The sequence below is a fragment of the Papio anubis genome, chromosome 7, assembly GCF_008728515.1.
Source record: "Papio anubis isolate 15944 chromosome 7, Panubis1.0, whole genome shotgun sequence".
Taxonomy (NCBI): domain Eukaryota; kingdom Metazoa; phylum Chordata; class Mammalia; order Primates; family Cercopithecidae; genus Papio; species Papio anubis.
Window position 1 is genome coordinate 7,756,068 of NC_044982.1, and position 72,089 is coordinate 7,828,156.

The following is a 72,089-nucleotide window of genomic DNA, read 5'->3' on the forward strand; positions in this document are numbered from 1 at the left end:
CATATTAAAACATCTCATGCACCCCATAAATATGTACACCTACTATGTACTCACATAAATTAAAATAAAAATTAAAAATAAATAAATCCACTCTCCCCTCCTCTTCTCCAGTGCGCTGTTACATGGCTGTCAACCACTTTTCAGCTACTAGCTCTCAAGCACCTACTATGTGCTAGGCATTCCATTCCATTGCAGAAAATGTGACTGACAGCAACTTAGACACAGCCATCGTGGCTCTTAGAGTCTTCTGAGGAAGGACATGTAGACAAGCGGTCATGCCCCAGAATGGCCCTGGCCATGGGCGGTGGTAGAGGGGGGCAGGGGAAGTGCAGGTGCTATGGGACATGAGAAGATTTTCTATTTGCTTCAGTCACTCAATGAGCATTCATTAGAAAGCTTGGCATGTTGTCTGCCAGGCACTTGGTATACTGAGATGGATAATAAGTGGTTTGTGCTCTCGAGGAGCTTATGGTCTAGTGGGGCAGATGGGCATGCATACAGATAATGGCAGGGTTTAGAAATCAGATCACTCTAGAGTACAGATACTGGGGCCAAAATATACCTTTTTAAGGCAGCATCCTATAGGGAGATAAGATGCTTCCAGTCTGAATAGCACAACCTTGACTGTAATAGAGATCTGGGATAGAACCTTGACTCTAGCATCAGATGATCACCCTTCACCTTAGTTTCCCTGTTTGTTGAGTAGGGGATAAAGGGATCTAATGAGAGAGTTTTAAGTCCACCCCTAGGCTAAGTATGTTAACAGTGTTAGCTTATTTGATCTATAGTTAGGTGGGTACCATTCATGTTATACAAAGAAGTAGACACCAAGGAGCTAAAGTGACTTGATCAAGATCTTAAGGCCGGTGTGCAGCAGAGTAGGTGTGAAACCTGGACTGATTTGGTCCAAAAATCCCATGCATTTTGTTGTTTTCCTGTTGTCCTTGCACTTTGCCTCCCTGGGTGGGACTAGTTGACACCCACTGTCCTGAATCTCTCTTAGAATTTACTCCAAGGCAAGATGCTGTGGACTGTCACGGTGTACCTTCCAGTGGCCACTCCATGGAGAAGGGTGACTGTGAATGGGGTGCTGTCCAATTGTAGGGCTCTGTGCATCATTTCTCAAGCAGAAGGTGCCAGAATCACCAGACCCAGAGGAGACTGTTTTCCTGACCATATACGGAGGAAGCCTCTTTGCTCTGTATTTATCTAATTGATCCCAGGGCTGGGCAGTGGCGAGCCAACGTGAGGCATTTGCTGACTATATGCCATTCTATTTTTTGAGTTGGGATTCACAGGAAAGTGAAGCCACATTTTTTTGCAGCCAAGGGGAGTGGGGCCAGGCATTTGAACAATGGGTTGTCTCCTTGGCCACCAGGCCAGGCATAGTCATATTTGGTTATGTGTGGGGCAGGAAATAATTATTTATCAGTACATTTATTTTCAGGGCTCTGGGTAACAGGCAACTGAATCCAAATATGGCCTGGAGAAAGCTTTAGTTCTATTATATACTGTCTTCTTCTCCTGGCCCTGACTCTTTTAACTTTTGCAATTGTCCTTTAAACAATTCAAACTATGTTTTTCAGTGAAATTATCCCCATTGAACACATAGACACACATGCATGCACACTGCTTTTTAAAGAGAGGGTAATAAGGGAAACTTCATGTGGATCAAGCACTGTACAGAGAATTGCCTTTCAGTGCCCTGTGGATTCTAGAATCAGAGCTGAGTTGGAACACTGGCTCCATCAACTACTGGCTCTGAAAAGTTCAAGAAGTTATTCAATCTCTCCCGTTCTCAGTGTCCTCATCTGTACAATGGGCATGAGAATTCCTACCCCTCATGGTGTTGCAAGGGTAAAATGAGATAATATGCTTCAAATCACTTTGGCGCACGTATCTGTCCTGGGTTGAACAGTGTCCCCCCAAATTCATATCCTTCTCAGAAGCTCAGACTGTTTGGAGGTGGGTTTTGGGGGACCCTTGCCATACGTAGAGATGAAGGCCATGTGGAGACAGAGGCAGAGCTTAGAGTGATATAGTTGTAAGCCCAGGAGTACACAGGATGCAAGGCCATCGAAAGAAACCAGGTAGAGGCAGGAAAGGATTCTACACTTTGATTTTGGAGTTCTGGCCTCTAGAACTGTGACAGAATAAATCTCTGTTGTCTTTTTTTAATTTTGAGATGGAGTTTCACTCTGTCTCCCAGGCTGGAGTGCAGTGGCATGATTTCGGCTCACTGCAACCTCCGCCTCCTGGGTTGAAGCAATTCTCTGCCTCAGTCTCCCGAATAGCTGGGATTACACGCACCCGCCACCACGCCCGACTATTTTTTTGTATTTTTAGTAGAGACAACATTTCAACATCTTAGCCAGGCTGATCCCAAACTCCTGACCTCATGAACCACGCACCTCAGCCTTCCAAAGTGCTGTGATTACAGGTGTGAGCCACCATGCCCGGCAATCTCTGTTGTCTTGAGTCATCACCCAGTTTGTGATGACTTTTCTCATGGCAGTCCTAAGAAAGGATCTACTACCCAACAAATATTTTTATAGAAAGCCTAGCACAGAACCTGGCACAGAAGCCCAGAATTTATTGTTTGCTTGAACTTGGTGTCTGGAGATGCCTAGACATTGGTCTGGTTCAATAAATATGAGTTCCTTTCTTTCTTCTCTTATTTCTCTTCTCCACTTAGCCTTCTGCCAACAGCTCGGCAGAAAATCTTAGTCAATTTTGCATGCATTCCCATAACATGCAAATGTGGGGCACTGGTTTATTTTATACTGAGACCACATATACAAATTCTACTTACATATACAGTTCCATATAAAGTACCACGTCTCCTGTAAATAGACTTTTTGAAGTTTACAGAGATGTTTTGAGCTGCACACTCTTCCCAGGTGGTGTGTTACCATCAAATATCTGAGTGGGCAAGAGTAATTTATGTAGGTGTATATCATGCTTATAAAGGCCAATGCCATTTCTCCAGGCCCCTGTGAACACTTAGGGCTGACAGTGCCTAAATAAACTGGTTTATTTACTGCAGTAGTTACCTGTTTAAGACTAGCCGTTACGTTAAGTAACACAGAGTGCCCAGACTAATAAATTTACAGCATGCCTGTTTGTTTTACTGAAGAATTTATTGCAGCAGTAATAACTGTCAGAGGGTGAGGCTGGTGAAAGGGCTAGAGCTACACAGAGGATCTATCACATGGTCAGCTTCCTGACAGCCCTCTGGGGAGCTCTTTTGTCACCAATACAAGCACCTGAGTGGATACCTTGGATCAATGGACAGGGAACTTGGGAACCAGCTTCTTGGGGCAAGACCACCTCTTCTATTTGACTCATGGATGTGAGTGCCAGGCTTTCTATGTTGTGGGAGTGATTTACAGCAAGGCCCTAGAGATTGATGCTCATGGATTTGATGAGCGCTTCGTGCCAGCCAGAAGAGGGGAATCCTCTGCTTTCAAATCCTGGCTAACTAGATGGTGATCAGGGGAAAAACTACTTACAGTATGCAGTGTACTGTCTATTCTTAACTCATATGGGCTTTTTGTTTTGAGACCAGCCACGGGCCTGAGGACTGAAGATTAGATTGGATTGGACAGGATTGGATTAGAAGCCTTGTGGAATGGCTTGATACATGGGTTTTGGAGGCAGGTAGGTACATTCTGAGCTTGAAATGGTCATTTATAAGTTGTGCAGCAGTGAGCAAATATATTTAAATTCTCTGAGCCATGCATTTGTCCTCTGAAAAACTGAAATAATTCTCTATTTTACAAGGTTTTGTGAGGACTGGAGGAGATATTATTTACGATGCTGCTTCTATTGCCGTTTGATCCACTATTTATAGACTCTTGGGTTTAGACAAAAAGAAGATAAGAAAGAGGTTTTCTAGTCTGGCCCTTCCCTCTTCCTAGTTTGCAGAAGGAGAAACTATGCACATCAGAGGACCATTGACTTTTCCCAGGTCATCCTGCAAATTAGTGGCAAAGTCTTGGTTAGACACAAGGTCTCCCAAGTCCCAATCCTACCTCTGAGTCAATCAATCATTCCACAAATGATTATGGAACACCTCCTATGGGCTCATCAACAATGGCAGAAAAGATGGGATAGTTGTCTGTCCTGCCAGGTGTAGCCTCAGGCTCCTCTGGCTCTCCGGTGTCAATCACAGGACCTGGTATTGGGTAGAAAAGCAAGAGAGGTTTGTGAAATGAATAAATGACAGCCCTGCCTAAGAAGGTAATGGCACTGTGAAAAACACAAGCAAAGGATTTTGATGGGGTTTAGAGGAGGGTCTGTTAGTCCTCTTGGGATGGGAAGGCTTTCTAGAGCAGGAAATGCCCTCTCTTTGTCCTGATTGACATGAGCAGCCAGCCAGACAGGGAACAGGGTGGCATTTCAAACAGAAAACAGTATAAGGAAAGGCCCTTTGAAGGTAAAAGAAATCTGCTTAAAGCTGCAGAAGTGTAGGTTGAGCGTGGTTAGTTGGGTAGATGAGTTGTGCGTCTGGGAGGTGCATGTCTTGAAGAATTCGGCTTGAGCGGGCTTTCCTTACGTCCTCTGTGGTGATCCTGTGAGGCTCCGTGAATCAGGCACTGGAGGGGTTATTGTTCCTACTTTTCAGAAAACAGGCTTCGAGTCTGGAGTGACCTGCCCAAGATCACTTAGGTAGCATTCATTCATTTGTTCATTCACGTAGAACCAGCTACATAATTTATGGGACAAATAAAAATATAGAACCTTTCCTTCAAAATTGTTAAAAATTTCAAGACAGCAATAGCAGAGCATTAATTCAGGTGCAGGGCCATTCTGGACTTGGGGCCATGTGCAATGGCACAGGTCATGTGCCCATGAAGCCAGCCCTGGTTCCACAGGTATTTATTGTGTGCTTGCTATATGCCAGCAGCAGTTCAGGCACCGGAGATACAGCAGTGAACAAGCAAGAAGTGCCTCCCTCCTCTCCTGAATTATTTGGGTTGAGGGGGTGGTGGTTGGTGGGAAGATATAGTAAACAAGTAAAGGGATCAATGAATGAGATAGTTTCAGATAATAATGAGTACTAAGAAGGGGCTAAAGGTTTCAAGGGTGGGGTGGAATAGGTAATCAGGCATTACTGAGTGGGTGAGCTGATGTCTAGGTGATGAGATGTTGTGGAGATCAGGGGAAACCGCACTCCAGCCAAAGAAAAAGCAAAGGATCTAAATGGAGCACAAGCTTGGAGCATTCAGGAAAGGGCACCGATGCCAAAGAGGTGGTAGGAGCAGGGAGGCTGCAATGCCTGCATCTCGTGGGTCCTGCAGGACGTGGCAGGGGGTGCTGGATGAAAGACACTGGGCAGTGCTGTGGAGGGTGACCCGGCAGGAGCATGGAGGCCTCTGGGCCAGGATGGCTCTTCATCAGCCTCTCCTCTCAAGGGCGGGGAGCTCCAGGGATCAGATGCCCCTGGCTGGTCACGTGGCTCAGTAAAGAACGATGTGAGAATTGTTTTCGACTGATAAGTAGAGCATTAGATGACCACTTAGGTGGTTGTCATGCAACTCATGTCCAAGAAATTATAAGAAAATGGGGATGGCATTTGGTGGTAGGGATAAACAATTTTTCTTTTGTTAAAAACGCTGATAATTATGAAAAAATGCAAGTGGTTAAGTGAAAAGAAACTTAAAAAATATCATTTCAAATCACTTAGAAGTAACAATTATCTAACATTTGGTAATCATTAGTTTGGACACTTTTGTGTATATAATAGGAAACAAGTTAAAATATAGCTAGAAAGAATATGTATAGCTAGTAAAAATTATATTTCTGGTTTTTATAAAAATAAAATGCATATTTTTTACTTCACTACAACAGCAGCAAGAAACTGAACAACTTGATTTATAGACACATGTTTCTTCATCTAAAAATGAGATTCATTATGGAAAAAATTTGAAGATTTTTAGAAGACTCAACTTTAAAGAGTATCTACTGATTTTTACTATAAAAGATGAAAAAATTAGCATGTCTGTCCTTTCTTTTATGCCTTCCTCTAGTCCTTGATTTTTGTCAGTTATATTATTAATTTTACATTTAAATTTTATGTCATTTTTACAGTTTATGTGTTTTTTACATTTATGAGTTTGTTAATTACACTTTTTACAATTGTTTAATGACATCTTTACATTTGAATGAACTCAATACCTTTTTTTAGTCTTCTTAACATAGGTTCTCTATTCCTGAGTTTGTTTTTTTATTTTTATTTTTGTTTTTTTGAGATGGAGTCTTGCTCTGTCACCTAGGCTGGAGTGCAGTGGTGTGCTCTCAGCTCACCACAACCTCTGCCTCCTGGGTTCAAGCCATTCTCCTGCCTCAGCCTCCTGAGTAGCTGGGATTACAGGCACGTGCTACCACACCCAACTAATACTTGTATTTTTAGTAGAGACGGGGTTTCACCATATTGGGCAGGCTGGTCTTGAACTCCTGACTTCAAGTGATCTGCCCACCTTGGCCTCCCAAAGTGCTGGGATTATAGGCATGAGCCACTGCGCCCAGCCGAGTTTGTTTTTTTTATTCCCAGCACTGTTAACTGGGTTTGTAGTCCAGCAGATTTTAAAAGAATGAGTCAGGGCTGCTAGAGTCCTCAAGTTATTCCATCCTTTGATAGCATCTGTTGTTTTTATGGCTAGAGACTAGCTTGCTCTGTATGCAGTTTAGGAGTACATTGTTTTCCCTCAAAACTTTGTAACAGTCAACTCTCTTCTGACATTGAATAGCTGAGGTTCATTCTGGGTAACTTGACTCTCTTGTTTAGATGTCTTCATGATCTTTATTTTTGTTTCTCTTTGAGGGTCAGTCATATTACTGGGATTTTATTTTTTTTTTCCTGAAATATAACATGTTATTTGTTTTGTAGATTTTAGTATTATTTCAGAATTTTTTAAGATGCCATGAATAATTTGTTTGATTGTTTTTCCTCCAGAAGCACCAATTATACATTTATTGGCTCTTGTTTAGCTCTTTTATATGTTATTATCCTCTCTGTAATCAGTTCTGTTGCTTTCCTTTTCTATTTCACTTCATGCCATTTCCTGAAGTTTACTCTCCAAATTTTTTCTTCCAAATTGTGTTTATCTTTTTTCTTGTTTCCAAAATGGTTTTCATCTCTAATATCATTTCCTTTTACATTTCTTTCCCAGATTATCAGCTCTTTTTATGTCTGATAACCTCTTCTTTGCACCATTTGTATAACTTCCTTGAATTCAATTCTATAGAGAAAAATCCCCTCAAAGCTACGTGTAATTATTTTGTGATCTGTTTTTTTACCCCTATGGGTAATTCCTCCTGATATCTATCTATATCTGTATCTATATCTGTATCATCTATATAGATATAAATATATAGATATGGATATGTATATTCAGCATGAATATATATGGATATATTCATATACATGGATATATAAATATATACGTGTGTTCATCTCTCTCTCTCTCTCTCTTTTTTTTTTCTTAGACAGGGTCTCATTCTGTCACCTAGGCTGGAGTCCAGTGGCACAATTACAGCTCACTGCAGCCTTGACTTCCTGATCTCAAGAGATCCTCCCACCTTAGCCTGCCTCCTGAGTAGGTCGGACTACAGGCACTTGCCACCATACCCAGCTAATTTTTTCTTTGTGAAGATAGGGTTTCACCATCTTTCCCAGGCTGGTCTTGTACTCCTAGACTTAAGCAATTCGCTTAGCTTGGCCTCCTAAAGTGCTGATATTACAGGTGTGAGCCACTGTACCTGGCCCTTACCTATCTCTTTTTTATATCTCTTTTCTTTTCGGGTTTTTTTTTTTTTTTTTCGTATCATTAACATTTCTTATGTCCAAAATTGGTTTCAGCCTACCTACAGACAAGTGGTATGAAGAAGGACAGGAGAAAAGTGAGCTGGGGCAGAGGGAAGCCTCAAGTCTGACAAAGTGAATCTTTCATCCTCTTCACAATGCCTTGGACATCTTGTATCCTGGGAGATACAAGGCATTTTTTTTTCTTTTTTCTTTTGCCTCAGTTTTGGCATTCATGTGCTGCTCTGGCTAAGAGCAAGGCCACAGATTCTCTGTGCTGCTATCTTGAATTACCACCTCCTCTCCCTCTTGGAATCCTTTTGACCTCCACAATATTTATCTGCTAAGAGACAATGATGCCCTGAGTCCTGCAGCCCACACTTCTTCAGACAATTTATATTCTTGGATGAGATCTCCAGAAGGACATTGCTCCCCTCTTCTATATTTTGCAAACAATTCTAGAATCTTAATCAAAGAACAATTGGCTATACATTGGCTACACACTGGCTACATTGCTCAAAAAGTTGGCATTTTAGGGACAACGTACTCTGCTTGAGATCCAAGATGGTGGAGTATTTCTTTGCTTAGTATCCTCCACCATCTAGGCTTAAACTAGGTGCTATTTGGCAGGTGTGTCCCACAGCTTTTGGTTTGTGGTGGTGCTTCCCTTGTGTCATCTTCTCTCTTATTCTCATTCCTTTTTAAAAGTGTTATTATTTTTGGTAAGGTTTAAGAGTTGAGCGTCAAGCAAAAATGCACTTTCTTAACCATCTTCAAATGAACAATTCCTGTGACTTTCAGATTAAGAGAGATAATAATCTAAGGCTTCTCTATCTCCCTATTTTAATTGTAAAACAGATGAAATGTAGCTTAAGGATTTAGGCTAAGAGTCAAGGGATCATAGGATCAATATTTATTTGTGGCCCAGATACGTTTTGCCAGGAGGAATTTGAGCATAGCAATGACGATATTGACTACAGCTGCTTGAATGCCTATGATGGTCCAGGAGCTTGAGGCTGATGCTTTGCTTATTTCAATTCAAATCCAAACAAGAACCTGCAGCCCACACTTCTCCAGACAATTTATATTCTTGAATGGGATCTCCAGAAGGACATTGCTCACCTCTTCTATATTTTGCAAACAATTCTAGAATCTTAATCAAAGAAACACTGGCTACACCTAGGCTACATTGCTGAGGTGAGGTTCGTTAACCCCATTTTACCAAAAGAAAAAGAGAAAAGTGAGAATCTGAAAGATCAGGTGACTGGAAGATAGATAACTGAGCTTGCATTCAAAATCAAGTGAGTTTCACTTCCTGACTCCTCCTCCTATTTTTCTCTATAAGCAATATGTGAAGTCTAAAAAAATTTTTTTTTTTTTTTTTTTTTTTTTTTTTGAGACGGACTCTGGCTCTGTCGCCCAGGCTGGAGTGCAGTGGCCGGATCTCAGCTCACTGCAAGCTCCGCCTCCCGGGTTTACGCCATTCTCCTGCCTCAGCCTCCTGAGTAGCTGGGACTACAGGCGCCCGCCACCTCGCCCGGCCAGTTTTTTGTATTTTTTAGTAGAGACGGGGTTTCACCGTGTTAGTCAGGATGGTCTCGATATCCTGACCTCGTGATGCGCCCGTCTCGGCCTCCCAAAGTGCTGGGACTACAGGCTTGAGCCACCGCGCCCTGCCTAAAAATAAAATTTTAATTCAGTAGAAGTTTCAGCAAACCCTAGTAATTTCTTTTTCTTTGCCCTTTGCTTTGAGTTTAATCTCTGTGGCTATTTTAGTGGCAACTCCTGGGTACTTTTCCCCGGGCTCACTTATTATCAGTGTCCATTCACTAACCAGTGTATATAGGGGACTGTTAAGTGTGCCTGGATGAGAAAGGGGCTCTTTTTTGGTACTTTCATAGCTGTTATTGATTGGTTCAATAATTTGGTCGATTTTCAATCAATATGTTCTATGCTAGGCTGAAGAGAACCAACTTCAAAAACTGTAAAGTTGAACTCTGGCCACAGCATCCTTTCACTCACTCAGCAATTGCAAATAAAACAATGAGAGCGACTACACACTGTCTTCATCTTCAGATTCTCTCACTTCCTCACGGTACATCTCCTAACCCCGTTTCTTTTCTTGTTGTATCTAGTGTCAGCTGAGGGGATAACCTACCTCCTGGTTAGGAGGACTGCCTCTCCAGCCCTCCTCCGTGTATTAATCTCCAGCATTCAGTGGGTTCACAGGTGTCTGCCCGCAGAGTCTCTGCCTTGCTTTTGTCATGGTGGCACGGTGAGTGTTGTGACATTGTGACTCTACAGTCCTTTAGTCTTTTGTCTTTGCTTAAACATTTAAAAAAATTTTTTTAATTAAAAAAAATGAATCTAGAGTGATTATTTTCACATCATCATCAGAAACATTTCCATAGGTGACCAAAAGCCTCAGTCACAGAAACTAGTAAGACATTATTGAGAAAATGTGCTTAAATTCAACTTACATTTGACCATTTTCAAAAACTTGCTTTCTTCCTTCTCCCACCAGAAATACCTACTTCCCCACCTTAAAACTGTACTTTCAGCTTGACCTCCTCTGGTGGTACATAGCTTGGTGGCATTTGGTACATAGCATTTGCCACTTAATATGGAACTTACCTATGTATGGTTCTGTCTCTCTAAGATGTTCCTTGAGTTCCCATCTTCTCTAAAGTTTTTCCACTCGTATCCTCAGTATCCAGTCCAGAAACCAGCAAAAAGTTGTTGTCTAGAGAACATTTCTTGCAGGGCATCATGAAAAAGCTAATATTTACAGAACACTCTTTGAAAAAACGGCCTCGTGATTAAAGAGTGGTGGGAGAGGGAACCTGACTGCTTGGTGGTTCCTAAGCCTGCCACACCGTGGGCAGACACCCGTGAACCCGCCGAAGGTTGGAGATTAATACACAGGAGGATGGGTGCAGAGGCAGTTCTCCTAACGGCTCCTTGCAGGACTTGACTGCTGTAGCTCCCAGTGTTCCACCCTAGCAGCAGTTCTTTGGGAGGCCAATCTCATGACCAGTGTATCAACATCATGATGGTGTGTTGCCATATCCAGACCTTGAGTGGACTTTCCAATGATCAAGAAGTCAAGTAACCTCTCTGTTCGTGGCTGTTAAAAACTTGAGGCAATATAGCATACTCAGTACAGGATTGGATTGAGGCAATGACATTCTACTACAAAAGTGAGAGACCGTCACGCATTTATACCCACATCTTGACACATACACATCCTAACTTTCCATGTTCTTTGCTTCTCTACAGATTTTATAGAAACTTTAAATAAAAATAAGGTAATAAAATTCACACCACATAAAATTATACCATGTAACATTTATAGATGTCATTGACATCTTTGTTTTAAAGAATGTAAAAGGGCACTATATGTGGGAGTTTTATAAAATTCCGAATTTTCAGCTGACAGGATGTTCCATCCTCAAACTCGACAAATGTCATTTTTGGCCAACTATGGTCAAAGAAATAAGGGACATAAGAAGATGTCATTGGTGTTTCAGGGTCCACTCTCTGACAGCTGTGTGGAAGATGGATTTAAAGGTGAGAGAAAGACGGAAGATTCTCATGATGGGTGTAGAAGTCAGAGTCCCTGCACGCAAACACCCTTCATTCAAGTCCCAGGAACTGTCCTTCTGAGGCTCTCACAGTCATCCTAGGGGTTATGTCTTCTGGTTTTGCCACTGCTTCACAGTGGGACTGGGTGGGAGCAGGATGTTTTGGGTTTTCACACTTGGAAGGGCATCTGAAGAGCAAATGATCTAGCCTCTTCATTTTACAGATGGAAAAACCAAGGCCAAGGGAAGAAAAGGGTCTGTCCAGAGTTGCTGGGTCAGGCTGGCTCAGCATGGCTATGGAAACCAGCGTCTACTCCCTCACAGCTGCACTCCCAGGCCCAACCAGGAGATCCATCCTACTGTGGCCTGAGTGGGAGGCATTTGAAGACCCTGACCCTATGGGACTCAGAATCAACCCCCCCCCCCCCCCGATGACTTGTTTCATGTCCTAGTTTGGTTAACCATGTTTCTTCTTTGTTCTGGGACCCACGCTCGTTTTTAGTTTTTGCTAAAGGTTCTGGGAGTCCTTCTTTTGGAATTGACCAGTACTTAATTCCCTTAGGGATGAGCTGTATTCAACTTTATTACTTAGGACTATTCCTTTGGCAGTGAATTAAACTCAATGGAGATGGACTTAAACCAGATACAAGGAGACTTGCAGCAGTCCAGAGCTGCAAAGTCCAATGGTGCTTCCAGGGGGCTGCTTGACATTGTTCAGACTTGGTTTCCTTCTATCTCTCCTACATGTTGGCTTTCTATTTCGGGACTCTGTTTCCTTCTGGTGCCCCCTAAGCCACCCCCTAGTTTCATCTAGTTGCTGGAACTAGCTCAGCAATATCATCAGAAAGAAAGCATCCTTCCCCCCACCAAATTCCAGTGCTTTCTCCGTTGGACCCAAGTGAAAGTCACACTCATCCCCAGGTGTGTGGGAATGGGGTAAGTCAACCTCACCTGAACCATATGGACTGAGAGAGGAAGAGTAAATTTTCCTAAAAGAAGTCATGGATGCTCGTTATCAGAAAAAGGGGAGATAACAGTTTGTATGGCCAAACCAGCAGATGCCCAAGATGTCTCGCCTGCCCTCTCTCACCCTGCTTTGGCATTCTGACCCTGACTACCCTTGGCCTGCAGTCTGGCCCTGAAGGCTGCTGATAAATGTCTCCAAAGATGACTGATTTCAAACACTTTTAAGGATTAGCTGTTCACTTTTTCTCCTTCATATCAGAGTTCCCCATCCTCCCTCTAACAGAGATGGTCCACCTGGGTTATCACCTGCTCTTGCTCTACCTTGTAACTCTTAACCATAAATAATGGACCAGAAAGCCTCTCTGCATGCTCTCCTCTCTACAGACAAATGGTATGAAGAAGGACAGGGGCAGATGGAAATCTTCTAGTCTTTATTTCAGAAAATTTTATTTTATTTTAAGACATAATTGAATAGTTTGTTTGGTTATTTTTTCCAGGAGCACCAATTACACAGTCATCCCCTGGCTTTGTCTGGTCCCATGTCCCATGTCCCATTCCTTCCCAATAACCCCAACCTGGGTCAATAAATGGGGATGCATCCAACAGGCATCAGATCACAACCAATGCCCCACAGCAAGTGAATGACTCCTCTGGGACTTGCAGTCAGTTCTCTAGGCTCATCTGCCCTTTGCACTATTCCAAGGAGCCAACCACACTGGAAAATCAAACAAAAGAATTAACACAAAGAAGCTCTGAGTGTGAATATGTCAGCCAGCCTACAATCAGAAGAGAAGAATCAAAAGCAGAGTCAAGGCTGCTGTTGGGCGTTGTCGTTATAGATGGGCACCCTCGTACTGCCATCCCAGGAGCAAGTTCTTTGACAGGTGGGGGAAGCACTGACTTCATTAGCTCGTGTGGGAGTGAAGGGGAGAGATGTCCCTGGGAACTTCTGGCAGCCTTGCGGGGAAAGGATGGTGACGTTGTGTTTCATATTGAACTTGGCATACATGGGAGTGATGAGGGTGTTCATAAGAGATCAGATGGCACTTCCAGTTTGTCTGCAAATGCCTAATTACTGACCTGACACCCAGTGCTTCAAATAGGCCCGGGAAGCAGCTAACTGGTGTATGGAAGCATCTGGTAGTGCAATTACCCTGTCAGCTCTTTATCCACTTGTAGCCCTGTCATTAGACACTTCTTTTCCTTGATATGCTTAAAATGTAGAGTTACCAACCACAGCAATTTAAAATGATATATAGTTATTTTTTTCTCTCCTCTCTTGTCGAGGGAGAACTTCATAAATGATGTCACAATAAACGGAATGTGAGAGAAACCTCAGAAATGAAATTTGTAAGGGCAGAGACGGCAGGAGGAAGAGAAAGATCATGCCAGGGCTCCCGAGTGCTAATGAATTAATGGAGAAGCCGAGTTAATGAGTGCCGAGGAGGAGTTGCTGTCAGAGGTTTTGAGGTAATAGTGAAGAGTTATGGAGCCAGGAGGCAGAGCCTGGAGCGTTCAAAGTGGCCCCATGGCTCTAGAAAGGGAAGGTAGAAAAATTAGGGAGCTAGGTCCCCAAGCTAGGTAAAGAGTCAGGAAGACAAGGAGAATGCTGAGAACGATGGGAGTCCTGCAGCCCTGGAGAGATGTTGAAGGTGGAAGATGGAGAGCCCATGGGGAAGCTTGCACATTGTTATTTGTATAGGAATAGGGAGGAAGAAATGCATGTGCAGGAGCAGAGTCTTTCAAGACTGCCCTCAGGTAAGTAAGGACAGTTTCAACGATGGAGGGTGGGGCTGGGCGTGGTGGCTCACACCTGCAATCCCAGTACTTTGGGAGGTTAAGGAGGGCAGATTGCTTGAGCTGAGGAGTTTGAGAACAGCCTGGGAAACACAAAGAAACCCTGTCTACACAAAAAAAATGCAAAAGTCAGCAGGGCGTGTTGGTGCACACCTGTAGTCCCAGCTACTCAGGAGGCTGAGGTGGGAGAATCGCTGGGTCCCAGGATGTCAAGGCTACAGTGAGTTGTGATCACACCACTGCACTCCAGCCTGGGTAACAAAGTAAGACTCTCTGACAAAAAAAAAAAAAAAAAAGAAGATAGAGAAGGAGTGATTAAAGAACGTAGGAAAGGTAGATGAATTTGGGGACATGAGGTGATTTGCAACTGTGTTTTCACTTAATTTATCCCCTGAGACTGCATTTGAAAATGGAAGGATTTAAAACTCAGAGAGGTTTAATTATTTGCCCAAGGCTCACACAGCTCCCAGTTGTGGTACAACTCAGATTCTGCTCAACACTTTCAGAATTTGCTATAAAAATGCAGATGCTGTCTTGGACTCAGAAAACTCACAGCCTCAGCAGGGGAGGCAGATAGGCACCCCAACAGCAATATATCATGGGAAATGTTAGAGTAGAGTTTCTTCCAGATTTATCTCCAGCCTTCTCTCCCACCAGGCTGCTATTTCCCCTACCAGATGGTTGTGGGCATCAACTAAAACCAAGGATGTGAACAGTTTTGTAAACTCCAGAGGTCTCTGGAAAAATTACAGCAATTCTCCTTGTGGTTCTCTGAATAGCCTCAAAAGAACGATGCTGCTCAATTTATTTAAACGAAACCTTAAGGCAAACAGGTAATCCTGGTTGTCCAAATACCAAGGACATCGTTTGCACCTCCAGATTGCCATTGCTTTCCTTGGTGTGTCTCTCGCTTCCATCATTCTTCCTGTAAGAACCCATTTGGCATCTGCTGTGTGAGGTCCTGTGCTGGTGCTGGGAGCATGATGTTGAAGAGCAAAGCCAAAGTGGTTTCAAGGAGCTTTCAGCCTGAGAAGAGCAGCTGACACTTATCAACAACCCCTCATGTGGACATTAGTCATGACGCAGAATTGTTTTCCTACTTTGGTGCCTTCCATTGTATTGCCTTCCTCATCTCCTAGATGATGAATTTCTCTTGTAAAGTTCTGTCTTGCCTATGAAAACAACCCCAGTTGCACAAAGTAGGGGAGATCAGTCTAAGCCCTGGGTCCTTGGTAGGTGCTGTGCACACCTCCGTGGAAGCACTCCCACATTCTGTGGTGGTCTTACTGCCCCTTTGTTCAAAGGAGTGGCTTGTCCACACTAAGAGGGAGGTAAGTCTGATTCAGCACTGAAAATCCAGCACCAACAGGGCAGGTGGCGTAAGTGAGACTTCAATAACTATTTATTGATTGTATAAATTAGTATCTGATGATTAAGTGAGTGAATTTTCTTTTTCTGAATTTGCTATGTATAACTAACCTGAATGATAACTGTCTTCTCATATATATTGGATAGCAATCATTTTAGGGGCTCCACAAATCTCAGAATTGATCACATTGCTCTTTTTCTACGGCCTCTAGGAAGCTCAGAGCCTACTTTTAGCAAAACATGGAACCATCTGGCTTGCTTTTTCAGCTACGCTACTTACCTAAGCAATAGTTTTTTTTTTTCCTTCTTACTATAGGATCACATTGATTTCTTTCCATGTTTATGCTATTCTATGCTATAGAATAGAATTGAAACCACTTTTGCTATGTTATTCTATTCTATAGTATAAACGTGGAAAGAAAGGAGAGTTAATAGATATCTTTTAAAGTTGTATGGTTATTAGAGTCATCTGGGTGGCCATACTCCTTAAGTTGCTTAGTCGTTGACTGCAGAGTCATAGCATATTCATAAATGATAACCTTCCCTCTCTTATTCTTCCTGAGGGTTTCTTAGGCAAAATACGGTACTGCACACAAGCACATTCAGATAAAAAATCCTATAGTTGGTGATAACTTCGAATGATAGAATCTTAATAAACTTTCTGTGTTTGATTGGGTAAGATAACTAGAGATACATATCATGTGTGATCACTGCACGACAGAAGATAAGCTGGTCATCATTTTCAGATAAAAATGCCCATCCATCCACAGATTGCAATCAGGGGGCTGCCATGCAGTTCTTGGTCTATTCCAGTTAATTAAATGCTAAATGAAATTCAGAGTTCTGGCTTCTAGAGTTTCAACAATCTGTTGCCATGTACTGCAAAGTCACAGAATACAGTCTGGGAGCTTTCCTGAGGGGCTAGTAGTTGCTCAAGAAATACTCATTCCCTTCTGTTGAGATCTCCTCTACAAAGCTAAATGGGGTGACATCTGAGTCCTCTTCTTCCTCTGACAGATGTGGGTCAGAGGTGTTTGCCAGTGGGGTGGGTGAGGGGTCTGGAAAGACCTCTGTGTCCCATTCTACCTGCAGTGGGTCAGCGTTCCTGAGTTCCCATTTTGTGCACTGAAAACATGAAGCATATTTAGATGAAAATGAGAGAAAAAGATCTATAATAACAATTCTCTATGTTGGAATACTATCCTGATTTTGCTCTCTCCAGGAACCAGAATCAGGCAGTCTTTACTGGGCCTTGATACCTACCTCTAACCATGTGTAGTTTTCTGCTGGAACTTCACAAAAATGAGCACTGGCTGTTATTACTGAGCACCTATCAATGTCAAGTGCTGAGCTAAATACTTCAAACTCAAGTTCATCCTCACAACATCCCTACCTGGAAAGTATTATCACCCACATGATTCCAAAGCTCAGAAATGGTAAGCAACTTGCCTAGAGTCACCCCACTAGCAAGTGGTAGACCTAGGATTCATATGTGTGCCTATTTAATAATATTTAAATACTAAATAACAATTAAACCTACCACTGGAATTATTTATTCAATAAATACATTACTGAATATCACCTCTATGCCAGGCACCATACTAGGGGCTGACATGAGAACTGTCTATAGTTTGCAGTACTTGCTGCTGTCATATGATCTATAAAAACTACCAAGTCTTTTTTTCCTCATCAAGGTCATGGACCTGTGTGTCCCACTGTGGTGCACTTTATGATGAGGAGGTTCTACTTGCCTGAGCTCTCTTAATCATACTGAAGAAGGCTATTTTTGTTGTTGTTGTTGTTGTTGTTGTTATTCATACTCTTGTTCGAAGCCCAGGTTCTAAAACTGTGTCAACTACATTTAATTTGTCCCCAAGATTGTGTTTTCTCTGAGACGTTCTGCAAAGTGCCAACCACTGGCATTCCCAGGAGGGAGGGGAGCCTGGAGAGGACTCAACTCTCTCCCTCTCTTTTACTGTCCACTCTGCCAGTCTGTCACTTAGCAGTGTCAATGGCCTCTCATTGAACAATCCACAGATGACCAGGGGACTGTCCAAATCTCCTCTGGGGATTGCTCTCTACCTAGAATAATAAACCATGTTCTTCGTGCTTAAATAAAGAGAGATAACCAAATACCTCTAAACATCTGGAGGAAATCAGTGTAACAAAAGAAAGAGATTAACATCAACGTGCAGTCTGGAATAAATCAGAGAAAATTCAGAAGCAATCGCCTCTAGGCTTGAAGTTCTTTGAAACGATATTGCATCAATAAAACAAGAAAAAGATGCCACAGTAAAAGAAAAGAAGAAACAAAACTCTTTATTAAATGTCAAACCAATAAAATGAAATAGCTGAATAGAAATGGTAGAAGTAAAAGTCGAAGACAACTCCTAAATAAATAAGAATATTGATAGGAATTATAAGAGTTGTAGAGCATTAATCCAGGAGTCCCAGTGAATGAGTTTCCTACTGTGCCTGTGCCAAGTACACAAATAATGGCTTCACATGACACAGATTTATTATCTTACAGTCCTGTGGATTAGAACTCCAACTTGTGCCTCACTGGGCTAAAAGTCAGGTGTGGCTGGGTTACATTTTTCCTGGAAGCTCTAGGGAAGAATTCGTTTTCTTACCTTCTTCAGTTTCTAGAGGCTACTTATAATCCTTGGCTTCTGGCCCCTTCTTCCATCTTCAAGACCAGCAACAGCAGTTTGAGGCCTGGTATTTCCCTCCTGTGACTTCCTCTCCTGACTCCCCCTTTCACTCTTCAGGACCTCATGACTCCATTGCACCCACCTGGGTGATTCAGGGCGCTCTTCCTACATTAAGGAGAGCTGATTAGCAACCTCAATTCCATTTGCAACCCGAACTCCCTTTTGCCACACAACCTAGCACATGCACAGGTTCTGGGAATTAGAGTGTGAACATTTTTGGAGGATCATTATTCTGCCAACCACAGCCATATACAACTTACTGAAACCAAAGAAAAAAATGAGTCAGAAATGGTCACACAGATAGATTTTTTTTTTTCCCAAGGCTGAAAAGATATGTGAGTAATTGGATTGAATGAGCTTTCCCAGAGGGAGGAGAATGAATGAAGAATGATCTATTCCTAGACATGCCAATGTGACATTTAAAACCATGAGGATAAAACACATATCTTAAATGTTTTCAGAGAGAGAGGGAGAGGGAGGAGTAGAAGAGAGAAAGGAGAGTGAGAGAGTTGGAGAGGGAGAGGGCAAAGAGGCAGAAGTGCCTGGGACAGGGTGTAGCCAACAGGGTTATGCACAGGGAGAAGCCGAGAGCTTTGGAAGAAGAAAGGGACAATAGTTTACTAATCTTCAGATCCCTAATGTCTACATGACCCAATACTCAGTAGGAGCCAGATTTCCTAGATTGTTAAATAAACAACAACTGAGCTCTTAATTGTTAGCTATTATTAATTGCTTAACTCTGCTATGCCAGGGTCAATATCTGATGCATCATCAAGCTGCAGAGGATAAGCTGACCAAATTCAGTAAGAATCAGTGCCAGCGAATCAACGAGGTGCTTTGGGAGTTTTTCAGATTCTTTTATTCAAAAAGTCATTCTGGATTTGTCACCTGGAGGAGAGTCTTGTAGCACTTACCATTCCAGAGTTTACTGATGTCAGTCACTGCTGGGGAAGGATTAAGGTGCTAGCATATTTCAGAAGCATCCATATTGCTTGACACTGTTTGGACAAAGATTATAGCAAGGGAAAGACAAAGAGTGCCTCAGCATAAAGCCCGTCCATATTATATTATTAACTCACACCAAACTCATGGAAGAAACAGAGATGTTTGGCATGGTTGAATTTCTGAGCTAACTAGTGCATTGGTTTTATTTTCCGGACAGATTTATTCATTTCTCCTTGGCTTTTTCCATGGGACGCATATTTATAGGCACCCACAAGTGCCAATGAATGCAGTGAGCTGCCATGACTCCAGGGTGACTCCTTCCTGCCATCAGTCAGTGCAGCCCTGCCAGTGCATGCTCTCACTTCTGGTGCCTGCAAACACTGGTTCCTGCCAGTCCCCTCCTGTCCATGTCTGGTCATCTTTGAGACTCACCTAAGCTCCCTGACAGCCTTTTCTGCCCCTGGGCCTTAACCCAACCAGGGTCCGCTGCTCCTCTGGGCTCCTAGAATTTACCTCTGAACATGGAACTCCTAGAAACATTTATATCAGGATTGAAGATCAAGGAAAGATTCTCTTCTCCTGAGGAACTGTCCGAGGTCTTCCATTCTGATAATACAAGTGATGAATTCCTCATGTTCTCTTCTTTGTGTTAACTGCTGGGAGCTTAAGGCATAGAAATTATCTGAACTTTCATACCACAAATAACGGCATGATCCCTTTTTCATGTTACTTTTTTCAATTTCATTTTATTTTCATATCATGCCATCACTATAGTTGTCGTGAACTGCCTTACATCCTTTCTAACAACATGTAGGGTCTAGGTAAATAAGTATAGGTAAATATATAGATGAGGAAACTGGAAGAGATGGGCCACAATTATATGTTCCCCCAGGGCCTGAACTTCTGGTGGTGATGATGATGATGATGATAATAGCAGTAACTCGTAGCATGTGGGACCTTTGATAACAGCCCTATGTGCACCCTCTGTTTATTCTGCAAGGTGAAAAGGGAAGGGGTTGAGCAACCAGTTTGTCATAGTAACCATAGCCACTCTGGGTCTAATGCAGCTCTGATTATGCTTCCGTGGAAGTCCTCTGGTTCTGGAGCTGCTACTGGGTTCTCATCTAGTAACAGACTGCAGCCATAAATTCTGAGTCCAGATTTAGCTTCTCTTTTTATTTTGAACAATTGATTATTTAAAAAACGGGTGTATTAGTTAGGGTTCCCTAGAGGGACAGAACTAATAGGATATATATACACACACACACACACACATATGTGTATATACATGTAAATATAATATATATAATAGGATATATATATATATCCTATTACATAGATAGATAGATATAAAAAGGAGAGTTTATTAAGTCTTGACTTACATAATCACAAAGTCACAAGGTCCCACAATAGGCTGTCTGCAAGCTTGAGGAGCAAGGAGAGCCAGTTCGAGTCTCAAAACTGAAGAACTTGGAGTCTGATGTTTGAGGGCAGGAAGCGTCCCACACAGGAGAAAGATGTAAGCAGGGAGGCTAGGCCAGTCTTGCTTTTCATGTTTTTCTGCCTGCTTTATATTTGCTGGTGGTTGATTAGATTGTGCCCACCAGATTAGGGGTGGTTTGCCTTCCCCAGCCCACGGACTCAAATGTTAATCTCCTTTGGCAACACCCTCACAGAGAAACCCAGGATCAATACTTTGCATCCTTCAATCCAGTCAAGTTGACACTCAGTACTAACCATCACATGTCCACCCCTTGTCAACTTGAACCCATAAACATTCAGTTTCCACCAAAGTCCGGTAACAGGCTCTCAAAAGGAGAGTCGTCATCTGCAGAAGATGGCAGGGCCTTGCTCCAAAATCCTAGAGGCCTCTGCTGTGAGTCACCTATGGGGGCCTTGTAAAGGCTCCAAACAGCATCCCTATCTGCCACTGACACCTCAAGCATCATTGGATCTGCTGGGTCATATGGCCCAAGTGGCAGAGGAGTTTGCACAGCAGCCTGCACCTGTTGCAGAGCCTTCTCTTGTTCTGGACCCCACTCAAAACTGGCAGCCTTTCAGGTCACTCGATAAAATGGGCTGGAGTAACATACCCAAATAAGGAATGTGTTGCCTCTAAAATCCAAATAGGCCCACTAGATGTTGTACCTGTTTCTTGATAGTAGGAGGGGCCAAATGCAGCAACTTATCCTGCACCTTAGAAGGAATATCTCAACAGGCCCCACACCACTGAACCCCTAGAAATTTTACTGAGGTAAAACCATACAAACTCTAGAAGAAAACCTAGGCAATACTATTCAGGACATAGGCATGGGCAAAGTCTTCATGACGAAAATGCCAAAAGCAATTGCAACAAAAGCCAAAATTGACAAATGGAATCTAATTAAACTAAAGAACTTCTGCATAGCAAAAGAAACTATCAGAGTGAACAGATAACCTACACAATAGGAGAAAATTTTTGCAATGTAACCATCTGACAAAGGTCTAATATCCAGAATTTACAAGGAACTTAAGCAAATGTCTCACCAATAAGTCGAGTGTGTTTGCTACTTCTTGCTCACTGGATCCAATCAGCATAATGTCATCAATGTAATGGACCGGTGTGATATCTTGCAGAAGCAAAAAGTGATCAAGGTCTCTCTGAATAAGATTATGTCACAAAGCCTGAGGGTTGTTATAACTCTGAGGCAAGACAGTAAAAATATATTTCTGGCCTTGCCAACTGAAGATAAATTGCTTCTGGTGGGCCTTATGAACAGGAATGGAGAATAAGGCATTTGCCAAGTCAAAGGCTGCATACCAGGTACCAGGAGATGTGTTAATTTGCTCAATGAAACCACATCTCGTACAGCAGCTGCAATTAGAGTCACCACTTGGTTAGGCTTATGATAATCCACTGTCATTCTCCAAGATTTGTCTGCCTTCTGCACAGGCCAAATGAGAGAGTTGAATGGGGATTGGTGGGAATCACCACCCTTGTGTCTTTCAAGTCCTTGATGGTGGCACTAATCTGTGCAATCCCTCCAGGGATGCAATACTGTTTTTGATTTATTATTTTTCTAGGTAGAGTCAGCTCTAATAGCTTCCATTTGGCCTTTTCCACCATAATAGCCCTGACTCTGCAAGCCAGGTAGCCAATGAGAGGGTTCTGCCAGCTGCTAACTATGTCTATGCCAATTATGCATTCTGAAACTGGGGAAATAACCACAGGATAAGTCCAGGGACCCACTGGACCCACTGTAAGTTGGACCTGAGCTAAAACTCCATTAATTAACTGACCTCCATAAGCCCCTACTTTAACTGAAGAACCACAATTACATTTTGGGTACTCTGGAATCAACGTCAGCTCAAAGCCAGTGTCTAGTAGTCCCCAAAATGTCTAATCATTTCCCTTTCCACAGTGCAGTTACCCTGGTAAAAGGTTGGAGGTCTCTTTGGAGAAGAATGGGAGAAAGATTCACTGCATAAATTGTCAGTAATGCAATGGGGGTCCTTCCTCAATGGGACCCTGCCTCCAATTCATTCAAGGGGTTCTGGTCTGTAAACTGACTCAAGTCTGGAAATTGATTGAGGGGTCATAATTCTCAGTTTTTATAATTCAAATTAGTCTTTTGCTCATTTGACCTGCAAGTTTCCTCCTTATATAAATTAAGTAGGAATGCAGTAGGCTTCCTATCAGTTTCACTTCTAGGAATACCATGATTAATTAGCCAATGCCAGAGCTCTACATGAGTCAGACTATTCTCATTGCTGCTTTGTCTCTGCTGTCCATTACAGTAGCTATGTCCAGCTTGCCTTTGACAGTTGAGTGCTACCACTTGGCCTCTGCCATCTCAGGATCCAATTATTCTCATTGTACTTAAATTTTGTAGTTGAGTGACTGCTGTTCCCACTGTTAGATCTGACATACAGAGAAGAGCAATTACAGAACTCTTCAAAGATATGGGCACCACCCTCACAAATCCGTTTCTCAAGAAATTGGTCGAAAGCATATCTTCTGGACCCTCTTAGCGGGATGAGTAGTTCTAAAGTGACTAATCCACTCCACCATCCCAATATCCCTAAGCCTTTGGATCTCTTTCTCTACATTAAACCAAGGGAGATCAGACATTTCCATCCTCTCACAGTGGGCTATCCTTTAATCTATATTTCAGCTAACCATGAAAATAAACTATTAAAACCTTTTTTTTAAACTCCCCAAGCTGCAACATTAAATGCAGAGTCTCTACTTAGTGGGTCCAAATCAATAAATTCAGCCTGTTCCAACTCTTATGTTCCTTCCACCGTTATCCTATACACTTAATACCCATTCCCATGCCTGTTCTCCAGATTCTGTTTATATAAATTAGAGAATTCAAGCAGTTCTTTCTGAGCATAGTACACCTTCTTATGGGTCACACTCTCAACCTCACCTCTATGGGCCTGCAAGACTTTAGTCTAGTTATAGGTCTAGAAGCAAACAGAAGTGTTGGGGGTGACTCCTGAAGAGAATCAACACTATTTTGCCTGACAACTGGCTCAGGGGAGGCTATCACTATTGCCTCAGGCAATAGGTTTATCTCCGTAGATAAAGGTGGAAAGGCTGATGGCAGCATGGGTTGGGGAGGGAATGTTGCCACTACTGGGGATGGGGAAGCTGTTCCTTCTGGCAAAAAAGGTTCATCAGAGTTTACAAACTCAGTGTCCCCAGCTTTATCAGAGTCCTCCCACACATCCCCATTCAAAGTTGCAGGGTCCCATTTTTTTCCAATCAATGCCCTCGCTTTAACAGTAGACACCTGGTGAGGCTGTGCATGCACCTTTCGTTGCAGGTCAGCCACTTGCATGATAAGAGCTTGTGTTTGTTTTTCCACAATTTCAGCACTTTCTCTACAGGAGATAAGACTCTCACTCAGGGCAATCTTAGCAGATTTGTGGCTCATTGTCTGCTTCTGAAGCTAGGAGACAGAATCCCTGAGTTTATTTTCTTTCATCACTTTGTCCATTGAACTTAGGAGGAAACAACCATCTTCATTATGTTCCTTGTTTCTTCACATATGGTAAAAACTGTTATGCATAGACTCACTAAACTCCCTGCATCTCACAAGTGGTGAATCAGGAGTGTCAAATGCATTTATTTTGCATAACTCTGTTTATAGCAAAGACTATCGGTGTTCTCCATACTATTAGAAGTAGAGTCCTTAGCATTTTTGGCTCTAGTCACATTAAGCAGCCAATTCCAGAAACCCCAAAACTAACGAAAGAACTCCATCCTTAATATTCTGTTCCTTGAGAAACACCCCACTCCTAATACCAAAATCTGTATTAGTCAGCATTCCCTAGAGGGACAGAAATAATAGGATATATATGTGTGTGTGTGTGTGTGTGTGTGTGTGTGTATATGAACACATATGAGTTTATTAAGTATTAACTTACACAATCACAAGGTGACAAGGTCCCACAATAGGCTGTCTGCAAGCTTGAGGAGCAAGGAGCCTCAAAACTGAAGAACTTGGAAGCTGATGTTTGAGGGCAGGAAGCATCCAGCACGGGAGAAAGATGTAGGCAAGGAGGCTAGGCCAGTCTTGCATTTTCATGTTTTTCTGCCTGCTTTATATTTGCTGGCAGCTGATTAGATGGTACCCACCCACATTAAGGATGGGTCTGCCTTTCCCAGCCCACTGACTCAAATGTTAATCTCCTTTGGCAATACCCTCACAGAGACACCCAGGATCGATACTTTGCATCCTTCACTCCAACCAAGTTGACACTCAGTATTAACTACCACAATGGGTCTATGTTCTTTGAAGGCACGATTTAGAAAGTAAAAAGAAAACAAAGATAGATGTCCATTTAGCCAAGAATGTTTGTTTTCTACCATTTTATAGATGAGTAATTAGAGATACAGAGAGTTAATGATGCATTCAAAGCCACAAGGCAAATCAATGACAGCCACAATTTGAAGCCTGTGGCCATGGGAGTCTCTGTCCACTGCACTGTGTCCTTGCCGACGTACTGTACCAGGTATCTGCAGCTCCTTGATGTTTCTCATATCTGCTCCCCACATCCTCTGGGCTTCCACTGCTGGAGGGTGTAAACTGCTTTCTCAGGACCCAGGGGTTCAGGCCCATTACCTGGGCTCCAAGCATTTTCTCCAGAGTGCCAAGCTGGGAAAGCAGCCTGACTTGTGAACATTCCATATCAGGACACAAGAAAAGCAGAGGCCTGAGCTTTGTTTCTGCATTTCTTTTAAGCCATATAACATCTCACTTGGAATAACAAGGCAGAAATCACATTGCAAGGACACGATGTCCACACCTACTAAGAGAGATGAGATCCACCCTGCTAGTAATCCATCCCAGGCTCCTTGTTAGTGATTTAACTCACTCTTCAGTTGGCATTTTTCAGTCTTTCTATGATCTCACCTTAAATTACCTTTTCAGTGGCATTTCCACAGGTGCCTACTAGCACCTGACAGTCTTGTCAAACTGGATAATTAATGCATTTGTATCTGCCCTGAATGCATTTGTAGTTTTGTACATATTAGGTGCTCCATAAGCGTATACTGATCATGCTGAATGCAACTAAATTGCAATCTAGCAGAGCATACCTAATTGTGTGTTTTCCCAATGTTTGGCACTGTTCAAATCTCTATTGTCCACCCACAGTGAAGGAAATCAAGAGTGGTGGCCTACATTTGACTGAAATCTTATATTTTAAAATATAAGATTAGAGTGCCACAGAACTACCTCAAAGACAGCAGAGCTTCTGCTCCAAAGAGATGGCTCTTTGTGACATGCTTTGAGCCTCTTCATCATAGTCTAGTTACAGACAAGTCAAGGAGTAGGACTGGCTGATTCTCCCTGGGAGATTCCCCTCTTAGTTAGTTTTGACTCAGGGGCTGTTTCTTAGAATTCACACCAAGATGTTTGTCCTAAAGAATGTGACTGCATTTTCTCTTTTTAAATTTAACTTGTATTTATTAAATACTCACTAAGTGCATTGAAATACAGAACCAGAAAACAGGCCTTCATATGGTTGCTGCAATAAATGCAAATAGCTCATCTTTCTAAATGCAAAGTAAATTGTGCCAGTGACCAGAAGGAGCATGGGTTCTTTGTATAGCGAGAAGACCTGTGTAGACGGCTTTGGGGCTCCTAGGAGGGACATTTTCTGAGGTCTGAGATAAGGCAATAGGCAAATGGAACTAGGTCAAGGTTGGCCCTGGGGGGAGCTTCAGGTAGCTTACACACCAGCTCTGGGTGGCTTTTGGGGTTCCCTATGGTTGAAACGTGGAAGGTGGTGTATGGAGGGTTATGTGGGGCTGTCATGGAAAATGCAGCATGCAAGAGTGATGATCTGAACTAGGACAGAGGCAGTGAAAGAAGGACAAGAAGCACTGTCTCTAATACATTCTGGATGTAGAATCCACAGGACTTGCTGATAAAATTTTATGCACTCTGGTAGAAAGGAATTTTATGCAAGGTGGTAGAAAAGAGGTGGTCAAGGTCACCTACAAGATTTCTGAGCCAAGGAAGTGAATGATGGTGGTGCTAAAACAATAAGATAAAATAAAATAGAATAGCATTACTAATGTTCATTGTACTTAAGCTATGTGCCAAGTGTTATCTTGGGTGTTCTACATGCACATACTCATTTAATTCTGATAAAAACAAACATGGTAGGAACTGGCATAATCCCCATTTGAAAATGAGGAAACTGAGTCATGGAGCAGTGAAATCGCTTGCCTAAGTTGAAGAACCAGAATTTGAATTTTCATCCTCATATTTCAATGTGCGTGTCCACACCCTTAATACTGCCTTGCAGTATAACCAAACACACCACTGAAAGGTGCACAGCAGAAAAATTACACGCTGGGTAATTACTTGGCCAAAAGATTCTTTGCTTTACAAAATGATTCACTTCATGTTTCTATTGAACTATCTTAGTGAGCTTACCATAGGATTTGTTAAATAGTTCCCTTGCCACACATGCACACACAAAGAGGCACACACACGCAAGCTATTGAGGAAGAGATCTGTGGCATAAAAGAAGGTATATTACTGTTAGATTTCATTGTTATGTTGTGAGTGACAGCATCTGCCTGTCCCCAGTCAATGTCTCTAGCAGTAGGCAGTCCAACACCCCTACCCAAAAATACCCTCAAGGGTACCCCAAACAAAGTCTGGGATCCTCTAGAGATCTTCCTAGTTTGCTTTTTGCTTCCTTCCCTGCCAAGGCATTCAGCTGGATCTTAAGCTATTAGTTCATTAGATTTTTCTATACTTGCCATTGCCTCTTGGACTTTTGACATTTCTGTGTACCAAGAATTGGACTAAGCCCTTTATATGCATTTTAATGCAGGGGTTCCACAGACAAAGTCTGGGATCCTCTAGAGCTATTCCCAGTTTATTTTTTGCTTCCTTCCCTGCCAGGATCTTAAGCTATTAGTTCATCAGATTTTTCTGTACTTGCCATTGTCTCCTGGACTTTTGACACTTCCATGTGCCAAGAATTAGACCAAGCCCTTTAAATGCATTTTAATGCTTAATTTAAAAAAAAATTTATAGGTTATTGGAGTACAGACGGTATTTGGTTACATGAGTAAGTTCTTTAGTGGTGATTTGTGAGATTTTGGTGCACCCATTACCCGACTAGTATACCCTGCACCCTATGTGTAATCTTTTATCCCTTATCCTCCTCTCACCCTTCCCTCCAAGTGCCCAAAGTCCATCGTATCATTCTTATGACTTTGCATCCTCATAGCTTAGCTCCCACATATGAGTGAGAACAAACGATGTTTGATTTTTCATTCCTGAGTGACTTCACTTAGAATAATAGTCTCCAATCTCATTCAGGTCACTGTGAATGCCATTAATTCATTCCTTTTTATGGCTGAGTAGTGTTTCACCGTATATGTATACCACAGTGTCTTTATCCACTCATTGATTGGTGGACATTTGGGTTGGTTCCACGATTTTGCAATGGCAAATTGTGCTGCTATAAACATATTAATGCTTAATTTTTAAATAACTGATATGTAGGCATTGTAAGACCTACTTTACCAATGAAGAAACTGGTCAGGAAATGTCAAGCTCTTGGACCAAGATGAACAACAATGGCCAATATGATCCATTCCATCCATATTCTGCTGCCACTTGGTGACATTCTTTCTCAGTCCCTGACTCCCAGTTTCCTTTCTCAGGTCCCTAGTTTTTACCTGATCCCTGGCTTAATTCACTCCAACTGACCATTTCAGACCTCCAGCCTCAGTCCAGGGAGCTGGTGCCCCTGAGCTGCCAAGCCTAGGACCCTGTGGACAGGAGGATAGGAGAGATACTATTAGATAATCATACTCCTTTACCTTCAGATGCAAATGACCGTAGGCTATTTTGGCCTTTTAAATCTCTGATTTTCCATAGATTCTTAAGGTTTAAGAAGAGGTTCCTTTGACTTCCCCCAAATACAGGTTTCTGTGCACAAAAAGAAATGAGCATAGGTGAGATTAGCAAAGGTGATTTGTTACTGCTATGTTGGATTAAAAACATATATACTGTAAAAAGAGAACTCCGACTCCTTACTCATATATTTATAAAAAAAGAAATGTGGCTGATTACAACTTGTTAGATCTGCTGCTTCTCTAGTTCCATTTAGGAAAAAAAAATGTGGCTTTATATTCCCACCCACTGATTTCCAGCTAAAACAGAACTTAGTTGCCTGCTGATCCCGCTGGCTTTTTAAATGAAAAACTTATTCTTTTTAAACTACTGGAAAATTATATTTAAAAATCAGCATAATTCCATTGCCTATTTTTTCTGGATTCCTTGAATAATGCAGGGCTGGTTTCTGGAACAACCCTATGTAATCTGATGGACAAGTCTGGTTATCGACATGCATGTTAGCTGGTGATCTGTACTGTTGCTAAGCTGTAGAGTCTATTTCCACACGCTAATTAATATAATCTGAGTCAAGATTTTTATTCTCTCTAATCTAATTATAACTTCAGGAGGTAAGACTTTGGTAAGACTTGAAAATATAATAGTATGATATATATTTTCTATATATTTCATATATATATGGTTTCTAAATTCTTTACTCACACACTCATGAGTTGTAGTCATAGTAAATTGTTGTATTAAGCCGCTGAGGTTTGGAATCTTTGTTATGCAACAGTAGGCAACTGGAGTAGTGAATGTCCAGCCAAAGTCCACTACACAGCACATCCCACTCCCTCACGCCATTAGCCCAGCTAGAAATAGACTATAATAGATCACTTCCAAAAGTTTACCTATATTTGACCTTACTTATAAAGAACACAGAAGCTATGAAAGTCTCCATCTTGGTATCTCCTTATTTATCTGGAAGGAATTGTTTGGATTCCTGCCACACTATTATGGTTAATCTGGGAGTACCACCCTTGTGACACTGTACCACGATGTGAGATCTAGGGGGTGGGACTAGTTAAGATGTAATATTTGGTGGCATTGAAGCAGGTAGAGGAAGCCACTGAATCAATCTTGCTATCAAGACTGATTGATAAAAGTCAGAGACAATCCCCAGGTGAGCTATCAGATCTGGGAACAGAAGAGGTGAAGAGGTATCCACTGGGGTCCCAGACCAGGGTTGGTCTGGATAGTGGAGTGCAGAAGGCATCAGAGCAAGAGTTCTGGACTGAGCCCAAGAACTTCCCAAGGGTTTAGGAAAACCGTTCTTCATGTGGGGACTACTGTGTAGTACACTGCTAGACCTATTGACTTGCTCAAGGGATAAACCAATAAGTAAATGAATGCATGAATAAAAATAAAAGAGGTACCAGTAATGACACCTAGTATTGAAACACTTCTATAGCAAGCACTGTGTTAAGTGTCAAGTGTATTAGCTCATCTTTTTCTCACGACATTTTTATGAGGTTAATACTTTTATTTTTCTCATTTTACATAGGTGGAAACGGAGGTTGACAGAGGTGAAAAGTTACTTGCCCAAGCTTGCACAGAATTGTCATGAGAGAACTTAGGTCCGAATCCAGAGTGTCTGAACTCCAAAGCCCATGGTCTCTACCACTCATCTGTGGAAAGCCTTTTGGATGAGATTGAAAAGCAATATAGATGCCCAGTCTCATGCAGAGATGTTCCCTTCATTGTACCAATGGTGCGGGTGATTCATCTGCAATACTGCTCATGAAGAATCAACATGATTCTCTTTTGAAATACAAAGGCATCCAGTAGAGTTCTAGAAATACCATGAGGCATCCATCACACAACATATAGAGGACTCCTAAAATAATACTCTTCCTCTACTCCTGGTAAACATTTACTTTTTGTTATTTGTTCATTTATTGGATAAAATTCAAGGAGCGGTAACTTTGTGCAGGCATGATGTTCCAGAAATACACAATAATCCCCAAAAGACGGCTGATGGGAAAGTAGACCTAGAAACAAGCAGGGGAGAGAGTGAGAAATGTACTCCATCCATGTGACAAAGAAAGTGATGATTAAATATGCTTGCAGTGATGAAAGAAAGAAAATAAAGGAAAAGGCAGATTGGGGAACGCAGGAGGGTGTTTCACCAGGAAGCAAGGGCCAGCATGCTAAGGTGTTAAGGGGTGCAGTGGTAGGGCTTACTTGGGAAACCCTGGGTAAGAATTTGATGCCATCACTAGAAATTAACGCCATCCCAATAATCCAGAAATGTCATTGGTTCTAGTGGGCAGAGAGGTCGAAGAAAAACAATTTTACTTCTCACCAATCATTCCATTGGCAGTGGCGGGGGTGTCCCCGAGAGTCATCAGTGCAGGGCGGGGGCGTGCTTGAGAGTGGGTTAGTGAGGTATGGCTTGATGAAATTTGAACAGCATTTGCTTTGAACAATTCTATCTTCATTGTTATCTCATCAAAAACAAACAATTGCGCAGTCAGCCCTGGAAAGCCAGGTAATAATATGCAATTCTTTGAATGTCCTCTGTAACCTTTTCTATTTTCTCACATGTCCTTAAAAAGACAGATAGAGCTACAGATGATTATCAGGTAAGGAGAGAAAAAGATAAGCAAACACAAAGTAATAATATAGCTCTCTGAAATCATTGGTTGTTTCCCTGCCGAGTATGTGCACTCAAATAAGCCATTACTTAATGTCTTATTCTGCTTCTTAATAAAAATCCCACGAAGGCAGGTTGTTTTCTCATTCTCACCCTTGGCTACCTCTGTGAATAGGCTCTGGGAAGCAGAATATTTCTCTGGCTTTCCTCCCTGCTGTTCCTCTGTTTTTCTCCCATCTCCAAGGTCCATCACATGAGGATGTTCGGGAGCTAAGCACTCAATGGCTCGCACGAGACCTCAACTATCTCCTGCATTCTCTTCAAATCAGACAGATTTCCTCATTATCCTCTGGACCACAACATGCATTTCCACCACTGTACCTTTTTTCAAGTAATTTGCCCAGCTCAACGGGCTCTCCCCTTCTCACTTCGTTGGTGCCATTTTGGGGAGAATGAGGGTGGGGGTAAGCAATGTAGAAAGAGGTGGGAAGGGTCTGAGCTGGGCAGGCCTGGGTATGAGCCCTGCTCTACTGTTTGTCCCTTCCATGAGACTTGAGCAAGACGTTTAATGCAGCCTTTGATATGTGGCAAGCCCTCCATGAGTATTTGTGCACAAATGGTTATGAGTACTCACGGATCTCTAAATCCTATCCATCCAAGATTCAGCTTAAATTCTACGAGGCAGACCTTTAGCCTGGGGGGAAACGGTGATGGCCATCTTGACCACTTATTTGTGAGAAGCACACATTAATCTTTTGCATTACAGGCTTTGAGAGGACACTATTCCCAAAACTAAGCTGAAGGCTGCCTCCCTGCATGGTGGTCACTGACCTGACTGTGGCTTTTCGAGACACTGGAATTGGTGGGCTGGTGCTGCTGCCCCTGTCCCAGGCGCTTGAGTCCTACTTTCTGAAAGGTCCACAGAAATTCAGAGAAGGGACAGATGTAATTTCTATTGCCTGAGACTCCTTTCCTCCTTACTCACATGGCCAAGTCCTGTTTGTCCTTCAACACATAGCTTGGGTATGACCAGCACATTCGTCAGGTTGCAGATAAAATACAGATCAACCTGTTAAATGTAAATTTCAAATAAGCAACAAATGATTTCTTAGTGTAAGTGTGTCCCTAATATTGCATGAAACATCTGAGGATTAAAAAAAAATGTTTATCTGAGATTCAAATTTAACTGGGCCTCTTGAATTTTTATCTGCTAAATCTGGCAGCCAGTCAGGTGTCCCTTCTCTGTGTGTCCCTAATGCCTGTGCACATCCCTATCAAAGCACTCCCATGCATGCATTTATTTATCATGCTGTTCTGCTATTACTTCACATCGGAAAACTCTGTGGGCTTCCAGTACCCCGGCCTCAGACACAGTGACACAACTTCCGTTGTTGTGGTTGTCTTCTACCTGGTGGCCTTGCTCCATCCTTACTGCCTTGTATCTGTTCTTTGCACAGACAGATTTCTCTAAAATGTAAGTTGATGAAGTCTCAACTTTGCTCGGAATCCTGAAAATCAAAACCAAAGTTCTTCCAATATCAATGAGACCCCGTCTTACTTTGCCCCATGTGTGTATCTGACCTCATGTCCTGTCATCCTTTCTTCCCTTTCCCCTCCCCAGTTCTTCCCCAGACATGCCCAGTGCCCTCCCATTGAAAGGCTTTCGCATATCCAGTGCTTCTACCCTGAGCACTCTGCTGTATGATATCATGGCCCCTTCTCCCACTGTATTCCCATCACCTCGTCAGACTGTCCTGTTGCTCTCTTTAAAATCTTGCTTTCAACCATGCTCTTCATCTCCCACATCCTGCTTTATTTCCTTAGCATCAATTTATTGGCACTTGACATATTATATGTCCATGCATTTGCTTTTGGGCTGTCTTCCCCACTGCAGCTTCCACAAAGGCAGAAATTGGTTCGTGCCCTCTTCTAGATCCCCACTGCCTAGCCTTCTGCCGGGTATTTAGTAGTTACTTAATAAATATTGATTACAAGAATGAATGTGTATACCTCCCCTCTTTTCCATAGAATGGGAAATCCCTTGTTGTCCAGGGTCCTTCTCCAAATCCCCAGTTCCTAGCACAAGACCAGAGACATAGTAATACTTCTCCAAAGCCCCGTGCCTAACACAGGGTGGCACATGGTAGGGCCTCAGTACGTGCTGCTTGTCTTGAACTGTGGAACATGTTCTTGGCTCTTGGTAATGAAGCTGAAGGTCTTAATTAACATGCTCCTAGAAACCTGTCAGAATGTTACGGGATTTGAACACTGCTAGTGAAAAAAGCAGTGAAATTAAAGAAAATAAAATCATAGTCTTGGAAAACTCTGAGCGTTGCATACATCCTTAATAGATCTCGATTTCGAGCTTTCTCTCCAGGGTATGGAAAGTTCAGAACTGTTAGTCAAATATATTTGTTGAGAAAAAATCCATATGAACAAAGAACACAATAAACATCCTTAATTAGGAGTAGAATAGGCAAGTAAAGGGAGCTGGCTCTGGTGTGTGCCATGGTTAGCAACACTGGGAACACAAGCACTCCAGCCTTTTCCCCCTTCAGTCAGGAATGAAGAGCTTGATTTATATGAGTCCTTACTTATTAGCAACAAGATATCCTGGTTTACCATTAGGAGGCAAAGATGTGCCACAAGAATGAATAGCTAATATTTATTAAGGATTTCTACTATGCTAATTATTAGATCTGACTCTTTTACCTCACCAAAAAAAGTTATAATCAATGTGTGATATGATCTTTGTCCTCGAAGCATCAGTATTCGTAGGTAGCTCCATCCAAGAGAGCTTTCTGCCATGGAGATGTCTTATATCCGTGCTTTCTGATATGGCAGCCACTAGTGAGAAGAAATGTGATTAATAACATCAAGAAACTGGATTTTTAAAATGCATTTAATTGTAATCGACGTACATTCAAATACCCCTGTGGCTAGTGGCATTGGATAGTAGAGTTCTCAAGTAAATAGAACTTAGAAAGGACTCAAAGGTACCAGTGGTCAGCTTGGCAAAGTGGATAAGAATCTGAGTGCCCTGGTGATCAGGGAGTCTGAATTCCATGTCAACTTTAATTTACTTCCTCCATTGATACACTCAACCTCTTTGTGGCTTCGTGTTCTTATCTCTAAAGTGGAGATACTAATAGCTCCTGCCTTATGGGTTGTTCAAATAATTAACTGAGCTAATATGGATAAGGCATGCAGGATAGGACCTGATGCATAGAAAGCCATTTGTAAATGCCACGTAGTTAGGAGAATTATTTATAGAAGTGGGGGGCTAAGGGGTGGGTTATTTGTTGATCAGTTATATCTCTGCATGCAATTAAATATGGACAAATACATGCTCCAGTTCTCACTAATCCGACCGACATTACTGATGTCCTATTCTGGGTACCAGATGACAGGAACACAGGTGTGCACACAATGCTGTTTTTGTCCTCAACGTGCTCACAGTCCAGCAGAGATGACCAGAATATAAACAGGACATTTTAATTTGTTCATTTATTCATCAAGCATTTACTGAAGACCTACCATGTGCCAACCCTGTCCTCATCTCTGGAAATTTCTTAGTGAACAAGATAGCCAAGGGCCCCCATTCTTACTGTGCTTAGATTCTAATTGCAGAGACACGCAATCCATCAGTCAATCAGTCAAGAAGAGTCCAGTGCTCCATAAAAAGCATTAAAGAAGGATAGAGGCTGAGTAGCCTTGCAAACTTCTCCAAAAAGGCAAGATTTACCCGAAAAGTCAGGGTGATGAGGACTCTGCTGTAAAAGGTGACAGGGAAGGTTTCCAGGCAGATGACGCTGAGCCAGGATGCAGATTGCCTCAGGTGGGAGGCAGTGGGGAGGTGGCACAGACTGAATGGCAGCCATGGGGGTGGGAGGGTAAGCGAACTCATTTCAGATATATTTGGGAATAGAGTCCACAGAAAGAACTTGCTTCTGGATCTGATGTGAGCAGTGAGGGAAAGAGGGAAATAAGGCTGCCTGTGAGCTTCTGGGTGGTTCTGTGGACTGACATGAGGAAGGAGAGGCACAGCATCATTAAATGGCAAAAGCTAGAGGTCTTTGTGGACTCTTTGGTTAAGTTGAACATGCTTCCTCTAATCCCAGCACTTTGGGAGGCTGAGGTGGGAGAATCACTTGAGGCAGGGAGTTTGAGACCAGCCTATGCAATACAGTGAGACCCCTGTCTACAAAATATTTGAAAAGCATAGCCATGTGTGGTGGTGTGTGCCTGTAGTCCCAGCCACTTGAGAGGCTGTGGTGGGAGGATCGCTTGAGCCCAGGAGGTCGAGGCTGTAGTGAGCCAAGATTACACCATTGCACTCCAGCCTGGGTGACAGAGAGAGACCCTGTCTCTATTTTTTTTTGAAGTTTAACATGCTTATTACATGCCTAAATGAAGGTAGAGTGGTGTTATTCCAGAAGTAGGCAGGTTTTAGATGGTCAAGAAGTAAGGGGAGTATTTAAAGAAGGTGAGAAGGGACGTGTTGGATTAAACCACTGGGCAGTGGGAACTGGAACAGGTCAGGAGACCCAGCTCATAATGGGTGGAGGCCAGGGAACAGCAAATACTTCCTCAATGAGGACACTGAGAGAAGCGTTAGTTACTGGAAAGCATTAGGAGTGGATTCGACGGTGAAGCAATACCTTCCTGGAGTCATCGGCTCCTTCCAACGCTCCGTATAAGGAGCTGGCAGATGAAGCCTCTGCTGACAGATCGCATTTGAGGCTCCACTGCATGCCGGGTGCTGTTCAGGCATCTGAACATTGCCCTCCTTAGCATCTATGACCAGGAAGGTTTTCAGAGATTTCTTTCGTGTAAGAAAATGATGAGCTTTCTTACAAGGATTTCTGTGAATCTATATAAAAGAAAAACAAAGCAAAACCAAAAATCAGCAGCTTCTTTCTCATATGTGAAGTCACACAATGGATTTGATGCTTTTTTGTCCTCAACATTGACCCGCTATTTTGCTGCCATGTCAACAACCACTTCTCGCTCAGAGGGGCAACTGTGACTAAGCAATTCTAAGTGGAACATATTTCTCATTTTAAATGTGTGTCTTCCTTTCCACTTAACATTCTATCACAGGCATTTCTCCACGTGGCTGCGTCGGTTGAGATCCACCGTGATTTTATGTTTCTTGAGGCTGAAGCTCTTAGTTTCCTATATTTACATGAAAAGGTACTTATCTAAAAATTACACTTCCACTTGCATTAAAGTTGTTTCTATTTTAGTTTATTTTCTCTGCTTATAAAATCATTTTTGAATCTTTGTAGGAAATCTAGAATGCAGTGTGCAAAGAGAATGAAGTATCACCTATAATCCCTCTATATTAACTCATTACATTTCACTGATGGCCTAGGATGCAATTTCACAATGTTTTACAATTTATTTTTGAAAGGCATTGTATAAACGTATTTTAAATGTTTGATAGTACACAGAGTATATGGTGAAAGACAGATCTCTTTTCCTCTGGCCTTGAAGCTGTTCACCTACCAGTTGTGACATTTTTTACAAGTTGATGTTTAAATTTCCAGGAGTGTCTGCCTACCCGGGCATGTATCTTGTATCACCCATGTCTATCTTGCTCTTTTATATTTGTCTGTATATATCTGGATACACTTTATGCCTCTTTTCTGTTATTCTGCTTTCTCCCTCTCAATATTGGAGATCATTCCAAATCGAACATTCAGATGTATTGAATTCTTTTCAAAATAGCTGTGTTATTTCAGTGCATAGAAATACCAGAATGTAACCAGTCTTTTTTCAAAAAATTGTCCGTGATGGACAAATTACCTTAATTTTCTGACATCTACTGTTTCCACTGACGACTGTCAATCTAAATGTTATCCTCTGAAGGTTATTTGTTTTTGCTCTTTGCCTTTAAGATTATTTTGTCCATGATAGTCTTCCCTTTCTCTGTGATGCATTCAGATGTGGACTTTTACTTATATTGTTTTGTACTGAGTTTATACCTTTTATCTTGGGACTCATATATTTCTTAATGTTTGAAAACATTCAGCTACTGTCTCTTTAAACATTCCTCTCCACCACAATCTTGAACTCCTACTGGACACAAAATGGAACTTCTCAAACTTTCCTTTAAGTATTTGAATTTTCCCATCTCTCCATCTCTCTGTCCTGCATTCTGGTTAATTCCTCAGCCTTATATTCTATTTCACAAATTCACTTGTTGACTGTGTCCTGTGTGCAGTTTAAATATTGAATTTTCCACGAGAATTCTATATTTTACAATTGTGGGTTTTCTAATTGCTTACTACCTCTTTGTTCATATCAATCTATCTGTTGTTTTTTAAACAGTCTTCTAACTTTCTGTATGCTATTCATTCTTATCACGTTGAGAACTTTATTCTTATATTTAGAGTCTTTTCCCAATTACATAATTATTTCAATTTCCTTATGAAAATGCATCTTCTCTTAGTTGTATTTAGGTAACTTTTATGATGTCAGCTTTCCTAACGTGCCTTGAAATTTTAATCCGTACACTGTTGGTAAATGAAGATTTTAAACCTCTGATCTTATCCCTCTCTGAGTCATTGTTTTAGGATGGTCTCCCCCACCTTTCTGGGGCCTCTGCAGCATGAGCAAGCGTGCTTCTTGGCTCTCCTCAGCTTCCCATCTCTGAACTTGAAGAGGAGAAAGATTAAGTCTCAGTATACTGTCGAAAGATTGAGCATACTGGATTTGGGATTGTTTACCTGGAAGTGTAGCTGAGTATATTTGATGTATGCAAAGACAAGTGAAATGGGTGTTAGCTGTCCAGAAAGGTGGAGCGTGCTGGGACTAGGTAGGTGTTCCACACACCTTTCCCAGAGCACATGGCTAGACTTTGTTTTCCTGCAATCTTTGTAACTACTTAGAACCCTGCAGCTGAGTAGAGGTCACTAGACTGCAGGGAGGGAAGACGCACATCACTTCCACAGCTGGCTCACACAACTTCCTATTTGCCATCGCCCCTTCTCCCTTCCCTCATCTGCACACTGAATGTCCATCCTGGAACCCCCTTGGGAGTCACATGTTGGAGATCGCTGAGCCCCCAACAGACTTGGTCCCTGCAGGTCTGGGAGTTCAGTCCACCACTTGCACCAGCACTACTTTTTGTGATTGAGAAATCTGCTTCTTTTGTGTTGAGTCACTGAGACTTGGAGGCTTAGCTGCACAGCAATAAACCTAACGCCTGCCTTCTTTGTCTTTGTGGGCTTATGCCTTTAAAAATATTACTTCACTGTCATTGGAGTGGCGTTCCAGGAAGGAACATGTCCAAGTCACCCTGGTGAAGCAGCATTTCTCTCCATTTGCTTTCTCTCTCTGCTCTAGAAGTCTGAGAGCTCCCTCATTGTATGTTTGAGTCCATGAATTTGTTTGTTTTCAAAATAGCTTTACTACCATTTCTATGGATTGGGTGCAGGGAGGAGGAAGCTCAGATTGCCATCTTCAAACTAGTTTAGTGTGCTGCTGGAGTCTATTTGCTAATATTTTATTTAGGATTTTTCATCAATATTCATATGTGAGATTGGTCTGTAGTTTTACTTTATTCTGTCTGTCAGGTTTTAAAATCAATGGTAGACTGGTTTCACAAAAGGAATTTAGAAGCCTCTCTTCTTTCTCTATGTTCCCAAAGAGTCAAAGAATGTTGAAGTAACCCATTCCTTAAAATTTGAGGATTTCGTTGGTAGTACCATCTCAGCCAGGGATTTTGGGAGGAACAGCTTTTTAAAAAAAGTCTCCAATTTCTTTTATGGAACTATTTATATGCAGAAAGTTTCCATCTGAGATCCACTTGTTTATTTATGATTTCTTAGAAAACCGCCTATTTCATAAAGAATTTCAAGTTTATTTGCATAGCATTAAGCAAATTATTTTCTTATGTGTCTTTAATTTCTATTATTTTTCTGATTTTTTTGATATTCATATTTTTATGTAGGTATTTATACTTTCAAAGAAAGATTTGTATTCTTGACTATCTTATTTAAGGTTTTTAAAAAAATTCTCAGTTGTTAAGCTCTTAAATGTATTTATTCTTTCTATCATTTTCTATTTTCATATTCATTACTTTTTGTTTTTATTGTTTGCATTCCTTTTGTCTGCCTCAGCTTCTGTTAGATTTCTTTCATTCACGTTTTTTCTTCTTCAATTGAATATTTCCTATAGTTTTATCAATTTATCCTTGTAATATAAAAAAAATTATTTTAAGGCATTTTGTTCTGAATGTAGTTTTAACAACAGCTTGTTGGTTAGTGTTTGTATAATTGTAATTTATGTTATAAAGATATTCTACACTTTGCAGCTGAAACTCAGGCCTCTGGGTCAAGCATCACTCATAAAATACATGTCTGGAAGTGAGCATTCCTTAAATCAAAGAAAATTTTTTTTTCTTTTTTTTTATTATTATTATTATACTTTAAGTTCTAGGGTACATGTGCATAACGTGCAGGTTTGTTACATATGTATACTTGTGCCATGTTGCTGTGCTGCACCCCTCAACTCGTCAGCACCCAACAACTCGTCATTTACATCAGGTATAACTCCCAGTGCAATCCCTCCCCCCTCCCCCCTCCCCATGATAGGCCCCGGTGTGTGATGTCCCCCCTCCCGAGTCCAAGTGATCTCATTGTTCAGTTCCCACCTATGAGTGAGAACATGCGGTGTTTGGTTTTCTGTTCTTGTGATAGTTTGCTAAGAATGATGGTTTCCAGCTGCATCCATGTCCCTACAAAGGACACAAACTCATCCTTTTTTATGGCTGCATAGTATTCCATGGTGTATATGTGCCACATTTTCTTAATCCAGTCTGTCACTGATGGACATTTGGGTTGATTCCAAGTCATTTCTCAAAAGAAGACATTAATACAGAAAATTTTTTAAATGCAAAAGCCATTGGAAGGATGTAAGCCTAGTAGGTGAGGCAGAGCAAGTTTCTGGGACAGAAAGGGCTTTTCTACTTGTGGAATTTGTAGTGGTAAGGAAGAAGATTCTTTTGTCAGGCCACTTTATGATTATCATTTTGAGGATCTTTCCTATAAGCATGTCAGCTAGTGTGGTTCTTCAGACCTGCTTGCAATTCTGTGACCTGACCATCAAACAAACTCCTTGTTGTACTTCCTCAACCAGAGATAGCTTCTGTTGTTGTGACTTTGAACCCAAACTGTTCTAGAAGCATACAAATCGATTTTATATATTCTGTCACTTCATATGTAGTATATTAAATATCCACAAATCATCTTATGTTATTTAGGTTTTCTGTACCCTGATTGACTTTTTTTTTCTTTTTTTTTCTTTTTTCTTTTTTTTTTTGAGACGGAGTCTCGCTCTGTCGCCCAGGCTGGAGTGCAGTGGCCGGATCTCAGCTCACTGCAAGCTCCGCCTCCCGGGTTTACGCCATTCTCCTGCCTCAGCCTCCCGAGTAGCTGGGACTACAGGCGCCCGCCACCTCGCCCAGCTAGTTTTTTGTATTTTTTTAGTAGAGACGGGGTTTCACCATGTTAGCCAGGATGGTATCGATCTCCTGACCTCGTGATCCGCCCGTCTCGGCCTCCCAAAGTGCTGGGATTACAGGCTTGAGCCACCGCGCCCGGCCTTGATTGACTTTTTAAAGTTTTAAAAATATTTTTAATTTCAGATGATTGTAGATTCTTACTTTCATTTTAGTTTACTATACCTGATTTAAATTTCTACTCTTATGGACCGAGAGAGATGCACTAAAATCTCCTAACAGTATTTTTTCTCTCTCTTCTTACACTTCCTATATCTTTGTTGATTAATTTTGCTGCAGTTTTAATTGTTGCATACTTATTCAAAACTGCTGCATCTTCATTGTGGCTTCTTTACTCATGAAAAATTGTCTTACATTAACTTCTTTAAAACTCTGTGTCTTGAATTTATCGTTATTTGACATTTTAAGGTTCGTATCTGCCTTGGAGTGTGTATGCTTGAGTGTGGGTGTATATGGTTGTGTTTCTTTTATTAATAATCATTTGGAAGGACTATTGTGTGTTTTCATTTCTTCTAGTAGTTATATTTGTAGCTATAAATGTATAGAACACACACGATTTTTACTTCTACAGGTAGAATTTATTGACTTTTCCACTCTCAAAAACACACATTGTGGTGTTCTTGATTGATCACCATCGTCCCCCCATCCTTTCTGTACTACTAGTTTTGATTAGTTGTACTATAATTTTATTTCTTCAAGTGAATGCTTTACACTTTTAATAAAATTTGTATGTTTTTCTGAATTTATAGCTTTAAAAATTATATATATTGATTGTCCAACCATCCCAAAAAAAGATGATGAGGTTGGCATTCGTATAATATCTCTCCCCTTCTTTCTTTTCCTTCCAATTTTTGATAGTTTACATGTCATGGTTGAGAGTATAGACTATATTCTATAGCAAAATTTCCCCACAGCTGTGTAATATTTTAAAAAATTAATTCATTTAGGTTAACTTAATAACAATCTTTAATTCTTTTACAATATCTTCTTCCTTTATTCCTGGATTGGTGACAGCATAGCTTTTAATAATTTCTTTAAGAAGAGATCATGGAATCTCTTTCTTGAGTTGTTAATGTTTAAAAATGACTATCTGTTGCCTTACTCTATAAGAACATTTTGGCTAGGTATAAAATTATTGCATCACACTTTTCCTGAGGACTCTGAAGACACTGTTTCATTCTTTTATAGCACTGAATGTTTCAGGGAAAAGTTTAAAGCCGATTATTATTATTGTTTAATCTTGTAGATGAATTGACTTTTTCTTTCTAGCTATAGAGTTTTTTGGTATTTTTGAGGTTTAATAAGTATAAAATGTGCCTCTCTGTTCATGGGTCTGCCTCAATTCATCTGGGAATTAGTTCTTTCAATATGTAGATTCACATTTTTATTTCAAAAATATTTTCTTTACTTCACATCTTTAAGTAATTTTAATGTTCTATTTGTTTTGCTCATTAATCCAGTCACCAATTTCACATATCTTGGTTCTCCTTTGTCATTTTTTATATCCATCATTTTCTATTCTATAAGTTTAAACTTTTGGTTACTTTTTTTCTATTTGATTTTCCTCAGTTTCCTCAAGCATGTCCTATATGCCCAAATCATTATTGTGGCAAAGTCTATTTCTTATTTACTGCTTCCACAATGGCCTTTACTTATTTGATAATTTTACTTTTATTTTTCTTTTCTATTTTGTCTTGATCTTTGCCAATTCATTTTTTCAATTTTATTTCATTGTCTTTTTTCATAATTTGGTTCTTATGTTTCTGCTTTGATCTTTTATTTCATAAAGTCCATGATTTCTTTTAAAGAGACAATGCTAGGGTCCACTCTTGCCTTCCCGAATATCCAATTTCTTCTGAAGTATGTTTATTGCCTACTCTGTTTTGCCACGTTTTTCTTACTCCATATCTAGGATTTTGGAGGACTGCCTTGTTGGTTATTTATCTTTGGTTTTCCCTCGTCTTTAAATAGGTTCATTCGTTCTGGAAGGGCTATGTGTTGCTGGAATATGTGTGAGAGAAAGGCCAGGAGAGGGAGGTAAACTTGAGGTCAGCTTGAAGGTGGAAGGAAAAATTTGAATGTTGACCTGTTGCCTGTGGAGACTGTCCCATCATCTCCTTAGTATTTGAAGAATACATTGTCTCCTGGCTATGCTGTGGTAGGTGCCATGTCTCAACATCCTCATGTACGCTGGCTCAGTTTTCTCTTCAAAACATCTTTTCTGGCTTTATGGAAGATACTATTTTTTTCTCAGTCTCCTTATTTTATGTTGTTTCAGAAACAATAAAGATCAGAAGCACATATAGTACGTTTTATTTACTTTAAAAATTAATTTAAAAGATTATTTAAAAAAATATATTTTTTCTTTTGTGTTTTTGAATTATCTGCCCATATTCTCCACCCATTTATCCAACATATCTATTCTCAGTTTGTGTGAGTTTTTTCAAATAAGAAAAGTGATATATTTGTAATAATTGTTAAAATGTTTGCTTTAATTTTCTTTATGACATATTTTACTTCAGAATTTTATATTTTCATGCAGTAAAATTGATTTTTAAATTTTTCAGTAATTTTTTCTTTGTTTTAAGTCTTAGGAATCCCTCTCCTATTTAGAGAACAGATAAAAGTTTGGTGATTTCTTTTAGCTTATTAAGAGTTTGATGTTTTAAAATTTTTTAATTCTTTATTTCACTTAAACTTTTGTTTACTTGATTTTTTTACTCTATATTCACTTAACATTATGTTAAGTGTGTAACCTTACTATTAAAGACTTTGTTTTATGACTATCTTTCTACACAATAATCTCTTGTGGGATATGTTATAATTTATTTGACCCTATTATTAGCTGTTTCGATTGCTTCTGGGACTTTTACTCTTTTAGAGTGTATATAATAAAAATATTTCAAATAATTATTTTCTCCATAGTTTGCATTATTTCATTTCTATTAAAAGTGTGATCTATAGGACTAAAGTTATAAACATAATTAAATCTTTTGAGACAGATGACTTTGCAAATGGGGTTTTCCATTTTGTAATCTGATCAATGGTATTGTCTGGAGAGTCTCAACACAGAATTCCCTGAGGTGATCAGGCTGTTTAGCCTGACATGTTAACTAGTATTCCCAATGTACTACATTTTCTTTATCAATTTCTAGTACTCAAAAGTTGTTGTTGCTTTGCCAACCATTTATTTTCTCATCATTTATAGAGGAAAACACTGAGGCCAAGGAATGCTCAACCCCTCTTCCCAGGTTGACAGAGCCAGAAATTGGGCTAGCCAGGCTACGAGCCATGTTGTCTGATTCGTACTCTTTCCCCGTCTCACTGCCTCTTAATGACAAACACAAGCCCATTGACCAAGAGGCCAAGGCAAGAGATGATTTTAAAGCTCAGAGGGATCCTCATGCCCATCAATATTCAAGAAAAATAGCAGCCAGCCATCTATGCAACAGCAGAAGCATTCGGAAAATTTCTTGAGAAGGAATCCGCCTTCTACTGTCTCCCCAAAGTCCTTATGATATTCAAGAAATCTTTGAGCAGTCACTCCCGAAAATTTTGTGAGGTGAAAATCCCAAGAATTTGGCCTTACTTTAATCAAATATTTATGATGCCCTCATTAGTCTCCAGTCCAAGGGTGGTACAAGCTCTCATTTGAATTTCTGAGCCGTTAGAGAGTTTTGAAAAGAAATGTCATATTATATGCACTGTTTATACAGATCAAATATGCATGTGTTGGTTTTGAAGACTGGTGTCATTGCTGCTGTTATTTACCAGTGCAGTGATAGTAGGGTGCACCAGGACCCTCCCTGATCCTGACTGCAGATCCTGGGGAACATCTGGGCTGTGACGGGCTGGGAGAGGCCACCTCACGGCACTTGAGGCTTCCGTGGGGACAAGGGATGTGAGGAGGCTTTCCCATCACTGCATTGCCTGGCAAGTTTGACCGGTGTGTGATAATGAGGTGATATTCACACCAACCAGGTAGTGCGGGGGGGGGGGGGGGGGTAGCGGAGAATATTCCAGGCAGAGAAAGCCACTTCCATAACAGGCTGGAGGCCACAGAGAGCAAGGTGAGTCTCAATAATTGAAGGTTCAGTGTAGCTGGAGAATGTGCAATGGAGGAGTGACTGAAGGGACTGAAGGGGACCCGGAAAGGAATGCAGGGGTTGGGATCCGAGTGGCCTTGTAGGTTCTTCAAGGAATTTAAGCATTATCCTTGGGGCAATGGGAAGGTATCTGTGGATTTTTAGCTAGCAAGTGACATCATCCGGTTTATGTTTTAAGAAGATTACTCTGGCTGTTGTGTAGACATGGACTGGCAAGAGAGAAAGCTGAGACAGAGGAACAAGGTAGGAGGCTCAGAATTCCTCGAGGTAATGACAGAGACATGGAGAAGAGTGGTGGCCATGGAGAGGCAGAGGAGGGCATGCATCAAGTTAGGTTCTAGAATCGACATGATTCTGTGGCTATGTTGGTATGTGGGGTGAGGAAGGAAGACACTTCAAGGTTGACTCGTTTGTTTCAGTTTAGGTGACTGTTTCACGAGACCTCTAGAGCGTGTGGTGAGACAGTTAGAAGAGGAATATGAGGAGTTGGTCCTAGAGAATCTGAGTTTGAGTTGCCTGTGGGCTGCCCCAGAGGAGAGTCTAAGTGGACCGTTGGGCATACAGATCTGGAGCTCAGGAGGAAAAATGGAGGCCTATACAGGCATGTGTAGATTTGGAAGCTGGAAGTGGAGGATCTTCTTATCCTATGACTTCTGTTTTCTCTGAGAGGAAATGGATGCTTTCCTAAGCATGAGCCTGGAAGTCTTGGAAGACACAGAGGTATGAGGGGAGAGCTAGCTGTGGGCAACACAGTCATGAAGGACACCAAGTGCCCTTGCCTGGAGCAGCTTGCACTCTAGTTGAGGATGCAGGTAAGTGGCAGATGGCTCCACCAGAGGTGAGGAGGGCAATGGAAAGGGCAGGAAAAGCTGATAATGAGGGGGCATCTCACCCTGACTCTAAGAGGGCAGGTTGAGAAGTGGGGAGGAGTCTAGAACACAACCAAAATTAACAAGCCAAAAAAACAAAAATACAAAAAAAACAAAAAACAAACAAACAAACCCTCAAACCCAAAACACCCTAACATTTGATTTGGGATTTTAAGGATGAGAGGGTTTTATTCAGGTGGAGTTGGTACCTGGAATAGAGACAGAGCCTATTCACCTGGGAGGCTGCCACCACAGCACCTGACTAAGAACCCAGGAGTGAGCAGGTGATCAATATTTATTAGGAAGGAAGTAGAAAGAAAGGAGGGAGAGAGAGAGAGATGGAGGGTGGAGACGATGAAGAAAAGGCAGGAAGAAAAAGACAGAAGGAAGGAAGAAAATGAAAAAAGAGGAAAAAGGAAGAAAGAAAAAGAGGTAGGAAAAATGACAGAAAAAAGGAAGGAAAGAAGAAAGGAAGAGGAGGAAGAAAGGGAGGGAGGGAGGAAGGGAAGAAGAAGGGAAGAAGGATGGAAAAGGAGGTAGGAAGTCAGGGAAGGTGGAAAGTCAAAGGAAGGAAGGAAAAGAGGATAATGAACTAAGGACTTAATCAGAATGAAGGTCAGTTAGGCTGGAGAACTACAAGGCAGGGTGATGCAGGGGCTGGTGGATCCAAGTGAGGTGTTTAGACTTTACCTGAGGTCAAGGGAATCTCACGGATGAGCTGACTCCAGAAGGAGACATGGTTACATCTGCAGGCACTTGTGAATGTTTTAACAGGAGGGTTAGAGCCTCTTTTGGCAAATTCATGAAAGAGGTAAATGTTTAGATTTTTGTCAACCGGTGTTTCCAGGTCTTTGTTTAATGCAATTTCAGCAAAAAAAAACAGGCTCTGTGAAAGTTGAGGTTTAAGGCAGCTGTCACCAGGAGGAGGCTGAAGAGCTCACAGGTGTGTGACAGGGAGGACTCTCACAGGCCACACCAGCCCTTCTCAGCACCCCTGCCCACCCCACACTCAGGGAGGGTCCTGGCAAGGGGACAATCAGAATGGAAAAATGAAGAGGGTGTGGAGCTGTGCCACTCCCTAGGGCAGAGAGTGGTCAGGGCTCTCCCATCCTGGCTCTGTCTGTTTGGTGGCAGGGTGGGTGCCTTGGGAAGGAGGCCCGAATGTGTTAAGAAAGTTCTCTCTCTCTCTTTTCTCTGCATCTTCCTTTTTTTTTTTTTTTTTGAGATGGAGTTTTGCTCTTGTTGCCCACGCTGGAGTGCAGTGGCGTGATCTCTGACTCCTGGGTTCAAGGGATTCTCCTGCCTCAGCCTCCCGAGTAGCTGGAATTACAGGTGTGAGCCACCATGTCCAGCTAATTTTTTGTGTTTTTAGTAGAGACAGGGTTTCACCATGTTCAGTGGGCTGGTATCAAACTCCTGACTTCAGGTGATCTGCTTGCCTTGGCCTCCCAAAGTGCTGGGATTACAGGCGTGAGCCATCGTGCCTGGCCCTTCCTTTTTTATTAGCCTGCAGAGAGAGCAAGGCAGTGTGGAGCTAGAGCTGCCTTTTCCTTGGGAAGTCCTCACTTAATCAAAAGAACACAAGCTTTGGAGAAAGGCAGCCCTGGTTTCTAATCTCAGTTTTGCTTCCTTTTACTACTTGTGTATGACATAGGATGGGTTATTTTTCAAGGTTTCGTGTGTGTGTGTGTGTGTGTGTGTGTATATATATGTTTGGCTCTTAAAGAACAATCTTTTTTCAATCAGAGCATGACTGAGAGGCTGAAATGCTTAGCATTCAGTGGGCATTAAGAAAATATTCATTCTTGTCCTCACTAATCTTGGGACTTGCTTTTGTATCTAGGGAAACAACAAGGTTCTAGAAGTAGGAGCAGGGAAGCAGAGGCCTTTAGAAAGACAGCAGTTAAGGAAACAGGGTACACCTTTGAGGTCAGTTTATCCATTGGAAGAGAAGTCAGACAGTCACTGTTTGTGGTTATGAATAATTTATGTATAAGCCTCATAGTCCTTTGGGTGTTTTTCTCCTCACTAACTCCAGCGAATCCAACAGAACTCAAACTTATTTATCAGGGTCTTTACTATGGCCTAGATAAATAGTGATTAGAATCAACAAACTAAAAAGAGGGAAAAGACCCAGCCCCTGACCTAGGGATCTCCCACTGCAGTTGGAGATAGTCATAAAAGTTTCCTACCTGAATACTTGTTAAATGAAAGATAACGTAGTTGAAAGTCAAGAGTGTACCATTAGAGGCCAGTACTCAGAACCTCGAGGGGTCATGACCAACTTGCGTGAGGAAGCTGGGAAGATCTCACAGCAGAAGAGACCTTTAAGTTGCATCTTGTGGGAGGGGAATGGGAGGAGGACATGGCGGCGAAGGGTGAGCAAGACCACAAGGTTGGAGACTCTAGTTTTCAGCTCTCCCTGCCCCGTAGACTTGTGTTGAACGTGCAGGGGAAAAACTAAACTCTTGGCCATTGGTTTTCCCATCTGTAATGAATACATCTGAGCCTCAGTTTCTACAACATCCGGACCCACACCACTGACCCCATATTGAAAAGAGGAATCGATGTGGTATTAGACTTGAAAATGCCTGGAAAAGCACATCTTGCTGCCTCAACGCCTAAGGCCTGGTGAGGAAGTACGTGGGGCTTCTTCCGGCTATGTCCTCCGGCATAGTACGTCCATCTTCTCCACAAGCCCATGGACTCAGTCCTTAATTCCCTCGGTAGCTACCACCAGCCTTGTTTATGTTTACTTTCCCTCATGACTGGCGTAGACCAGGCTGCATGTTTGTAAACTCCACGAAGGCCACAATCATATCTGGAATTTTCATCTCTGTGTTCCTTATGCTTAGCTTAGAACCTGACAGGAGTTACGGATCCATAGATCTGTAGGGAATGGATGAACGAATGGGTGGAAGAATGAATGCTTACAAGAATGCAGGCAAGAAGTTGAATGCACTTCTCTAGTGCTTCATTCCCCTGTAGATTCTGAAGCTGGGACCACTGTGCTCTGCTTCCTTTAAAACATATTATTTATTTATTTATCTATTTACTTTTTCTTTTACTGTCTGTGGTTTCTAAATTTCATGGTAGGAAATTTCATCTCCATGTTTCCCCTGCCTTGCCTGAAATTTCATTGTAGAAATTTCAAAAATTTCTCTACACCCTAATTCACTACAGAATCTTTTAAAAAATAGAACAGACATAGAAAACCATTGCTCCTATTTCACTAGACAGGTTAATATTTTGTTCATTTTCTTTATTTTTGTCCTGTGCATGTATCTGAATAGTTACCTACCTATCAATAGCTATCAGTATATTTTAAAAATTAAATATAATTATATAGTTTTGTTCTTTACTTATTTTCTACATAGCATTATATCATGAGAATAGTGTGTCAATTTTTTTAAAGGAACAGAGGTTCATCATATGGTCATATAATTCATTAAATTATTCTTATTTTGTTGGACGTTTTAGACAATATTTACCTTCATAATATTATTGACAGAGAGGAAATAAATACACTGCAGTCTAAATCTTTGAAGGCAATTTGATCATTTCCTTAAAATGAAATTTAATGGATTTGGATTAATGGATTAATAGAAATATAATAGATTAATACAGTCAATATATATAGATAGTTTAAGGCTTGTGATAGAAATTGCCAAATTACTTTTCTGAAAAATTGCTTCCATTTACATAATTTTCAACAATAACAGGGCTCATCTCACACAGTCTTCACAGGTCTGTGGCCAAAATTCAAAAGCAGTTTGGAGGTAACTCTAGGGTTTACTGGCTTTAATGCTTATTATCTGTTCTTAAATACTATCATTCAGTCTTTAATTTTGATTGATTACCATAGTGTAGCATAAATTTTTAACTAAATTTTCAGAGACAAGCTTGTATTGATATATGTCCTGACCCATTATCTAGCTGAGAATAAATGACTCTATTTCATTCACATGTGAAAGATAATTTTGCTGGGTATAACACTGTTGGGTCACAAATTTTGCTCCCCAAATTTATGTAGAGGCTGGCTCATGATCTCTGGTCATGTAATCTCAAAAGAGGTAGAATCTATCCTGAGCTTTATTCCGTCTTGAGTGATCTACATTGTATGCTTGGATGCTTGTATAACTCATTTTTTTTCTTTTCCTTTTAAGTAATCATTTTTGCTATTAGCCTCTCTTTTCTTTGATTTTTCTCCCTCTAAATCAGACCGGCTTTAATGCCCTGGTATCTTCTGAATCCAGTTGTACCTTCTGTTCTTGTGGGCCTGACTTCTTATGCATGGTCAGCTTTAACTCAAGAGGTCCAACATTTTTCTCATTTTCATTACCTTCTCTTATCATCTAATTATTTACAATCCTTTGTCTTTTTGTCTAAAAGATCTAGTCAAATTCTCTTTGCACATCACTGATTTTACTTTTTACAGTGCTGGTTCCACTCTTTAAAACCTTCCATACAGTATCTTTAGTGCTCAGGCAATCCTTCCTCACCAAATTTATCTTCTTTTTCTTCTTGTTTAGTTGTCATTTGATTTTGACGTTGTTCTTACTCCTGACTTCTGGCTGGCCCCTGCTGAAGACATCCAATAATGCCAGATAATTTTCTTTTTTTAAAACTTCAACATCAAATTGTTCTCTGTGTCCTGAGCTTTCATTGGCTATTGAAACTACTGTTTTCTTCCTCCTTTCTCGTGCAGTGTTGTTCTTTCATCAGCTCCTTTTCCTGTTGACTCATCCTCATATGAGGAGCGAGCTCTCTAGACCCTGGGCTGACCAAATATAAGACATGTGTTCTACATGTGCTCTCTCTACCATTTCCCAATTCATAAATTACATGTAAGTTGAGCTCCTCAACGTCAAGTGTCTTCTATAGTAATGATATGGATAAATGCAACAGAAATAGCAACACTACCTATTGTCAATCAAGGATTAACACGTGACAGTCAATGTGCTAAGTGCTTTACATACATGAGCTCATTTTATTCTTCAAACCACCCTGCCAGGGAAGCATGATCTGTCATAAAGGATTTTGTAGATGAGGACACCGAGAGCTGGCAAAGCTGGAGAGCTTGACTGAGGTTGACCATCTAGCCAAGATTGCAGAATCTGGCCTCTAGCCCACCACATGCTATGGAATGAGTCATCCAGGGAGACTGTGTGCTCACATACTCCTTTTCACAGTCCCATATGGGCTTAGACTCAGCACACAGATTGTGTGGAAAATGATCATTTCCAGCATACACTGCTACCAGGACCTTCCACCCTCTGTTTCTACTTGACGTGCCTCAATGATGAAGATCACGTCATCCAGGACCTGTCATGTGATCACTGAGTGTCTTGGATTTGACTCACATGATTTCTGAGAGTTATAGTGTCTTAAAAGCTAGAAAAAAAATAATATGAACGGTAACAGTGGGAATAATTGACCTCTTTTGAGTCTATGATGTGGACACAGTCCACTGTGGGAAGTGCTCTACCTGTACAAGTCCTATGAGTGCTCAAAAATTCTGAGAGAAAGGTTTCTGTGTTCCCATTTTACATCTAAATACACTGAGGTGGAGCCTGCTGTCCTGATGCCTCTCCTCTTTAGAGTGCAAGGACAACTGATGAAGGGAGAGAGAGAAAGAAAAGGCAGGGAGATTACTGCTCAAAGTTGTGCTGATACTACAATGAAAGAGCTGTGTGGCTTCCACTTTGGACAGATATCGTATTTCTGTCCCAGAGGCCCCTGGAGGGTGGGTGCAGGGGCTTTCTTCCTAACCTCAGGTAAGTGGATTTGCTTTATCAGCAGTGGCACAGTAAAGGCAAGCTAAGAATGGCAATGTTTAGTCCTGCCCCAAAGTTTTGCACCAGCCTTATTTTGGCCAGATTTTCCAGTTCCTAACTGTAAATGAGGATTTGGTGAGATTTTTTTTTTTCTCCCATGTTTCTGAGACTCTGATTTCTCTTCAGTGGACTAATGATTTTGATAATAACACCCTTGTGGAGCTGTCAGCCTCGAGTAAAAATTATGCCAAGCCTTTTTCATACTGACTGGATCAAAAACGTAGGAGCTCAAAAATGCCTATCGCCCTTACTATGACTATTCTGCGTTCAGAATGACTGCAGTAAGAAGTTGAAAGAAATTCTACCACAGACTGCTAGCTTGATGACCTTTTAAAAGCTGAACTAATGCAGGCTAACTTAAAAATCTGTGCAAGTATAATGCAGGCTAACTTAAAAATCTGTGCAAAAATCTAGAATCTTATGGATTCCAGTTAGCGCTTGGCTCCAGGAGAACCAGACAGGGGTGTAAAATAGAAGGCAGGGACAATGTTAAAGCCTTTAACTGTCATGGCTCCCAAACCTTATTTCTTAACCCTTTTGCTTAGGTAGTTCCTGGAAAATACCGATTGTCTTTATAAACCTTGCTTATTATAGATTTCACGGTAGCCAAGCTCAACCTTCAGATCTAAGCATTTTGGCCATTCTAACCTTATGTTCCAAGGCAGCTCACTTCATTCATTCATTCATTCATTCATTCATGCCTCCATCCATCCATCCACTCACTCTGTCATCCACTCATTTATCCATCCATCCAACCATCCATCCATCCATCCATCCATCCATCCATCCATCCATCCATCCATCACCCACCCTATCATCCATCCATGCATCCCTCTATCTGCCCATCCACCAATGCATTCATCCATCCACCCACTCATCTATTCATCCATCTACCCACCTACCCATCTATGTGTCCATCCATCCGCCCACCCATCCAACAGACATTAGCTAAATAACTACTATACACCAGGCCTGGCCCAAGGTGCTGGGGATACACAAGATTCTCAAGATAAAACCCCAACACCTGGTTCCTCATGATCCCACAAGCCTGATGCAGCCAGCAGGGTGGGACAATCCTTAGACACTCAATTACATTAAGGTGCTTCCTTGAAAGAGGGGACGATAGATTTTAGGTGACTTCCAAAACGAATAACGCCACCACTCAACCCATCTAACAACATCCTCTTGCACCTTTCTTCAGAGCAAATAAAAATGAAAAGCCCAAAGCACTTCCATCCCTATCCGTCTCTAAATATAGAAATGGCAGTGCTGGTCTCCTTGGCCTCTTGGTGTGGAGGTCTGCTTCAGCAGTGATAAGGGCCCTTTCCCCACACCACATTCCTCTGGATTACTCCAGGTTTTCTTATGCAGCCTGTGCCCATCGGTGCTTTCAACAGCTGTCTCTAGAAGAGATAACTCCGGCATGACAAGCTCTTTCGAAGGGTAGATATTTTTAAAGATTGTCAGGATCCTGCCAGCAGCTCTTATTACTGAGTACTTCGAGGCTTTTCACGGGAACAAAGTTGGGTGCAAATACCTTTCTAACGTGCAGTCTGCCCTGACAGAGAGTGTGCTATTATTACTCTGGGAGGTTAACATCCCACTGGGTTTTCAAGTTGATTCATTACTTTTTTCATGACTTGTATTTATTTTTCAGCACCTGTGAAAAAACACATTGATATTTCAATACCCACTATCATCGGCTGCCTGTTGTGTGTAAGCACTTGCACTCCTTGAAGGCAATTTTTTTTAAAAATAGAAAGTTATTTAAAAGTTTAAAATCAAAAGTGACTTTATATTAGTCATTTTAGCATCTGACTTAAACAGGTGGGGTTCTTTTTTTTTTGAACCTTCATCCCAATTGAGAATTTGGATTTAAATAGTTCAAAGATGGTATTTTGAATTTAAATTTGAAAAAGAGAGGCTATATTCTATAGATTTAAAAGAAATTCACCCCCAAATAGATCTCATCTAACTGAGTTCCAGGTTTGTTTTCTAAGCATCTGTTGGATGTCTCTAGCTGGAAGTCCCACAGATCATGCAAACGCAGCATGAAAAAGGAAAAATAATTTTCTTCCCCTTCAATCTTGCCTCTTCTCCTCTGTCTCCTCAGTTCTTATATTAGCAAGCTTTCCTATCCAGTTTTCAGGGCTAAATGTCCCAGATTCATTTGCAAACTCCCTCCTCCTTTATCACTCATGTTTCTTCTTCATCACGAAATCCTCCTCCCTATGTTTCCAGAGCCCTGTGGTTCTCCACTGTGACTCAACAGGAGACCTTGTTAAGATGCAGATGCTCTTGCCCCACCTAGAGATCCAGGCCAGGGTCTGGGAGTTGTATTTTCAGCACACTTCCATGGTCATTCTGCTGACCCCAGAGTGTGAGATCTCTCAAGTCTCCCTCTCATGAACCTGGCCAGGCACTCCTTGTCTACAGTTTCATGTTCCTAGAACATGAGCTGCCTGGCTTCCTTGCTCCCCACTCCTACCTTCTCCAGGCCTGTTCTGCACTCTTCCATCTATGCATCCCTCTATTCACCCATCCACCCATCCATTCATCCATCCGCGCACTCCATTCATCCATCTATCCATCCATCCATCCATCCACTCACCTATCCAACAGACATTAGCTAAGTAACTACTGTACATCAGGTTTCTCTTCTGTGAATTGAGCAGTATCGTTATCATCAGCATTTGATTATGCTGCTACTCTTCTGTTAGAAGAGTCAGTGGAATTCCATGACTTGAGGCTGATGCCAGGAAAGTTAAGGTGGCATCTTAGGAGTTCTGACAGTGTTATCCAGTGTCATTTTCCCTAATTGTCTTCCATACGATCTCTACTTGTGGATGGATATAACATAGGATGCTTCCAAGACTACAAAACTGAAGTCAGGTTGCATGGATGCAAGTAACGTACCTTGAACGGGGAAGGATTGTTATGCTGGTCAGAACACATCTAGGTTGTGCATTCAGTATGGGTTTCTTAAATGAGAAGTGGCCAAGTACAATTCCTTGGAGAGGCATGGAGATAGCGATGGGACCTATGGGAATGCTGGTGCAAGCAAAAGGATTGTCACTGGAGTTAGTGTGAAGGGAAGTCTTGGAGAAGACATGAGGGTGGACTTCAAATATGCAAAGAGAGATCACAAAGGAGGGTGTTGGTCCTTAGGAACAGAAGGAGGGTTGTTGGGTGGAAGCCAAGGGACACTGTTTTCAGCTGGACATAAAGCTGTCCAGCCAGAGTTCTCCAAAAATAAAATGAACTTTGCCAGTAGGTGATGAGCTCCCCGTCATTGGAGATATGCAAGCAGTGACTCAGAGGTATCTTGGCCAGACTATTTAAAAAATGGAAGGTGCTTTAACAGTGACTGGCACATTACAGTCTTTAGTTGTCATCATCATTATCATCATTGTTGATTTCATCCCAGTATTGGAGGCGTGTAGATAATGTGTTATCTAAGGTCCTCTCTGACACTGGGATTTTGGGAGGCTGTGCATTGCAGCAGACTGACACAGAGGGTCTCAGTCACAGTGCTGGAGCCTGCCGGAATGTTCTAAAACCAGCAGCATTGATGCCCTGGTCAGCTCCACCCAGACCCTGCTCTCTCTATTTGGGTTGACTTTTTTTTGTGACTGGAAATAACTTTTTCATAATCTCCCCATATTGTTTTATTCCAAAGATTTATTCCTCACCTGCATTATCTTTGTGTGGTTTTTGAGATATTTGTGATAAACCTTTGCAACAGCAGGCACCAAATTTTACTTTGAAGCAAAGTAATGAGAACAATTCAAAGCGAGGCACTGCCTGGCACCATGGCTGTGATAGACCAGGGGACTCCCCAGGCCATTTCCCAAGGTTGACGCCATCTGCAACATTACAAATACATTCTCAGTAAAACTCAAACCTGCTTTTCTGATGTATTAGTAAATACTGAGGTGTTTTATTTTCTTTCTGACTTGTATATTTACATCTCTCCATATTGCAACAATGTTTATTAAAAGAGCAACTAATTTATCATGGAGTTATAAAAATGAACCTTACTAAGTATTGTTGCTAATAATTCTGGCTTATAATATTATTCTAAAAATTATGTTAAGATTATGGAAAAACTGGATATCAAAGCAATACATTTTATGCATCTATATTTTCTTTTCTTCCTTATGTTATTGGAGTTTAAAAAAGCTCTAGGTAGTTGTTTAAGAACAGTCTTAAAATTGAGAAAATATTGCCATGGGGATGATCCTCTTGGAACTCTTGATGAGCAGAAATGTATACATACATATACATATATGCATATCATATATATACATATAAATGCATGCACTCATACATAAATATTCAAATTTTGGAAATGGTAAATATACCCAACATCTAGAATTTAATCTCTGTATCTATCAGTCTATCAATCATCTATTTATCTTATCTTTCGCTCTAGGTCCCTATCTCTCTGTCTATCTGTCTGTCATCTATCTCTTTATCATCTCTCTCTGTCTCTGTCTGTCATCTCTCTATATAGCTCTCTATTATCTATCTAGCTAGCTATCATGTATTTATCTATTACATATCTATCTCTGCCTATCTATCTGCCATCTATCTATCTTTCTATCTATCATCTATCTATCTATTGTCTATCATCTATCTGTCATCTATTTATTTACCTATCCGTCATCTGTCTCCTTCAATCTGTCTCTATCTGTGTATTGTTCTATCCACCTTTCTGTCTCTCTATGTATCCGTCATCCATCTATCTATCCCTCTACCTATCTATCATCCATCTATTTTCATCTGTCATCTATCTATCTCTTGTATGTCTCTGTCTCTGTATCATCTATTATCTATCTTTTATCTATTTATCTATTCCTTACCTATCATCTATTTATCTGTCATCTATCTGTCTCTCTATCTGCCATCTATCTCTCTATCTAATTATCCATTTTATGTCTGGAATACATATAAGTACGAGTTCAAGTCACTTTTTTATCCTTCACGGCTCTAAAATTTCTCCCTCCTTTCCCAAAGGCAACAATTATCAGGCATTTCCTGTGAATCCTTTTGGTCTACACTTTAATGCATTAATACAAGAAAATCCATAAACAACATATTTTTCATAGTAAGTGGTAAATAGCATTGTCTTGTGCCATATTTTAATATATACACAAATGGAAGAGCTTTTGCTTGTTTTGCACCTTGCTTTATACCCTCAGCAGTATGTTTGTGAGTTCTATGTGCACAGTTTAATCTCTTTTACCTGCTTTGCAATATCCCATTTTATGAATATGCTACATTTATTTATCCATTCATATCACTGGCTATTTTCAGTTTTTAATGATCACAAACTGTGCTGGAATGGACATCTTGTTTATGCCTTCTTGAGTATTTGTGGAAGGCTTCTGTAGGTCAGGGTAACAATTACGGGGTTCAGGGCTTAAAAAAAAACAAACTATGTTTTTCAACATTTACCTGAAATTTGATGTTTCTTCTGACTCTGAATGCAGACAACCAACTTCAGTAGCATTAGCAGCCCTGTGGCTTTGAAAGCAATGGAAAGTACAACTGCAGATCACATTACAGTTGTTGAAGATATCTCAAATATTATTCAGGAGCATCAGCACTTCAAAATTACAGTAATTGTGTGAATGTTACAAGATCTCTATTTTAACAGGTTAAGAAGTAACACATATGTTACAATATCAAAGATTTGTTTTTTAAACATTTATAGATGTTTTCAGTACAATTGGCTTCCATTTCAATACTGTGTATTTTATTGTATACATATATATTTAAATGTGATATATATACACACACACATATACAAACACATACAAACATTTACACATACATGTATATTTATAAGCACCACAGACTGTCAACAGGGTCCATGACAAAAAAAAAAAAAAAGAAATTGAATAAGCCCTTATCTAGGACATAAGGGTTGGAAATAGAATTGCTAGGGTACATGGTATTTACAATTTTAGCTTTAGTAGAAATTGACAATTGTTCTAATAAAAGATGTTACCAATTATTTGACAAACCCACTAGCGATAGCTGGGAATTCCTGTCTCCTGCACCCTTGCCAGTACTTGGTATTTGAAGACTTTTTCTTATTTGCCAGTCTGATGTTTGAGAAAGAGTATTTCATCATTTTAATTTGCGTTTCCCTGATTCCTAATGAGGCTGAGCTTCATCTCAAATGTTTGTTAGCCATTTCAGTTTCTCTTCTGTGAATTGGGCAATATCTTTATCATCATGCCGCTCCTGAGAGAGTGATGAAAAGCATGGAGTTTTGGAAGGTGTTTCTTTTCCTGTGAAACTGCACTCATCAATAACCTTGAAGCCTACATTTCCTACTGATGATCTTAAAAGTGAAGTGATTGCTCATTGGGGTACCTAAAACGATTTAGACGTATTCAAGATTCTGTTTATATTTGTTTTTATCTAAAACATAAGAAAAAAATTAACTTTCTTTAAAGGTGTATATATAGGCTAATATTTACACATATCTATAATTTACAATATGAAATATATGCACATATATAGGGAAAGCATGCTTATTGGTTCCAAAAACGTTTTGACACCATTGTTTAAGACAGTGGGCTCCATGATAAAAATAATTACATCTATTGAGCACCTACTGTGTGTCAGTTGCCTTACAAGCATTATTCAATTTAACTCTCGTGATAAACCTATAGAGTAGGTGCAATCATTTCTACTTCAACAGGAACCCAAGAATGAAGGCTGTTATGTAATTTGCCTCAATGCTGCTTTTAGTAAATTGCAGAATTAGGAATTGCATTTATATTTATTACTTTTCGAGTCCATAACTCAATCGCTTTTTACCATGCCCTGCTCTCCTTCTGCTAAAATATTAGTTCCATGAGGGTGGAGCCCATCTGTCCTTTTCACTACTCTACCCCCAAATCTCAAAACAGTGCCTGCCATGCCACAGGATAGCAGTCTATTTTTAGTTAATGAATAATTGAAGAGATGAAAGAAGGGAGGGAGGGAAGGAAGAAGAAAGAGATACTGCACAAGGAATTCACAAAGCAGTGTGGGAACAGACAGGGCAGCTGATGAGTGGGACACTCTGGGGCATAGTGTGCATGGTGTGGTAGAAGCGTGTATGTGGGACAGAGTAGCTGGGACGATTTCTTAGCTTGGGTTGGAGGAGGGAAGAGACCCTGAATGGACGTGACATGATGTCTGATCATGAAATCTGACATTTATTAAGTGTTTCTGCACAAAAAGAGAGGGAGTGGATGTGGAGCTGAGATCCTGGGTTGACTGCAGTTTGGGGTCATGGGCTCAGTGCTTTCTTATTGGAGTTGTGGACCTCCAAAGAGCAAGGGTGTGTGTGTGGCTTCAGCCTGTCTGTGGCTGTAGGGCACCCCTGGTCTTCTTTTTCTATTTACCTTTCTAGGCAGGGTTGTCCATGACACTTCTGGGGAAATGCAGGACAAAGCTGATACGGAAAAGAACCCCTGTTCTTCTGAATCCTATGTTGTTGCTGTTGTTGTTGTTTTTGGAATATGTGGCCTGTATGGAACTGGACACTGAAGTCACTAAGCAGGCAGGCAGGGGGAAGCAGTAAGCAAGTGCCAGGCTATTCATGTCATGTTCTGTGTGGTTTTGGATGAGGGATAGGAGGGGACAATGGCTCTTATTAACCCCAATAACCCTTCTGCACAGAAAGCACCTAAGACTTTCCTTCCTTCGTAGCAGCAAGGGGAGGTGCAGGGCGCAGGGTGCAGGGCAAAGTGTATCAACATGACAGAGAGGAGACATCTTTTGGTTAACCATAAGCCATCAAGTTGACTTTTGTAAACTATAATGAAGAAAGAATCCTCCCCAGGAAATAACTACTGAAGACAGAGCACTGAAAAGGAACTTTCCACATTGGTGGATCCAAAGGATTCCAGATGTTTTGCAGAAAAAACTGAGGAGTCCTACCCAAGCATAAGTGCATGTCAGCACAGAGGTGCAGAGGGCGTGGAACAAGAACATTGACAACTCCCAGAGAGACACAGCAGGACTTGCACCACGCGTAGAGAATCTTGATTATCTTGTATCAAGGAGGAAGAACTGGGCCTTTGATCAGATCCTTCTGAGTCCATGATCTGCCTCATGGTTAGGTTGACGTTGGGTGACCTTCAGGGAGAAGACACTCTGGGCTGTGGATTCATTCTTCATTCATTTGCAAGCAGTCTTGTTGTGTTCATAAAGTCTCCAGTTGGTGTACCTCAGAGAGTGTTTTGATAGATATATTTAGATCCAACTTGGAAATGGCAACTGTAATTTTGATGCCTCAAAAAAAAAGAGGCAGTGGGTCTGTTGGAGTAAACTGTATGCTACCTTTAAAAAAAGGAGGGCTGTGGAGCCTCAAGATGACACCCTTTGGCCCTGATAGTTGTTTTGATCTCCAGTCTGAACTGCATATTGCATTATGGGCAGGTAGGAAACACCTCCGTGGACCCTGAGCCCCACAGTCTTGGTGGGATCGAGTTGACAGTCAAGTGTACGTGGGAACTTCATTTCTGAAAAAAACCCTTGATAGTAACAGATGCTGCTGCAGTGGCAAAGCCCTAAACCAGAAGATCTTCACTTTGTGTGATCTTGAAATCATCACTTGAGCCTGCTTCCTTATCCAAATTCAGTGTGGATGCTTTCTTTGTTCCCTTTAAGACCGGGGCAATGAACAGTGGATCCAATTGTGTTCTGGTTGTAGTAGGCAGAAGGCTAAAGGATGTAGGGCTATTTTATGATAAAATTTGCCAAAATAAATTGTCTTCTTGCTCATTGGAAAGACTTTGAAAATGGAACTGCTCTCAGTGGGGGCGTTGCGGTTAAATAAATAATGCTAACACCCTAGCGTGGCAAGAGCCCTGTTTGTTTTCCCATCCTCCATACTTTTGATTTATTTTCCCCCCATTTGGTGCTAATTGGACTGTATTTGCAAAAATTGTTATGACCTGTTAACCTGTGTACTTGGCCTAAAAGACACTTGGAGACTTCAGAGAAAAAGAAGATGAGGACTGGTCTGATTATTATTTTTTTAATATTAATAAAACTAAAGCAAAATAGTCCAATTCCAACCAAGAAAGGAACTTAAAATAGGACTTTTTTTTTTTAGGACTGATAGTGAAAGCACCGTTCCTTCTGCGTTTTCTTTTCTTTCTTTCTTTCTTTTCTTTCCCCAAATATACCTGAAGGCTATTAAGCAGCTGCTGTTGGCTATTTTGAGAAAAATGCTAATATTCTTTGGTTAGCATCATTTAACATTTTTAAAAAGTATCCACTTAGTTTTTAAAATGTGGTTTGGTTGAAAAGGTTACGTTTGTTTCATGCTTTTATAGCAGCCAGTGTGAGCAAGACAGCAGTTGGGAGAAGGAATGATTTGTTTCCCCATGTGGTGTGTTGATTATCACATCTCATTACATTATATTTGGAGATAAAAAATCGCTCAGGAGGGCAGCGGCAGGACTCCACTCACCTCATCCCTCACAGGTGCTCTCGGAGGCATGCTTTATCTCCAGCTCCTGCTGGCTTGGTCATATCTGCCTACGCCCCGGCTGATTGGACCCATCTTCAGAATACGGATGCAGTGGGGAGGGACTGGGAAGACTCCTTGCCCCAGAATGTGTGACAAACTGGAATGAGGTATTTTAACAAGAAGGACTTTTATGGGCTCTTAGAGCAAATGCCCATTGCTGGGGCCTTGTACACATGTGTGCTCATTCATCAGTAACTACAGATGGTCCCCGACTCACCATGGGTGCAGTTGGGATTTATGACTTAAGTCAAAATAGAAACTGTTCAATAGAAACTGTACTTTGAGTTTTGATTCATAATTCTTTATAACAACATTATTATATGTTATATCGTATTATATTATAAATATATGTAAATATAAAATATATTATTACCTTTGACCTGGGTGTGGTGGCTCGTGCCTATAATGCCAGCATTTTTGGGAAGCTGAGGTGGGCAGATCACTTGAGCCCAGGAGTTTGAGACCACCCTAGGTAACATGGCAAGACCCCGTCTCTACAAGAAATACAAAAATGTGCTGGGAGTGGTGGCCGTGCCTGTAATCCCAGCTGCTTGGGAGGCTGGTGTGGGAGGATCACCTGAGTTCAGGCAGGTCAAGGCTGCAATGAGACAAAATTGCACCACTGTACTCCAGATTGGGCAATAGTGTAGGATCCTCTCTCAAAAAACAAACAAACAAACAAAACACCAAAACAAACAAACAAAACAAGCCCCAACCCCTGCAAAATCCATTACTATAAAATTGGCTTTGTTTTAGGTTATTTTGCCCACCTGTAGGTTATGTTAAGTGTTCTGAGCTCACTTAAGGTGGGCTAGGCTAAACTATGAAACTCAATAGGTTAAGTGTACTAAATGCATTTTCAGCTCATGATATATTTCAAAGTATCATGGCCTTATCTGGGCATAACCTCATTGTAGGCTGAGGAGCATCTGTATTTTGAGCTTCTCTTTTATGCCTGGCTCTGGGATGGATGCTGTAGACAGAAGAAACAAATGAGATATAGTCCTGTTCTCAAAGCACTCACAGTCTAGGGAGGGAGACAGGCGTGGGAGCAGATGGCCAGACAAATTTGCTAGCCCATAGGGTAGAGGTGAGAAGAAGATGCTGTGGGAATTCAGAAGAGGTATCTTCTTATTGAAGGTACGGACTGTGGAGGCAAGTCATTCATTCCTTCAATATCTGTTGAGACCCTAAAACTTATAAATGTGCTAGTGAATATGAGGTGTTAAAATAGACACGGCTGTTCCTTAGGATCAAGTTCAAAATAAATTATTAGATCTCTCTTTTCTCTCCCTGCCCTTTCTCGGACGTATAGACGTACACACACAGCCACATTCAGAGACATAAATACACTCACTGCACATTCACAGATGCATGCACAGTAGTTAAGGGGGCTGTACTCTTTTCAATGTATAAAGGTGTGTGTGTATATGTGCGTGTCTGCAGTCAAGACAGTCTTTTAGGATCAGGGGTAGGGCTGTCGCAGCTGATGGAGGACCAAGCAGTAATTAAGAGGAGATGGAGATCAAGAGCTGTTTACCCAGGAAGTGCAGCCACTCTGGAGAACCTAATGTGGTTTAGAGAGTGTGAAGCCTGGGGGCAAGGATGAACGGGGCAGAGACTCAGGGAAGTGCAGGAGCTTGTGGGCTGAGGGCTGGGGAGGCATCCTCTAGGCAATGGGGGAACTGTTATGAGCGTGAAGGGTGGCAGGAGTGTGGTTGGATCCCATCCTTGAGTCGAAACCCTCACATGGCTATAGCTCGTCTGCCTGTACTCTGTGCTGGACTCCATTGACTTGCCTCCTCTAGTGTAGAATTTTGCTTCAGACATCTCCTTTTTGTATTTATTTATTTATTTTTGAGACAGGGTCTCTCTCTGTCAGCCAGGCTGGATTGTAGTGGCACGATCACAGCTCACTGTAGCCTCTACCTCCCAGGCTCAAGCGATCCCCCCTGCCTCAGCCTCTTGCGTACCTGAGACTACAGGTGCCCACCAGCATGCTTGGCTAATTATTTTATTTCTGTAGAGACGAGGTGTCCCTATATTGCCCAGGCTGGTCTTGAACTCCTGAGCTCAAGTGATCCTCCCACCTCGGCCTCCCAAAGTGCTGCGGTTACAGGCGGGAACAACCGCCACCAGCTAGACATCTCATTTTCTATATTGCAGCCTGAAAACCCGGGTCTTGGTTGAAGAAATTGTAAATAGAGTTTACGAAAGGGAGGGGCTCTCCTGGGGTGGGTGAGAACTGGATTGGGATTGGGCTGGGGATGGTGTGACTGGTGGGCATACCCTTGACCTCGGCAGTATCCACAGCACATGCTGTCTAGAAAGATGGCCTATGACCTGCTTGCCTTGGAATGAGAGAGTGGGAAGTTGGGGGATGCATAACAAGGTGGTTGACCAGCCCTTCCTTTTTTTTTTTTTTTTTTTTTTTGAGACGGAGTCTCGCTCTGTCGCCCAGGCTGGAGTGCAGTGGCCGGATCTCAGCTCACTGCAAGCTCCGCCCCCCGGGTTTACGGCATTCTCCTGCCTCAGCCTCCTGTGTAGCTGGGACTACAGGCGCCTGCCACCTGGCCCGGCTAGTTTTTTGTATTTTTTAGTAGAGACGGGGTTTCACCGTGTTAGCCAGGATGGTCTCGATCTCCTGACCTCGTGATCCGCCCGTCTCGGCCTCCCAAAGTGCTGGGATTACAGGCTTGAGCCACCGCGCCTGGCCTTGACCAGCCCTTCCTTTTCCTTCACCTCCCACCCCCACTCTCTCCTCTCCCTCCCTGAGACATCCAATGCTTCTTCCCTAGTCTGAGCCTGGGATCTGGCTCCTCCTACCTAAACTGCCTCATGGATCACAATGTCAGAGAACAGAAAGCCCTGGAACTTCTAGACTTGAGCTGGAAATTAGAAGACCATTGATTCCAACATGGAAACAGAAGAACAAAGAGGCAGTAAGTAAACAGAAAACAAGAAAGAGAAAATCAAAGGGAAAATAAAACAGAAAAAAATAGTGGGGCAAACGGTGCCTAATATGTAGGGAGGCCATAGCTGTTGATGTTGATTAGCAAATCAAGAGAAAATATGAAGCAGATTGTTTCATAAGTTGTTTTGGTAATATGAAAGTGATTCCAATTATAGCAATTTATAAAAATCAGTATTTATATTTGCATATTGCTTTGGTGCAGTCTGAGGGTGGGGTTTGCAAAGCTCATTTTAAAGTGGGAAAACTGAGGCTCAGATGCTGCGTGATAAGCTGGGTTCATTCTGCTGGAAGTGGAAAGTTGACCTTGGACAGTCGAGGGTACAGCAGTCTATAGCTTATGTCCAGGAGTTATCTGTGCTAAAAGACAATGAGATTCCCATGGGAGGGAGCCATGCAGATTTGGAGGAATGGAATCTTCCAGAAAGAAACAACCTGAAAATGGGTTGGGGAAGCTCTGGCACACTATGATCTTGAGCAAGACTCTCTTATCTCCCATTTCCCCAGTGGCCAAACAGGTCACCAGGCACAGAGAGATGGGAGGCTGCCCGAGAGAGAGGGAGGAGAGCTTATGGAAACTGGCTTTTTCCTCCTCTTCTTCCAGCTCAGGTACACCGCTAATCCTGAGACAACGACATTTTTTTTATTCTTCTCTTGCTCTGCAAACAATTTTCTGATTCCAAATGTAACTCTGGTTAAAAACTACAGACATTCAGGTGCAATTGTAGACAGGTTTGTGGTGAAAGTCAAGTTCATACATATTTGCCTATTAAGACAGGACCCTTAAATCTCCAAGCTGGGGGGAAAGGAAGTGAAGTCTTAAAATGCACATGTACAAACTTCCCTGTATAACTGAGATTTTCTGTAGCTCTGGCTTTTATGTATGGATTTCTGCAGTTCACTTTGACCGGAGGGATTATTTTTCTCTCTGCCGCCTCCAGCTGATTGATTCAGTGCGCCTGCTCACTTTTAGATACGGCCTCAGAAGCTGTGGCATAACTTTGTGTCTGTATTTAAAATTGGGAATACAAACTGGGTTTAAACTTGAATATTTCATTGAGACACTATGTTTTATAAGTAATTTATTTTGGAAATCCAGGCCTCTGCCTGGGCAGTGTAGATTTTGAGTGACTTGAAGCTCAGGGTTACTTCTGAATATTAATATCATTTGGGCCGTACACACTCTGAGATTTTGTATAATCTTATCACTGCTAGATACTTAAATAGCCATGAAGGGGATAAAGCAAGCACTTTCCTCAACATTTGTATCAGGATATTGGCTTTTCATATGATAACTTTAACTAATATAATCTCAGGCAAGACAAACAGCAACATTTACAATGAAAGACAACTCTGTTAATCACAAAAGACGTTGGATCAAGACTTAATCATTTTTAGGACCATGGAAGTTATGTGTGCAGAGTAAATGTAGATTTTTCTTTTCTCACCAGCTCACACAATAAATATTTCCTCAATTTCTTAAAGATGGAAGCTTCGAAAGTCTGGTTTAGCAAAGACTTAGCCATGGCCAATTCCATTTCTCATCAGTACATCCTGTTTAGAGGGGGAAACTCATCAAGTTCTGAAAAAAAAAAAAAAAAAGAGGCTAGGTGCTGTGGCTCATGCCTGTAATCTCAGCACTTAGGGAGGCTGAGGTGGGTGGATCATCTGAGGTTAGGAGTTCCCGACCAGCCTGTCTAACATGGTGAAACACCATCTCTATAAATAATACAAAAATTAGCTGAGAATGATGGCAGATGCCTATAATCCCAGCTACTTAGGAGGCTAAAGTGGGAGACTCGCTTGAACCCAGGAGACAGAGGTTGCAGTGAACTGAGATCACACCATTGCACTCCAGCCTGGGCAACAGAGTGAGACTCCGTCTCAAAAAAAAAAAAAAAAAAAAAAAAAAAGAAAGCATGAGGATTGGTGGATTGGAGTAAGGGAACTGGTTCAGATTGGAGCTCTGACATTCTGGGATCCCTTCCTTTCCCTGAGGATCAACTTGCCCTTCTATAACCTTTGAACACTTTATAATTGTCAACTGGAAGATGACTTTCATTTTAAATGAGAGAGAGGGAGCCTGGCATGAGGGTGGGATGGGGTGACGACAATGGATATTGTATAGGTATAGGTTGCATTGTGTCCCCAAGAAAGATACCTTAAAATCCTAACCCTTGGTACCTGTGAAGGTGCTCTTCTTTGAAATTAGGGTCCTTACAGATATAATCAAGTTAAAAGGAATCATAGTGAATTAAAGGAGATCCTAATTTAATCTGATCGGTGCCGTCAGAAAAAGAGGAGAGACAGAGACAGAGACACAAAAAGAAGGCAGTTCAGAGACTGAAGTGATGCAGCCACAAGCCAAGGAATGGCTGAAGCTACCAGAGCTTGAGGAGGCCAGGAAGGATCCTCCCCTAGAAGTTTCAAGGGAGCATATCCCTGCCAACACCTTCACATCTGACTTCTAGACTTCGGAACTGTGAGAGTAAGTTTCTGTTGTTTTAAGCTACCTTGTTACCATACTTTGACTCTAGTCTACCATACTTTTAGCCAAAGTTTCCATATTACCATACTTTGGCTCTAGATATGAGTGGCATCATGGCTAGAACTCTGGAGAGAGATCAATCAGGGTTCCGGCTCTTGGGTCCTCCCAGGTTATGTGACCAACATGTAAGTCACTTCATTTCTTTTAGCTTCTGTACAGTGGAGATGATGTATTTGCTTTATAAGATTGTGTATAGGTTAAATAAGAGATGTGTGTGAAGTGTTTAGCACAGATAAATCACCGTGCATGTGTGTGTTTGTGATCTTGTCAACACTGGTCATTTTGTTTGTCAATGTTGAGAGTTACAGCCCTGGTGGCAAATGCACTGTAGGAGACCAGGACAGACTGGTCTGAGTCAATGCAAATTGTTTCCATTCTATTTAAACAAGGTATTCATCTTTCAATTTCCTGAAGTACCTGTATCTGTACCAGAAATCCAATGTAGAGGAAGGAACACAGAATGGAAAACCTGAAACCTTAGGTTCAAGCCCAATTTCTACTGCTTTAGTAACTGTGTGACCCTGAGAAAGTGGCTTGATGTCTCTGATCCTCATTGGCCTCTGTCAAATGACATTAATAATTAAGACCTCACAGGCTTGTAGCATAAATGAATGAGACAATGGTCGCGAAAGGTTTATTAAATTGTAACTTCCCAGGAGTTGTCGGTTGTTCTTGTTACTAGAGCTTGGCATAAAGTCCAGTGGAGAGTTTTCTGCGTAGATGAGACTCAAACCAACTGATGTTTATTGAACTGAATTGCGTTGGTCTGAGTACCCCTGCATCTAATCACAATGGTTTTTACAGGTGTGTGATTTTCCTGACTCTCCCTATTTGTTCTGATGAGAACATATGCATCTCAGCGGGCTGATGACACATGTTTTCCCTAGACACGAAGTGACTATGTGAATGTAGACACATATTCCTGGTGAAAGGCTGAGAAGCATAGAGTTCCTTGAGCACCTCGGATGCCTGAAAAGGGAGGTGGGATTTCCAAACCTTTTCACTGGATCACGTTCTGGATTAGCCTGGGAGGGAATATGGCGGCGCCGTGGCTGGGGCAGAGAGTGGTGGAACGGAAATCCCAAGGCTCCTGTGAGCTGCGGAAGGCCGCAGGGGAGAACCTTCTCAGAGCGGAAAGCATTTCCTGTGCTTCCCTGGCTGTCTCCCTTGCCTGCCTCCTCCCAGGCAGCCCCACTAAGGCCCAGGATTGAGGCCATTTAGCTTCTGTAAATACCAGGTTTCATCATCTTAACCTCCAAGAGATTATGCTTTTTGAGTAAAACAACTGAAGCAGAAATCTTGAAAACTTTAATTACGATGGGCTCGCACTGCTTGCTTTGTTCAAGACCAGATCCTCAAGGCAGGGAATCTCTGTGGCAATGTGAAGGGTGTGGGCGGCAGCTGATGCCTCTTTTGTCCGCTCCTGAGCTTTCCCTGTCTACACTGGCCACAGCAAGCCCAAGGACTCTACGGCAGTGGGGAGCAGCCGCCCTGTCTGGCTATGCTCTGGGAATTGTTTAGGGGAGAATTGAAGGCTAACAAAAAGGCAGCACTCTGACACAGGTGGGGCTCAGAAGCTGGCCGGTATCCTACCCACACCCTGAAATTACCCAAACTGGCAGTTGACAACTGTACACAGTATCTGTCATATCTCCCCAGTAGAAGCTGACCTGGGTTTGGCCATAAAAATGCTGTCAAGAAAAGAATCTTTTATGTGAGGATCCAAAAAATAAACTTAGAGCTGGACAATGTCTCCCAGGAAACATTCTTATTATATCCCATCCAGCAATTCCACAAGACAACCCTGGCCTCGGCTGCCATGGACTCCACCCAAGGTTCAACTGTGGCAGCTGTTTTAAACAAGAGCCTCAATGGATTTATCTTTTCCCTCATTCCAGATGACCTCTGATTATTCTTTTTAAGCACAATTTTAACAATTTCTTTGCACGTGCATCTAACCATAAGCTGTTGCACATAGATTTAGAAGTAAGCAAAATAAAAATCTCAGAAAACCGGGTTCCTAGAAGCTCTTGAAAAAATCCACGTTGCCACACAGAGACTCCCTAGCACGGACTGATATTTGATAAGTGTCTTCAATCTGGGGTCTTAGCGTCCGTGTCCATGCCCATAGCCTGACCCTTGGCTGACTATGGATTCTAGTTCTCTGGCCTCGCCTCTGTTCAATTGCATTTTTAAAAGCTGTATCCTTGGGTTCTATCCAGAAATGCTTTCCCTGGCCATATCCACACCTGCTTTGTCTGCTAGGCTTGGCCACACCCTGGGCAGGGACTTCATGAGTCCCAGGTTCTGGATCTATAAAATGGAGTTAATCACATCTCCCTGCCAACCCATTGTTTCTCTGGGAGGATCACACTGAGCAGTGAGGAGTCCTGTGAGTTACTCCTCAAACGTGACCACCTCCTTCCATCTGATGCTCCTTTTTCTGGAGTTCTCTTTCCTTGGAACTGTGCATGACTTCCCTCTTCACATCATCTGGGTGCCTGCTTACCCTCATTGGCCCCCTGTCTCTAATATCCAAAACTACATCCATACCCTAATCTCCTCAAGGTGCTTCCTCGTTTTCCATGACTCTGATCACTACCTAGAATTACAATACTTATTGATTTGTGTTCTGGTTTAGTGTCTGTCTCCCTCATCAGAATGCAAGTGCTAAGCGGACAAAGCCCCTGACTGTCCAATCTTCACTGCATCTCAGCATCTCTGGGTCACTGCCTGCAACAGAGATTATGCTCAATAAATACTTGCTAAATGCATAACTAAGTGAACAAATGACCATAGTGACCATTGTGATCCCTGTCAATGTTGGCCATCATGCATACCACTTACAGGGGTGGGGTCCAAAGCCACCATGGAAAGTGAAGGTTGAACAAGGCAATGACCTCTTGAAATCCGTGTGGAGGCCACCATGTTGGGGCTGATGAGTCATCTCTCACCTTATCCCCTCTAGTTTTCTCCAGTGGTGGAACATTCTACTGTTTCTTTGGTAGACGATCAGAGGCAGAACGAGGCCATGGTTTTGGATCCATGTTGCATGAGAAATGCCCATTGATAAGCACCAGAATCACACCCTCCTTGGTAAGATGTTCACATGTGTTGGAACTGGGACCTATTTAGTAAAAGAAGCCACAACGTCCAAGTCATGCACACCTTGGGACATATTCTCTTCGAGTGGAATAATAGACAAACCCTCCCAAGCTATTTGATCTAACTATCAACACTGTGATCATTTTCTCTTGCCCCTGAAGCCTCATGTTTATAGTAACTTTATACATGATGCTAATCCCCTGTACTTATTCTTAACACTTTACCTGCCCCATGCCCTTAGTTTTGGCTCAGTCTGGTGAAGATGCTCTTGGAAGATGGCCCTAGTTCCTCCAATGACTCATTTCTGTGCCTCACTGCCCCTCCCCTCCAAGACTGGGGCATCCTTCCCTAGCATGTGAGCCTCGTGCATGGTGACATTCTAGCCTAGGTTTTGCTACACAACCAAAGTGAGTCATCCATCATCGCTGACTTATTTAGAGCTATTTTTCTGTATTTTTTTCCTCCTTCAAATTGCGACCTCTGCTGAAAAGACCCCCAGGCACGGAGACAATAACATCATTCATTAAAATATTTAAATCATCTGCAGCAGCAGTAATGACCAAGATGAAACCTTAAAGCACAAATCTCCTGTAACAGAGGCACCTATTTTGCCCAAGGGGCTTGGAACAGTCTGGATTTCGGGTGCTGGCGATGACTAAACTCTTGTCAATAGAAAGGATCTCAGATTAGCATGAGGTCCTACGTTTGCAATCTGGGCTCATGATCCTTAAATGTTTCCCAAAGATCACCAATCCTGAGGTCTAATAAGATCTTTGCTTTTAGTGCCAGAAATACACTTTTCATAATACGATAAAAACTGTTACTTAAGATAAAACTGATTTTCACTCAGTTATCTGAAAAAAGCATCACAAATAATAGTTGTTTTAAATTTTTTTATCAAAAGATTAAATTTTGCTGTACCTCCTGAAAGCAAGTAATTGCCAGTTGATAGAATCTGGGATTAGAACAAAGACCCTGGTAAGTTAAGTTTGAGAAATAAATCTAATTTGAAAAATAGAAATAGGAAGCATTTTTTGGAAGTTAAATGAACAAAATATTTAGTGAAGGCTAAAGATTGGGAGGTGGTGTTGTGTAAAGGTTAAGGGCAAAGTCTCTGGGGAAGAGAGGCCTGCTTGTGTCCTGTGTGCACCACTGTAGGACGAGCTGTGTTCATGATCTTTGGCAGGTGGCTTAATGGCTCCGAGTCTCGGCATCTTCATCTACAACAGGAGACACTGCATTTACTCCACCCGACTCTCCTCCAGCTTCCGAGTGGGGCTGACTATTGGGAGACGTTGCCAGAAGGTCAGAGGGTTGGGGAAGGAAAAGTCTGTGTGCTTCCCCCGCTCCCCAGTGTCATTCCCAACAGCGCTTGTGTCTCTCTGTGTTTCCAGCTCCTACTGGGAAGTGTCTCCTGTGGCTCTAGCTCCCACTAGATGGCCTCTGCTCCTGGGTTCTGATAACACCATCTCCTCTCTTGGTGGCAGTGGCTTCCAGCTGTTACTACTTCCTATATTCTCTCACTATTCTCTTATTTGGCTCCTCAGAAATTCCGTGGCCCTGTGAAACCAGTTCCCAGTATCTGACACCCTCCAGTTGAAGCACCTGGATTAATTTCCATCTTCCTAACTGGGTACTTCCTCCTAACCTCCCTTTCTCTTCTTATCTCCTTCTCTTCCTTTCTTCCTCCCTTCTGTTTATTTATTTTTCTTCGTTTCTTCTCATTATTTCCCTAATCAACCTGATGACCTTTCTTTTACTTGTATTTCGAGACCTGAGTCAAATCTTATTTCCTAAATGAGGCTGTTCTTTTTGTCACCTTCAGCAGAAATAATTATTCCTTCCTCTTTACTGTCATGTCTTCTATTAAACCTCTTTCATGACAAACCATAAAGATCTCATTTATTTAGTTTTTTCCTTTCTTTTTATCTGACTTCTTTACCAGACTGTTTCTTATTCATGTTTGTGTCCTCAGCTTCTGGCATGGAGCAGAAATTAGCTTATGTTATTGAGTTAATTGAGCTAATATTCCCCAAATGATAACAGGAGGTGTTGCATTGTGCACTGAAGATGCAAAGGTGTCTCTAGACTCATCACAAGCACTGAGTCCCTCCAGGATGCAGATTCTCAATTACCAACCCCTGAGTGACTCTCTTTCAGGCCTAACTTTGACCCCCACCTCCACCAGTTAGACCTCCACCTGTGGATTTGGATTTGCTTTGTTTTCTTGGTGGAAGAGGATCAGGAATAAGAAAGGCTCCATCCTACATCTGCTCTGGCTGCCTGTGGACTTACAATTTGAATTGCCTCTTTCTGGGCTTAGCTCCTGATCTCCACATCTATCAGATAAGTCATTTGAGATGAAGCAGGACCCTTTAACTGGA